Raw genomic sequence first — 72,089 nt, 5'->3', positions numbered from 1 at the left:
CTATGTTTGGGTCGGTTTGTTTATTTATTTGGTTAGCTAGCGTTGTGTCTATTTGGGGTATTTTGAGTTTAGGGGTGAAGATATTTGATTTTTTGCAGTTTTGTTTAAGATTTTGAGTTTGGTGTTCATTGAGGTAGTTAGTTATTCTTTGGGATATTGGTGTGAGTAAGGGGTGTTTGCGAGCTAGAGCTTGGTTTCTTGGGCTAATGTTTTGGTTAATTAGGTTTTGGATGAGAGGGTTTGTTTGGGACGCGGCCCAGAAATTAAGGCTTAGATGTTCCCTGCGTAGATTTAGTGGCATTTCTCCTGTAAGGGCCTGAAGTGAGGTGTAGGAGGTGCCATGTTGGGTGCGTGTAATTAGTTTGAGAGCCTGATATTGTATTGAGTCAAGTTTTTTAGAAAGAGAGTTGTTTAGGGTATTGTATATGGCACAGCCGTAGTCTAGTTTTGATCTAATTAGTGTTGTATATAGTGAGAGGAGGGTATCTTTGGAGGCTCCCCAGTTAGAGCCGGTGAGACATCTTAATGTGTTAAGGTCTTTGCTGCATCTAGTTTTTAGGTTTTGGACGTGAGCCTCCCAGGTGAGGTGTTGATCGAAAATAAGTCCTAAGAATTTTGTTTGTTTTTGGAATTTGATTGTTTGGTTGTTTAGCTGGAGGATTGGGTAGGCAGGTTTCATGTTTTTATGTTTGAATACTATTCCTGTTGTTTTATCTGAGTTAAGGGAGAAGCCCCATTTGTCTGCCCATTGTTGTATTTTATTTAGAGATTTTTGGATTAAGTTTTCTGCCATTTTAATGCTTTTAGTGCGGATCCATAGGGCTCCGTCATCCGCGAATTTTGAAGTGTTTAGTTTAGGGGATAAGCCCTCGAATAGATCATTTATCATTATATTGAAGAGGGTTGGGCTGAGGATGCTGCCCTGGGGAGTGCCATTTTCTAGGGGACACTGGTCCGATAGTGTATGGTCTATACCCACGGTAATTTTGCGATTGTTTAGGAAATCTTGGATGAAGTTTATTATTTGACCTTTTAGTCCTATTTTTTTTAGTTTTTGTATTAGCCCGTGGTGCCATACCATATCGAAAGCTTTAGAGAAGTCGAGGAATATGCCTATGGTGTATTGCTTGTTTAGCTGTCCTGTTTTTATATCCTGTTCTAGTCGGGCAAGGTTATCGAGAGTTGATCGGCCAGGAGTGAAGCCGCTTTGGTCAGGGTTTATGATGTTGTTTTGGTCTAGGTAGTGCTGTAGCCTATTTTTAGTCATAAGTTCCATTATTTTGCAGAGATTTGAGGTTAAGGAGATGGGCCTATAGGAGTTTGCCTGATCTGCTGGTTTATTTGGTTTAGGTATTGGGATTACTAGAGCTTCCTTCCATGAGGATGGGACCTGTCCGTTTAGGTAGACTAGGTTGTATAGTTTAAGTAAAGTTTGGAGTAGTTTGGTAGGTAAGTGTTTGATTATTTGGTAAGAGGTGAGGTCTAGGCCAGGGGCTGTTCCTTTTTTTCTATTGTTTAGTACGTGATTTAGTTCTTCTATGGTGTAAGGTTGATTTATTTCTAGGTTGTCTTGTCTGTTTTCTTTGGAGAATTTGGTTTCTTTATTTAGTTTATCTTGGAATTTCTTACTGAAGTTACTGTTGCTGCTAACTTTAGAGAAGTGTTTGGCTAGGTTGTTGGCCTTTTGGGTGGGGTTAGTTGAGTTGTTTATATTGGGGCTTTTTTTGTGCCGTTTGATGCCTCGTATGGCGTGAATTTTGCGCCACACCTTCCTAGCATCGGTGTGGTGATTTAGCTCCTCACAGAATTTTTTCCAGTTTTTGGTTTTAGCAGTTTTAACTAGGTTTTGCACTTGGTGGTTAAGTTCATGAGCTGTTTTGAGATGAGAGGGGTCTCGTTTAGCTCTGTTGAAAGCTGATTTGCGTTTTAGTCTAGTTAGCTCTATTTCCTCATTCCACCAAGGGACAGTGGGTTTTCCTGGGTTGGATGATTTGAAGGGGATTGCGGATTTGGCTGCGTTGATTATGAAGTTAGTTAGGTTTTGACAGAATGTTTCGGGGTCTGTTGTTTCTAAATCGTTTAGATTAGCTTCGTTGCATAATTCTTGGAATTGGTCCCAGTTGGCGTTTTTGTACTGAAATTTAGGTTCCTGTTTAGGGATTTGATTTGGTATTTTTATATTTCCTAGGGTTATATTTATGGGAAAGTGGTCGCTGCCTAGAGGTACTGGGTGGACGTCCCACATCAGACTTTGTGCTAAGTCTGGCGTACATATTGTTAAGTCGATAGCCGACATGGTGTGGTGGGTTTTGTCGTACCTAGTTGGTTGGTTATTGTTTAATAGTATTAGGTCATTTTTTTCGATCCACTCTGATATTAGTTGTCCATGGTTGTCTAGTTTATCTGCAATGCCCCAGGTAGGATGATGGGCATTGAAGTCTCCTAGGAAGATGGTTGATTTATTTCCTAATTGGTAAAGGACATCTAGGTCTGTATCTTTAATTTGTTTTAGTGTTGAGTGATAGATGTTTATGATTTTTATTTTTTGGTTATTGATGGTGACTTGGATTCCATTAGCTTCTAGATTAGGAGTGTTTACTTTAACTTCCTCGTAGTTAATATCCTCTCTAACGTAGATGATTAGACCTCCTCCTGTTCTGCCTGGCATGGTTTTGGACCTGTCGGTTCTCACTGCGTTATAATTTGGTAGGTTGAATTTAGTTTTATGTGAGAATTTGGTTTCTTGAATACAAGCTACATGGGGACCTTTATCTATTTTGAATTTAGCTTTGAGTTCAGAACCATGGCCGGCGAGGCCATTGGCATTCCATTGAAAAATGTTTAGGCCTTCCATTGGGAAACTGGGTGGATTTATGTTTGGTTTAGGCTTGGTTTAGGTATTTACTTTAGTAGGTTATCAGGTTGTATCCAGAAAAACTGTCTGATAATCTCAAGTATGGTCTTGGTAGGATCAAGGGATGTAGCTAATCCTAAATAAACATTAAACAAATGACATAATCTCTTCTACAGAACACTTGATCAAAGCCTGCCCCACCTTTGATGTTTATCATCTTGTTACGCTCACAACAGCTCATTAGCAAGATGAACTCAATGTCAACTCATGGTGGATTAGGGATTAACAGGGCAATTAGTGTCAGGTGGGTATTATCACTTGCAATTATCTGTTAATTACTTAATTGAGTAGTGACAGCTTAGTTAGTTTCCAACCACACTGACAAGTCAGTTTACAGTTTACTAGTAACATGTTTCTGTGGACCAAGGAAATGTATCTTGCCAGATACTTAAAAAGTTCTACTCATAAGTAATAAAATAATGTCAGTTTTGATATGCAATTCTCCCTTCAAAGACATTTAACATTTGATATACATAAACTGTCTGTTGAAACTATGATGATGCTAATATACAAGTCGCACAAAACAACTAATTCCTATACTGGTACCTAGCCAAACATACATATTTTTTATACGCGTATGCACATGCTTGTACATATATACCTCTACTGGCACATCACACATACAAACAATCATTAGATGGATGTAATGGTTCAAAAATATTTTACATACACAAACAAGTGAACAGATTCTGTAATAGCATGGTTAATATTGGGAGATGTTTAAGCATTTCCATTTTCACAGAATCGAAGGCATATCCTTTCAGGACTCAGATCAGCTTGTAGTGATTTAAATTCACATAAAAATGATTCATGTGAAATGACCTATCCCGCATGTGTGGCACCTGTTATAAAAATACCATTCATTACTTATATGTGTGTGACAAATTATGCTATTATTAGAAATAATAGGTATTATTATTATACAGCATGGATATTAGTGATTTAAATTCACATAAAAATGATTCATGTGAAATGACCTATCCCGCATGTGTGGCACCTGTTATAAAAATACCATTCATTACTTATTTGTGTGTCCAAATTATGCTATTATTAGAAATAATAGGTATTATTATTATACAGCATGGATATAAGAAAGCTTTATATGGAATTGTTGAAAATTATGTACAGGAAAACATTGAAATAAATCAATCAATACATGCATTTATCTCAGAATAGATTTAATCAATATGGACTTCTCCTTCATTATCTAATTATAATCAGATGATTACATTATTGCTCAACTGATAGTTTGCAATAGTATAGAATTAGTATTATATTATTAATTATTTTGTATTTGAGCATCATTTAGATAAGCCAATGAAAAAAATATATGTTTAAAACACATGTAGTAGAACATATTGCAATAGTTAAGACCCGAAAAGAAGTTATGTGTAGGATCCTCAAAATGGTATCCACAAGAGCAGGTTGTAGAATCATGTTGGTGTTTGTTGTTTAACTCTGCACTCAGCCATATTCCAGCTAAATGACGGTGGTCTGTAAATAATCAAGTCTGGACCAGACTATCCAGTGATTGACATCATGAGCATCCATCCACACAATTGGGATACAATGACATGGATCAACCAAGTCAGCGAGCCTGATCAGCCGATCCATTAAGTTATCTCTTACAACTAGCATAGGTTGATCATGTTGATGGGGACTAACTTCAACCTGGAATCCCCATGTGAGTATGTATGCGGCTGTTAGCTTTGTTTGATGTTTAACGCCACACTCAGCAATATCGCAGCTATGTGGCAGGAATCAAACCTGCATGGGTCTTCAGCACGAAGAGTGAACGCTTCAACCACTAGGCTACCCCACCACCCAAAATTCCCCCATGATAAAGTTGTCATCATGGTTATTGTTCAGCTAGTTCAAGTGAAAATGTTCATACCCTTAAAATGTCTTATCTTCCACATCACGATGATCTCTGATGCAAAACTTCCCTGTCATTAAAGCTGTTCTTGATTCTTCACATCTGGAAAAATATGTTGAGGCTATTAATCATCTCACAGAGTAAAGGGAGTATATGAAATAAGACAGTGAGTCACATTAGCATACAAATTATCCAGTTAAAGTAAACATATTTCTTCATTATATACATAAGCAAATACTAACATATGATAGACAGGCTACTTGTTATATAAAAATATAATTATATCCTGATACATTTACTTACATGTTGGCTATGAAAGTTAATGTGTCACATGTGACAGGCTTACATGTGGTAAATTACTTTAATACGTGATCATTGTAATATTCACATATTCCTTACCTTAATGTGTCACTTCAGCTGCCAGCATTACCTCAGCTGCAATCTCAATATTTGGCCAATTTTGACGAAATGACCGATCGTTTTCAGTGTATAAGCTGGGCCTCGTCTTTAATATAACTTGGCGCAAGTTGACGACGCGCATAGAGAGCCGGGAACCAGCTTATGTCGTGTTAAACTGGTTCCGGGCTCCCTATGCGCATCGCCAACTTGCGCCAAACAATATTGTGATATTAGAGACGGGGGCCCAGCTTTGTGTTAACCCGGAACAAGCCAATTTACCCATATTCCCCTGCGGTCCAGGGCGCCATTTTAGAACATGGACGTAAACAAACCTCGTGTATCGATATACACTGTCATGCTTGATTACGATAAGCTTACCTCGTGTATCGATACATTGTTCTCATTCACCTCCACCACGGAAATGCCGGCCGAAGTTCCTCTGAGCCATCCACAACGCGGAAGTCAACAGTATTTGGAAAGGCGATTGGCAGCAAATGCGGATGCCAGGTACGTAGCAGGGCTTCGTGACCTTATGATTTCCGTGCAGAGATCTTATGGAACGGATTGATTTTGATATTTTCCTGCTCTACATACTTTACCGTAAACGCCAAGGGTCCTTTTTTTAGTATTATGGTCAACTGTTTGTTATGACGACAAGGATTTGCATAAGGGGCGTAATGGATTTGTGGTCAAAACAAGATGATCCAAATTAGATCCGCTTTTTATAGATAATGAAGAAATGTACAAAGATCTAGGAACGATTATTAACTCTAAACTTTTGTGGGATGCTAATACAGACTATAATTTACAATAATGGCCACCAAAGACTTTACTTTTTTTACGCTTAACATATTTTTATAATTACACTGTTATGTCCTTGTTTTGTATAAGCTTCATAACTAAATAATTCAATATTTCATGGAATGACTCTGACCTTGGCGAGGATCTTTTTTGCAACAAGTGATTCCCTATGTAAAGTGTATGTTGAATGACCCAATAATTGTTTGACAGTTGTTAAATATGGGATTATGTTTTATCTCTGAATGTTTGGGATGAAATATTTTAATAAGGACAGTTCTAAGTTGGAAACTCAACTGGGGCCTTTTCAATTGAATTCAATGTACAGCATGTACAGTTTGGATAATTCTGTAATGTGAATGCTACTTATTTTTGCAGAATGTCTGGATGAATGAATGAGTCAGTCATCTGCACAGCATCAATGGCAAAAGGGAAGCAATGAGGAACAAGAGAAGAGTAGCAGTGAGTGGTAAATATTTGAAATTATTCTGTTTGGTTCATCATGTTCATGTAGCTATTCTGCAAATATTTTTTCAGTTTGCTTGTTCTTTATCACCTGTTGGCATGGATGGCCTAATTATCAAAGGCACCACAACTTGCTGTGCATAGTTGCATCTCTTGGGCTTGACAGAAACCAATGGTCGTGGGTTTGAATCGAGGGTAGCATCATACACTTGCTTGTGGGTTTCATCAAAGTGGTAAACATGTAAGACCTGCATCACTTCGGGCTCTCTTCCCATTTCACTCATTTAACACCACATCCAACAATACTTCAGCTAAATGACAAGGATTATAAATAATCAAATCTCAAATCCCAACTAGGCAAACCAGTGAGTAATGTTATGAGCTCGATCCAGACGCACCGATGATGACTGTTATGGACAACATCCCACGTTATTGGGTACGATTACGAGCGATCAATGAGCCCACTTGCTACCTCATCTATTACTTTGGCTTGTATGGGAAGCATTTTTAAGAGATGTCAGTTAATGATTGTTTCAACTCATCAGCATGGAACAATATATATCTCAAATGTTTGGTATATAACAAAACTCAAAGATGATAAATTAAGTGAATTTGCTGCCTTTTATCTGTAAGTACATGTTGCAACAATTCTTTTCTATTGCTACAATCTTTATACATAATTTTGCAGAAACTGAAGTCCAGCTTGAGATACCCGGATGACTGGTTGACAGTCTGGAAGGACCCTTCCAGATATCAGAAGTGATAGGCAGACAGTGATGAGGAGAATCCTGTTATTTCAATGGGGGCCTACCAAGAAGTTATATCCCAATTGACACTGGGACACACTCACAAAGGCTGGTCTGGCTAATGTGAGAAGACCAACCAATGCCAAGTCGGAGTGGGACCCTTCAAGGACGTTGAAGAAATTATTGTCTTTGGCCATGTGGTAATCACTTGAAAGGAATGATGTTTGCGACTACTTGTCTATAAATGTGGACCCAAACACCAAATAGAATGTTCACAATTCTACTAACACAATGCAACAGGGATAGAGCCGATCTGGCCTCCCCTCATCCTGGTTCCTGTTTTTCCATGGCAATATAGAAGGGAAAGGATATTTGAGGGCAAGTAACTCTGAACTGGTGAGCATGGTCTGCTTATGCTTTCAAGCGAACAGTTATCCCACTCTGTTATGAGTATTGAAGAATAGGAGGAAATTGCATACTGCATCAGGAACCATCATGTGAACAATGTTCAGTGTGTGATATAGGCATATAAATAAAAGAAATTGATAATTTGTTTGTTGTTTATGTTTCTTTAGCCAGGTGTGTAAATGGGGATTTTCCAATATTTTGCCTCAGTTTGATAGCCACAGTTATCGGATGAAACCATGCATTGCTTGGACATCTTTGGAATAACACATTGATCTGCTATGTCAAAGGTCAATGTCATAGCCAGACAAAAAAATTGTTAATGGCCAAAGTCTTCCTTAGGGCAGGGATAGAAGTTGGCAACAGGTCATACACTTACTTTTTACCCCCCCCCCACCCCCCCCACCGGCATATAATACGGGGTGATATAGCGATCAGCCAGTCTGTCTGTCCATCCGTAATCATTTCCTTTTCCAGGGGAAGGATTCCCAAACCATTCAGTGTATTTGATCGAAACTTGGCAAATCTATCAGGCACATACTGAAGTGGTGCCTTTTGGTATTTTGGGATTTTTCTAAAAAAAAAATAATTTTTTTTTTATGGAATGACGTTGGACATAGACTCAATTGGGGATGGGGTTCGTTTCCGGGGCAGAATTCAAAAACCATTCAGTGTATTTGATCGAAACTTGGCAAAGCTATCAGGCACATACTGAAGTGTTGCCTTTTGATATTTTGGGATTTTTCTAATTTTTATTTTTTTAAATTTTTATGGAATGAAGTTGGACATAGACTCAATTGGGGATGAGGTTCGTTTCTGGGGCAGAATTCGAAAACCATTCAATGTATTTGATCAAAACTTGGCATTCATATGGATGCGACCATGGTGGATCTTTTGTGGATAAACAATGTATGCTTCTTAAAGAACTTTAAACTGTTGACTCATTACATACAGAAATGCACATTTACTAGTGGTTACTTTACAGACATCTGCCGGGGGGTTATGTCATCTTTCTGATGACTCTTGTTCTCTAATGTGCCTTTTCCTGCAGAAGTCTAAATAACTCTTACTCATATAGTTGTATATCATTGTCATATGTTTGTCAATGTTATACTGAATGAAGCAATTTACAATTGTTTTTGAAATAGTCGCAACTGATATTGAAGGTCAGATTAGCTTTCAATGTCTTTCAGTAAAAATGTTCACAGTAACTGAGGAACAGCTCTCTGTAGTGTGATGAAATCTGGTACATGTCACCCTCAGAGTGAGGCATATTGTGTTTCAAACTTAAATGAAGCTGGTATGCTCGTAACAAGTACTTGTACCTTTACAAATAATCATATTATCATCTCACTAGGACCAAAGGCCCAAGTGAGCACACAGTCGATGAGTTTATACTTTCACTCAGAACAATCTGGAAGTCTGAACATGAAATTTAAGGATATCATCATACACGTATTAGAACTGATGTTTGTTCATTAAACAGCTTAACATCTAAAAAGATTGAAAAAATTGTCTTCTCCAAAAGTACATGCCCATAGATCTCAACTTTAAGGGGATATTTACAACTAAAATGACACAGAATGTTACTACAGCTATCTGATATGCCCAGGCTAACATCATTTACCAGGATTGCATCCGGATACCTGCCGGATTCCTTCAGCAATGTTCAATTTTCATGGCTAGTTTCCAATATATATTTAGGTGTTTCACACTTAATTGAACAAAATGCACCCCCAAATTGTGACACGTTTTTGGAAACTCAGAATGAGGTATCCGGTGCCGGATCCTTGGTATCCGGTGCCGGATCCTTGGACACCCAGATTGAGGTATCCGGTGAGGTATCCGCTGCCGGATACCCGGATTCCAGGTGGCATACTTTCAGGTGAGGTGTCCATGCCGGATACCACGGATCTGGTATCCGGCTTGGTATCTGCCACCGGATACCCGAACGCGTTTTGGGTAAGTGTCCGGTGGTATCCGGCAGGTATCCGGATACCGGAAACTGCATTTTTTTTGCTGTGGTCGTTTCTCAGAGAGCAGTATCACTCTGCTGTTGAGGGCATGAATCAGCTTCCAACCGATTGGAACATAGAAGGCGGAGGTTGAAATCCAAAAACCAACTGCTACATACATACCCAAAGTTCTGATCAAAGTTTGCTTAATAAGCCATGTTTGTTGCTGTTTGTTCTATGTGTTACCGATAACACATCGCGTCACAACATTGTAATCCATAGTACAAAGTTAAACAATGTCAAAAGGTTATCAGTTAGTCATCGTCCAGATTTTGCTTGCTCTTAAATTCACATTACATTGTGACAAAGGTGTTTCTATGGGGAACAGGCTTTTTCTCACCGCCCACTCGTTCAATTTTGCTTTCTAATAATTGTTTTTGGAGGGATCTGTCTGTACAATTGCTTTAACACTGCATCTGAAACATATTCTGAAATCATTGTAGTATCAGGGTTATTTCTGATCTGGGACTTGACGTTGAGTGAACCTAAGATATTGTCACTATGTAATAAGCATAATCATTACTTTCTAGTTGATATAAATACTGAAATATGAATGTGCCAAAAAATATAAAAAGGTGGATTTAGTATGACTTTCAAGGACTGTCAAATGTCACCAACACAATGCCTATAATTATCAAATATTGGCTTGTTTCCACTAAGAATAAATAATAACGAAAAACATTTAATTCAAAATTTGAATTCTTATGTGATGTGTGTACATAAAACGATTCGATTTCTGAAAATAATTACAAACTTACACAACGCACTATTTCTCTAGTGAATGAGTGAGTGACTGAGTATGGTATTACGCCGCTTTTAGCAATATGCCAGCAATAACACGGCGGGGGAAACCAGAAATGGGCTTCACAAAATGTACCCATGTCGGGAATCGAACCCGGGTCTTCGGCGTGACGAGCACACGCTTTAACCACGAGGCTATCCGACCGTCCCCACTATTTCTCTAATGATAATGTTGGACTTCTGTTCACACCTGCGGGTTTAATCTGTTCCTGTGTCAAATGGTCCGATGATGTGTGTTTATCTTAAATGGTTTTCCTGTCTGTGATAGTTCGTGACAGTCTGCACGGTGCACGCCTGTACGTGCACCACACAGCATATCGCTCGTTGGTGTCCAGACAAAAAAGCTCATCATTTCGCAAGTGTTGGGCCGCAATGTCTGTTATCAATCATTCTCCGTGACTCAGTAACACAGGTATCCTGGTAGCCTGACCCTGAGAGGGTTTGAAATGTTATCTTTGAAAAGATGTTTATCCTACCCACAAGCCTTATTTTTAGGGGTGATTAGGATGAGCCAAGCAGCTGAGGGTGATCTGCACCACCCCTACTGTTATTGTAGCCCTGAAACTAAAACTTGCAAAAATCAAAAGCAGCCCCACGTGGACTTTAGATAGGTTGCAGTCCGTGTGCATGATATTGAAATATATGACTAAAATATATCTATACTTAAAACTATAAACTTTACATGTATCCTTTATACATTCATACATACATAAAACATACATACACATACACACACACACACACACACACACACACACACACACACACACACACACACACACACACACTCACTCACTCACTCACTCACGTACCTGCCTACCTACATACCTACCTACATACATACACACACACACACACACACACACACACACACACATACATACATACATACATACATACATACATACATACATACATACATTGAGAAAAAAGGCTTTCAAGTGAAGTTTAGTTTGTGTATTATTTCGTGTTATTTGTTATATGGAATCAAGAACGTATAAAGAAACCACCAGGGTGTTTGCTATCAAGTACAGATATGAGCTGCTACAACCGGGTAAGCCTCTGTAGACGTACCCAGACGTCATATGGCGGGAATAAATCTAAAGGCCGCTTGACACGTTTTGAATAATAAACTTTTCGGAGAATTAACGTCTATGATTTCTATTAAACAACATGGTGCCCTTAATTTACAGTATGTTAACCAATTACCCAACAAGGAAACGAACAAACCAAGCAACAGGGTATACTAATGTAGGACAGTTTTGTAATAATCTGCATTATTCATATATTCAGGTATATTTTCACCCGTATTGTTAGGGTTTGGTATATGTCCATTGTGAACTATGGATGTATGCGAACTTATAACCACAACACCGCCAGTGGAAAAGAACTTTGAGTGCATGTCCCAGGTGTAAGGTTGGTTGGTTGGTTGGTTGTTTAACTCCGCACCCAGCAATATTCCAGCTATATGACGGCGGTCTGTAAGTAATCGAGTCCGGACCAGACAATCCAGTGATTAATATCATGAGCATCGAGCATCGAGCATCGAACATGACCAATTGGGATCGATGACATGCGTCAACCAAGTCAGCGAGCCTGACCACCCGATCCCGTTAGTCGCCTCTTACGACAAGCATAGTAGCCTTTTACGGTAAGCATGGGTTGCTGAAGATCTACAATGTAGTCTACCCCGGACCGGGCCCCATGTGTAAGGAACATTCCTCTGTTGTACAGATAAAGGAGTGATTTACATGAGAGGAAGAAACGCGGAGGGGTTATTGTTATCTGGACATGTGACAACACAACGAACAACTCTGTATTTGCATATCTGGTGTGACATCACCCGCGCACCTCACTTCACGAGGTGCTGTGTGCATATCTGTGTGTACCGTCAGCAGCCGTGCAGGTAAGATGTCTTTGTCTTCCTCCGACAGTAGCTGATGGTATCAGTTTGGATGTAATTGTGCATACTAATGGTTAGGATATAGCTGAAAAACAATTAGGGATGTAACCATCTGTAGTTTTCCTTTTGAAACCTTTAGTTACATTAGTTGTATTTTCTATCGATTTTGATTAATATCTATCAGGACACTGATTGTTTGGTTTTTCTCTTTATTCTGCCGACCCGTCATCACGAAGCTTATAACGTAATCCAGTATACCATTGCGTTGTAGAATGACCCTATGTCTGCCTTAAAGCTGTTTGTGTAAAGGTAGAGTGAGTGAATTGCTTTAACGCGCTTTGAACAGCATTCCAGTTATATCACAGCGTGTAGGAGGAAGCTCAAAGTGGTGCAGGTGTACACGAAGGAAAGAAGTATTAAAGGAAATTATCGCTTACCGTATAAACAGTTTGTATGGAAAGCACAGTTTGTCAGATTCGTTGTCGTTGTCGGTTCCACATTAAGACTCCTAATAGTTTATCTCCCGGCACGGTTCACTGACATATCATTCGCTAACAACTATGATCGTGGGTTCGATTCCCCTTAGTATATATCTAGGTTTGTCGGCGCTATACAATGCTCTTGGGTTTCACCAAAGTGGTAATTGTCTGCATTACTTCTGCTTTTCCTCCCATTGCAAGCTGGCACAGTCATACAGTATACTGACACACAGTCAAAATGACGATAACCCTCGGGGCGGTCGGGAAGCCTAGTGGTTAAAGTGTTCGATCGTCACGCCGAAGACCCAGGTTCGATTCCCGACCTGGGTACAATGTGTGAGGCCCATTTCTGGTGTCCCCCGCCGTGACCTTGCTGGAATATTGCTAAAGGTGGCGTAAAAAAAAATTCCTATATGGAAAACATATATTTAAAAAAAAATGTAATCAGATATGACAGTGAACAACAATGTTCTGCTCAAGTATTCCTCATTTTTCCCCAGCAGAAAAGTGTCCACAAAGACAATCCTTGACAGCAGACAGAATCAACTCTCTCCTGGATACGTGGAGCAACTCTTCACCTGGTAAGTCACATAATACCACATAATGCACGAGATATTTTCGATAACACCTGACCTCATTCCCTAATAATTTTGCAATCTTCGCTCACCTGATAAATCAGCTCCTGACATGGCCATATTATCAATAATCCATCGGCAGCGGAGGCGGCAGCGGCGGAGTCGGTGTCTGCAGATGTGGAACATCAACACCAAAGAATAACCAGTGTACTGAAGAAGTTCAGTATATAGGTTAATTCTGCACAAAAATTATCAATGTTTATAGATTGGTTCCCCGTGGAGTTGTCGTTCCTTCATTCCTACTTTTCATATAATAAAAAGTAGTTTACACATGATAGTTATTTAAGATTTGATTTGTTCATATAGAGCTTCTGTTAGTTACAGGTCAGTGATGGGTTCTATGGAGGGTGATCGGTTTTCATGGGTGAGTTAAATACTAAATATTTACAAACGTGTTAATGACTGTGTGTGCGTGCGTGCATGCGTGCATGCGTGTGTGTGAGTGTTTGTGTGCGTGTGTGTGTGTGTGTGTGTGTATGAATTGGGTTCAACCCCGCTTTTAACAGTATTCTTGTTATATCGCAGCGTGTCAGTTTTTACCACTTCGGTGAAACCCACGAGCACGGGTATGGTGCTGACAAACCTAGAAACATAATTCACAGTAATACGTCACTCGAACATATGACAGACACTGAAAGCATGTTGCACGGCAACTTAATAAGCTAACATTGGGTGGGCATCGCTAAAAAAACCTAAACAAGCCTTGCAAAGGTTTCGTTCTCCACCGCATATCTCTCACTGTGACGCAGAAGATTTGATGTCTCTGTCGTATATAGATCAGCGCCAAATAGCAAGCAGCTGTCTGCAGCCCTCAAAAAATAAAATACATTCTCTTTGTAGATTTCTATCGTGCTTTCTGCACGATATGAATTGCCACACATCCTTTGAATACTGTAGTATTGCAACATTGCATTTTGTAGCCTATAATTGTATATCTAATTATTTATGTATGCCAACCGACAATGAGTAGTATTCTAAAAATATTAGCTTCCGCAGTGAAGCGGCCTGTTTCAATCAGGGGTTGAATCTGGTGGTAGTATAACTGTCCCTTCACCACCATCATATGTGGATGTACGTGTCACAGGCGGAATTGATGTTAATTTTTAACAAATGACTAAAAATACTTACGTGAAAACAAGAAGTAATCGCTGAACATATTCATTTTTGTTCCAGAAAACTACGGGACTGTGGATTTATATCTTGCTGATTTGCCTGTATGGCACATGTCAATCAGCTTCAGCAGGTAGGTGCATCTATGTTGAGTGTTATATACACAAAGAAAAAAGTTAAGCACAACCCTTTTCTGAACCATGACAAACGGCAAAAATCATGGCATGGGACGACTGACCACAGGAGCTGGACGATACCAAAGTCATCGGTTAGAACAAACATTTGACAACAAAAAAGAAGATATTGGTGATTTGTGATTGAAATTTACTGACAAAAACATCATGGTAACACAGGTACTCTTTTTTACCTAAGACTATACCTAAACAAGTATGGAGCTGCAGGATTTTGAACGAGGTACGTTTGATGTGTCATGTAAAAATGTTCCTTAAAGTCTCCACTTGACATGACTTGTGAAACAGATCAGTAGCGGGTATAACTGCCACGTGCCAGGATGACGCATTCCACCCTACGTCTCATGCCTACAGTCAGACGTTGGATCTGTTGATGGGTCAACAGCAGCCACTCCTGATGCAATGCTTCTTCCAATTGGCGTAAATCTTGAACAGGAGGATCTCGTGCCTGTATGCGCCGAAAGATGTTAAAGGGGGTTCAAATCTGGGCTCCTTGCTGGCCAGGGTAGAGTCGTTATTGCATTGGCACTCATGTGATCCACGACAGCATGCGAACGTTGAGGCATGGCTTTGTCATCCATGTAGTGTCGAGTGGCAAGATGGTGGTTGTCAAAATTAGGAACGACGACTGGCCTCAAAACGTCCCGGATGTACTGAGACCCTGTTAAGTTGCCCCTTATGGTGACCAAATCCAACCTGCAGTCATGAGAGATACACTCCCAAACCATTACCGAGCCCCCGCCGTATGCAACAGTCGGTTTAATGTTCCTTTGGGTGTAGGCCGTGTTCTGGTGCCTTCCATCAGTGACGTGAAGCAGAAAGCGACCAATGGATCCGTCTCCAAGTTCTCAGATTCCAGTTCTGTCGCGCAATACACCATGCTAAACGCGCAGCTTTGTGGTGATCTCTCAACAAGGGACGCTTTATAGACCTCAGTCCTGCTGCTTGCAGCCGGTTCCTGGCGTTCTGGTGCTCAAACCACGATTTGGCAACCACAGCTATTTCAGACGAGTACTTGTTAAAAAGGGTTCTCGGCGTATGAGACGAAGAAAGGTCCCTGTCTTCGCGATGTGTCGTCACAGGGGGTCTTCCGGATCTGGGAAGGTCCTGTACATCACCGGTCTGAGCATGTTTCTCGACTAAACGGCTTACGTCAGTGTGATGATACCCCAAATTCTGACCAATGGCATTACAAGACATTCCTGCGTAATGCATTCCGATTATTTGCCATCTTGTGGCGTTTGATAATCGCCTTCATACAATGGTCACACAATGTCATGGAAAAACTGTTTAAAACCGAGCTTAAGAAAGCAATTTAACGTTTGGGTATACTGCTTTTAGAGATACTTGAGGGAAGCATGCTGCACGGGCATACCATGCATGGCACGTGAGGTTTGGTCACGCATGACTGATTACATCACCTCGAGAAAACATTATTCTTCCCGTAATTTTATCATGACTGTTACAAATATTGGGACCTAACAATAATGAAATATAAAAGGGTGTGCTTAACGTTTTTCTTTGTGTATACATGTTTGGCTCTGTAAAGAATTATGAGCGAATAAATGCATAAGTCAAAGAATGTTTGAATTGTCCTTGTCGTTAATGTTGTTGGTCATTATATTATTTTGCATGTAGTTGTTATTATTCTTGCAGTAAATAAATACACGCGACAAAACACCCTCCTAAGCAATTCAAAATCATGTAGATATCAGTGGCACAATGATGTCCCATGATCAGGTGAACAGTTGACTTGCCTTTACAAGTTGATGTGAAGTGTGTCACCAGTGGTGCAGGATAAACTCTTTCGCTACAACCTGATATCATCACTATTTAATAGTGATTAAAAAACACGTGCTTATGATACACTAGCAGTCGGAATCATGTAATGGACACTGCTTTAAACATAGATTTCTTATGAATATGGAAAGGATTTTTTCGCTCTATTCCCTATCTGTGTTCTACAATACTGACGAAATCAATCAGCATCATCCCAACTTTTGACGCGCGAATTACAAGTGCTTTGTTTAGCTTAGTTTCTCCACATCACAATATCCTGTTGCAGTCTAAAATTAGCGCTAGAAGGATGAAGCGACATGCCACAGACTATTCGAATCCGTGTCACTTGCTAACGTGTTACTATACACTATACACGTGGCTGATTGTTTATGATACCAGGACTAACTGCTTGCATTCATTATGCAACAATCTACTGGCAGCAGGTCAGACAAATACTGCTGGGTTGAGTGGCACTAATTATGGTTACAGGTTCTAAAAATTAGAAGCGGGAATGATTTTGTTCTTGGAAGGAGGAGGTATTCTTCAAAGGATGGGACAGATAAAAGTAATTTATAGTAAGTTCCCTTGACACTATTGCACACAGTACTCCGCCCTTATTTTGTAAATTGATCTTTCAACATTTACTAGACTAGCCACTTGTTGTATAAATATGCATCATTGAACACATGTGATATGCCACAGTTATCCAATATTTAATGGACATTTTTCATCCAGCTATTATTTACAGAATTATTTATTTTGATAAAGCTAAGAACATATTGTGATAATTTAATTGGGTTATCATGAATTTCCAGGTTGTGCCAAAAATAATTACACTTTGAGATATGGTTATGTGAAGAGCCCAATTCACAATATACCAAGACGTTTGGGGTTGACGCCGAGAGACCCGATGCCATTAAAAGGAAAATAAGATGTACCTTTTGATTCTTGCTATCGCTGAACACATGTCTGAGGACATTCGTTTACAGGTCACGTTAGAACGACCTTCGCGAACTCTGACAGACCAATGAAATAACTAACAAGAAGTCGCCATTAGCCAGTCAGAAAACAGCTTTCCCGAGCTTTACAGCACTAGTTTCTAACTGGCGACTTCCATTCCAGACTACGCTTGAAAATTATTTTGACAACGTTCTCGATAAAAAAATGAACAAAGGACATTCTGGAAAGTCTAATACATGGTCGCGATTGTATGGCAGTGCTTGTCAAAGGCTATGCAACGTCTCTTCCGTTCAAATGTTCATCCCATTGAAGAGAGAGATAGACGATGATTTTGACGGAATCAGCATGATTAGAAAACACATTCTGATGTCACTTTTCTGATATAGTAAGCGACGCTCTGATTTGTCGGATGAAAGGTCGTTCTTACATGACACGTTAAGGAATGTTCTCAGATCTTTGTTTAGCGGTAGTGAGAACTAAGATCTAGTTTTATTGAGATTGACCATGCTAATAGCTTTTAAGAATCGTAGACAGACAACAAAATACTTACTCTGAAATACGTGTCACAGCGCCAAGTTTTCGTTTTCACACTTTTTCTCTCGGCCATCTTATTGTATTTCATACTGGCCACAAAGTGACAATCTCACTTCAAAGAATCAGTAAAGTCAATCAGTTAACACTGTTTATTCCTAATACAGGATCTTTACCACCCCTAAACACACACGCGTAATAGCCTCTTTATCATATAATGTCATTCTTCTATTCTGCGCTCAAATACTTCTTTCCGTCTCTCACAAACATACCTATACATTGCAAGTTTACCTGGAACGTGCGCATTAATATATACTAGTACTACGTCAGAGGGTACGTGATGTGTCAGTCGGACAGTGACAGCAGCCGATAAAAATCCAACAGAAACCTGTTTCTTAAACAGTGGGGTAACTACATATATGCAAAACAACAATTGCCTACGCATATTGTTTTCAAGTGCCTTTAGCGGCAAGCCATCGGTCTGTCCGATAGAGTAACAGCCCTTTATCAAAGGGAAGCTACTCTAACCATGGTGTATGAAACGCCACGGCCATATGGCCGGCGTTGTTAACAGTCGCCCTGTCCTGTCATAACGTTACCAAGTGCAGTCAGGTGTACACACAGCGACAAAACGAAACAAGGTAACAATTCGAACATATTTCGACCAAGTCCAACTGTTTCAAATTGTGGAAAAAGTTCCAAGTCGCAGAGGTCTACAAGCACAGATATGGAAAATAATCCCGCTTGATGTCTGTCCTCGCAATATTGTTTCGCAATTTATATCTCCAATGTTGCCCAAACTTATGAAATGACTTAAATACATCGTCGTTAGAAACTGACTTTCAGTATATTAGTCTATTCTTTTGATAATGATAGCAACCCCAATAGTTTCTCCATATTCCCGAAGGTTCATTCTGACTTGATCACCGAATGACAAGGGCGACGCTATGGTTGTTTTAATAACAGTGAATGTAGTCCCTACTTGACCTTTGATAATTGCATCTCTATCCGCATATAACCCTAACGGATATCTTTTTTTTATCCGTTGGCTTAGTCCTGCCAAGAAACACACCAATTATTTCATAAATAACATTTATAAAAAATGGACAAACCCTCTGTTATAAATGGCAGCTGGCAGTCAACTTTTATTGAATATGGAACTCTCTGACAAAAGGGAGATATACTTTGGTTTTATCTGATCAATATTGACTGAACATAAACAGAATAGGTAGCAAAAGAACTCTAGCACTATAAAACAAAAGATATAGTCTTGAAAAGTTTCAAAACTCAAAATCTAAGTGATTATTCCCTAACTTCATTTCTCCATGGCAAGCAAGGGAGATATTTTAAATATGTCTTTCACCAATCAGCAGTCAAGGATTAAATTTCAATTGACCATTACTCCACAATAGTTTTTTGTCTAAAAGCAATTAATTCATTGGAGAATTGCTATTTCATTGAAATTTAATGAAAAATAATGCCAAATTATATCTTTTAAATTCCAAATGTTAGCAATTGATTAGTAATGGTTAATCAATGATATTCCTCACAGGTCCCATGCCAGTTATGATACAAGTTACGTTATCACCATAACCAAATATATCTAATTTCAAAATTATAGACACATCAAAGTCAGCAAATGTCTCAACATGTAGAGACTGGGAAATGTGTGTCCTTTGCCAAAAACAGAAAAGTGAATAAAAAGTGGAATAAAACATGCAGACTGCTCTCTAACATCAAAATGGTACCAAACGTCAAACACTAACATCAGACACTCACAAAACTCACTTTTATGTGATCTGACTGCTCTTGGGTCTTATGTTCTTCATGACGCAACAACATTTGAAGTAGACACACGAGTTCAAGAATGTGTACCATTACTTGAAGACACTAGTTTATCAGCAAAGTTAAATATGCCTGGAAACCATATAGCAAAGTAAGTGGCACTCTAAATCGAGCTAGAGCAGCCAGGATAACTGAAACACCCACTACTGATGGTGAAATAAAAGTGCCTGGGGTTGTATTCGCTGAACAAGTAGCCTCCTAAAGCTTTGGATAACAACTTTAAAATCATTATGGATGCTGTAGAATCGTATGTCAAAAATGGACCAAAAGAGAAGAGAGTTACCAAATCCAAAACTCCTTGTCATGATGACACAGTCTAGGTTAATCTCTAATTGGACAAAGGCCATGTTCCATGCTAGATCATATTATTTTGTTGGTAGTTTGCACGGTTGTAATGCCACGCCTGAGGATGACAATTTTTGTGATTTGGCGAGATAATCAGTCAAATACCAGGAACTGCAGTGTATTCTATGCCTGACCGCGAAGGTCCTTACCTCAGTGTATTGTGTAGCTTAGGGTGCAGTCAACACGCAACACGACCGTAAACGCCGTGACCTCGTGCTATAAAAAATATAATTCGGATGTACGTTATTGCATAACATACCTGACAACTTCGGTAAATGAGAATGTTAATATAAAAATGATATTATATTGTAGAAAATGAATGTGTTACATAAATACGAATACTCCATGTTGTATGTGTCACTATTAAGAATCAACGCAAACCATCGTTGTGTATTTAGTACAACTCCTATGTCGCTGTGATATTCCTGGGTGCGGCGTTAAACAAAAAAAACAAAGAAACATACATATGTTGGTGTGCGGTGATAATGCAATGAGGTAATTCCTTATGTGATCACCGTCAGAAAAGGCTTAGACCACACATGATTATAGTCCTGTTTTCTCTCATTGTCAGAAAACTGCTCGATGACGTTGACCGCCAGTAAGGGTGAGATTACCAGTCCTGGCTACCCTGGCAACTACAACAACAACCTCGACTGCACCTATGTCATCGTGGGTGGTGGGCAGACCCAAACAATCAACATAGACCTGGTTCAGCTGGACCTGGAAACGAATTCCGGCTGCAGCTACGACTGGCTCATTATAGACGGTGGTCCTAAAATGTGCAGCAACACAACGTTTCATAAGAATTGTAAGCATGTAATCTATCTGAAACAACATACAAAGAGATCGTGTACATGAAGCGTATGATCCGTTTGACTGATCCGTCCGTGTTATCCCTCTGTCAAATCCATCTGTGTAAATCATGTGTGTGATCTGTCCGTGTGATTCGTCTTTGTGATGTGTCTGTGTGATCCATCAGTGTGACCCGTCTACTTGACCAAACTGTGTCACCCGTGTCCATGCCCCGTCTATGTGAACACCCGTGTGAGTGTCATATAGCTATGTGATCCGTCTGTGTGACATGTCTGTGTGATCCGTCTGTATGACATGTCTGTGTGATCCGTATGTATGATATGTTTGTGCGATGCGTCTGTGTGACATTCCCGTGTGATCCGTCCATGTGATCCGTCTTTGCGATGTGTCTTTGTGATCCATCAGTGTGACCCGTCTACTTGACCAAACTGTCACCCGTGTCTATGTCCCCTCTATGTGAACACCCGTGTGAGTGTCATTATAGCTATGTGATCTGCCAGTGAAATCCGTCTGTATGACTTGTCTGTATGATCTGCCGGTGTGATCCGTCTGTATGAGAATGCTGTGTGCTCCGTCTGTATGACATGTCTGTGTCATCTGCCTGTGTGGCATGTCTGCGTGATCCGTCTGTATGACATGTTTTTGTGACCCGTATACATGGTCCGACTGAGTGGTCCATCTGTATGATACATACGTGTGAATCGTCTGCAAGATACGTGAATGTGGTCCATCAATTGATCATACAACTGTCAAAGATGATCGTAACAACGTTTGATTTTCAGATGTATTTCGACATAGATTCGTCATCAAGTTTAGAAGTGATGGCAGCAACACTAGAAGAGGGTTTCAGATACAATATTATATTGACGCAAATGGTACGCTATTTCATTGCTTAAGTTTTTTATTTGTGATAATCATTTATAGCCTTTCTTGTTCTCCATAACAATTTTAAGCATTTCATTTACATATTTTCATGATGCATTCACCCTCAAAGAACAAATAGACGCTTATATGTACCTAGATTCTGTCAGCCTGTCCAATGTCTATTTTCAAGATCAATATTTGCCTATTGTATTTTAGAGAATAGCTTGGCCTTGAGTGTGAAATAAGAAAAGGTCAATCATAAAATGCAAATAAAGAATTATGACCAAAAACATTCTTGTCTTAGAAAACTTTTGTCTGTTCCAGTTTGTGGAATCTGGTAGGGTGCGAAGAAAAATTGCCTGAAATTTGATTCTATAGTATCTGTAAGAGTGACATTGAACTTAACGTTTCCGGTAAAGAAGAACAAACTAACATTCTCGATGACTCGTGAGTGTAGGCGTAGGTTGCAAAAAAGAAATTCGACTCAACTCATGTGACAGATATATCTGAGTATGACTATCCTTCTAGCGTTGTAGACTTCGGTATTGATGATTTTGAATCAAACTACCGGTACTGTTTGGTCGGAAGTTAAGTTGTTGAAACCTGAAACGAGAATTAAAGTTTATGCTGTAATGGAAATATCAGATAAATATTTGGTCACAAGTTCCTCTTTCGAAATGGAAGAGCAATCACATTCATTCAAATATGTTGAAGGTTGTCAATGCTACTACTATTCGATTGGTTCACTTTGATAAACAATTGTCTACGGCTCCAACGATTGTCTATCATGTGTGGCGATCATGAAAGCTACATCATATGTTATATTATTACTTGAACTGTTGTCATATTCTCCATTGTAATAGGTTGTTCTTTGACGTCTATACAGTGAATACTTGACGTTGTCTATTGTTTCGTGGGATTGGGTATTGTGGACATAGAGAATGAAAGACGATTGATATACATTTAACCCCAATGTTGCAGACAACTGCACTGCCTTCAACTTAAAGACATCTGGACAGATATCGACGCCATGTTACGCCTGCAACTGCACCTACAACAACTGCACTAACACTATAATTGGCAGTGGGAAGTTGCAAACATTAATCCTTGACTTCGTCTCTCTCAACTTCAAGACAAGCTCCAACTGTGATCTTGGGTGGTTTAACATAGATGGCGGACCAAGAATATGCACTTCAACCCCCTTTAAAACAACCTGTAAGCTTGTAACACTAATGCTGTATGATTTTCTAAGGATATTAATCTATGCTGCTTTCTTTCCACAACTTCAGAGGTGACTGTGGAAAGGAATTGATACATCTGTAATTATGACATATTCATATTTGAGATGCTGATGGTTTAAACAATATTTTATTCTAAGAAACGAAAACTGGAATTTTATAACCTCTTCATTTGAAGTATTTATCAAATAATGGTGACATTTTTGTAAGCTATGTACATCGATGTGGTGTTTCTGTCGCACAAACTATTGTATAATGTTACATAAGTGGTATTTAGCCGATGTGTAATCAGACAATATTATAAATGCGGCGGATCATGCCTATGCGGTTTCTAAACTTACTTTGATGAAAAGCAATATGTCATAAAATTCGATTGTTAGAATCACATTATATTAGGAGGACTATACAACGAGGGAGTAGACACTTATTTGTCTAAAATATATAGTGGAGCCGCGAATCAATGTGTGCTCTGCTGGCCGGTAGTCAGGCTCTAGTGCGCTCATGGCGAAATCAGTGCAGGGAAGTGAGAAATTGGAATCTCTCCGTTCGCTGGTTGCCGCGGTCATTCGGAAATACACGAAAAAAGAATCGGGATAGTGTCGGGAACCAGCGAAAACAGCCGAAATTTCTTCTGATAGAGTTACGTCCCTTACAAGCACGTGATGTCTCGCTTACACATGTTTAACATCATTTAAAACAGAAGATGTTTCAAGACTGATGTCAACATAAGCAAAGACACTTAACAAATGTACATGTACATGTGATTTATTTCGGTTTATAATGCTAAAGGCTGAAGAATCCTCAATGCCATGTCCAGACAATTCCCCACACCCTACATTTTGGTTTTGAAAGAATTAATAAGAGGATGTTTCGTGAGGGACTCCAGATATCTTCCCAGAAGGTGTTTTTCTAACATTTGCCTCTAATTATAACAAGATATTAGAAATGAATATAGTGTACCATGTTGTCTGACTGTAGATAAAATTTGTGATCTTAACAATTACCAGGCGTAACCATGCAGACAGGATCTCATAAGGGATTGTGACTTTGACATGTCCCTAGTGAGCATGCTGAGAATTGGTGCTTGGGGATACCAGAGCTAACAGTTTCAATTAGAGAAAATTTGTAGTGAATGCTTAACACTGTGATTTTCATCCCTTCGTCATCTCCAAGATCTTCTCTTAGCTATCAAAATTGGCCATCAGGACAAAAAAAATTATTCTTTTTCGGATAAAGGCTATAAGTGTCTTGTAAATATTTTCTGCGTAGCTGTTTGTACGCAGAACAAAATATTAGGAAGTGATATTCATCCTCAATATATCCATAAATACAACATTTGCATAATCGACAACTTTGCTCTATATTAACACATAATATGCAATTGATGTGAAAAACATCGAAATTATGGTAGGGCAACATTGAACTTCTTGGCAGACATACAGTCGAGGTAGAGCTCTGTCCCAAAATTAACATCACATACACATATGATCATGTTATGGAGCATGCCATGACAATCCTGTTCATATGTATATTTTAGGCATTACATAAATTGAAAAACATTTTGGATGGTAAATACACTGCAGTTCCCATATATATCGGAAACCAAAGCCAAACAGGATATATTTACATTTCAAACCTTAAATATGATGATGTTTTGGTGCCGTTTTCGAGCGTGCTATGACAATCCTGTTTAGAAGGTATGTTTTAGGCGCACTCTCCACACACGATGTGGTAAAGGGTAAAAGATACCCATTATTTGAGTTTAAACTTAAAAAATATTCCAAGTTTTGAATTTACTGAAATCTGATTAATTGTATTTGCAAGAACAAAATGTTGAATATACGGTCATCACCGTCGAAGCCACAGGACCATATAAAAAAATGATAAAAATCAGATGTATCCTACATTTGGATTTTTAGGAAGTACGATAAAGTTGATTTAACATAAGTATGAACAGTCACCTTCTAAGTCACACAACTGTGTGATGGCCGAAGTGTATGACAAATTACTGCAAATATGGAGAAAGCAATTTAATCACAGCTACTAACTCCTGAAGAAAAGAAACACTTACCTTTTCTGTCGGGAAATAGACTCCTTGTATTGTTCGTTCCGAATAACTGTTCACAATCTAGTAAAAGCATTACTTTGTCAACACAGGTAGAAGCCTCCTGCTACTGCGCATGCGCCGACATTGTGCATGATATCCTGCGGAAATCGTAGAGTGTCCATTCCCTCTGTATAGACTCACTGATTCTATGCCAAAAAACACTATTTCTCCCACGTGTTTCCATATCGAAAAATATCATATGCGAGGAATAAACTAATTCTTTCTATATTCTCAATCTAGGATAATTACGAAAACACACTCGACTAATAATGTATATATGTAGAACAGTTGTAAGTGCAACAGACTATGCGAATGTTGCAAATCAAACATAATTCTCAAAGAGTTTTTTTACTCATAATAAGCATAATCTCTTGTACACAGCAGATATAACTCAATGTTATACATATCATCGGTAAATTTCGGGTAAGCTCCGTTGCATAAGGTTATCCCAACTGTGTTTATATGTCACCGTCGTATGACAGCAGTGCTGCTGTGCGGCATCAGGCAACAAACGCATACTACCGGTGAGGCAGAGCATGCCTATCATTTTCATGAACGCCTCGCGTCTTTTTCTATTTTCATTGATCCATTCAAACATTTTTCATCTGCATTTTGCCTTTTACCTCCAAAGGATTCTGTCTGACATTCGAGGCTGGTTACTGTCTGGCGATGACTTTTCACATTTATTTTTAATGGTTAAATAACCATGGTCAGATTAAATTATTCTCGGGTTATCTGATACATTGGAGTTACCGAATTATACAATAGCGATATGAAAGACCTTGGTGTAGAAATAACATTTTCATCTTATGTAGCTAAACGTTAAACACTTGAATAAATAATGAAGCCCCAACTATAAGTTGAATACAACAATCACATTTGTGACCATTGACGTGACCATTACTCAATTAATTCTCTGGTCAATCTCGTTCCATGTATCTTTACATGTATATGAAAACATACTTGATGATTCTATCTATATAGAGCTTTATCATCAGCAAATAATTTAATATTACACTGACTATCTGCTATATAGAAGTTATCACAGAAGTGTGTTTTGGGATTGTAAATATCCTGTATAAGTAGAAATATTGTACTAAATACATAATGTTATCCTTAATACAGGATATTTATCCAACCAAAACACTCAAGCATGATAACCTCTTAATCATATAATGTCATCAATTTTTTTTATCGAAAAGATCAGTGATAAGTCAGTCAGACAATGAAACACAGTTAATATATTTACAACTGAAACCTATTTTAGGCATTGTCGTTAATACAATCAGGCAAAGGTACAATTGTCTACACATATTATTTCTACTTGCCTTTCACGGCTATCCATCGGTCAGCCCACTGGAGTAATTGCCCTCTTATCAAGTTTGCTTGTCTGGACTGGTATAGGTTACGAAATGCAGAAAGATGACACAGTTACACAATGAAACAAAGTACCATTTCGTGTGTATTTCGGCTACATCCTAATGTTATAAAGAAGAGGGAAGACCACAAACTGCACAAGTCTAATTCTCACTCGATCGCTGATAGACCTGTTGTTTGCAAACACTGATAGTCGTACTTTCATGACCTTCATGTATCTCGTCATGAAACTTATCCATAACATGTTAACTACCATGTACGACAACTAACAATACTATCGTAAAAAACCTGAAGTTTGAGGGACCCCGCGTGCACAGACTTTAGTAAAAGATGAATATAACAGTTTATTGTTTCAGTTTTTTTAAATAGCTTTCGAACCATTTCAAAAGAGGGCCTTCTGTCACACTAAGACGTAATTTATGTATAAGACTCCTGTGCGAGTATAATTAACCCAAACTTGTTTTGTTTCAGATGCATTTGCTGGTATTATAGACATTGTGACACATGGTGGAGATCGATCTGTGGACTCTTGTGCTAGATTTGTTGCCAACTATGTTGTTGAAGGTAGAGTTTGTGTGCTTGGTTTATAATGCATGCTTCTGGTAAGAACTGAAACATTGAATAACAATATCTTAGTTACGGGACATGATAAGGTTAGGCGTCAAGTTAATAACTTCTTGACATATTTGTGAGCATCAGGATTCCCACTAAAATATAAAGTAATTTCAGTTGAACAGCAAACAACATGAACAAAGTAACTTGCTTTAATGCACATTTTTTTAACTGATTACAGCGTCATTAGAAGAGGGTTTACAATACAATATTCTATTGCCTTAATAGTATTTATTTATTTGCAATAACGGGCGGACCAATTCTTCTAGGGTAGGGTAAAAAATAACGCAGCTCATAATCATAATTGTGTGTAAATGAAAAACTCTGTGTGGCAATATGGCCACTCTCATCAGTACAGAGTATTTCGTCTTTCACATAGAGACATGAGCATGAGAGACAGTATGCCTGTAACACTTATCTATCAATAATGATTTCAAATCTTGTGCAAGCTTTTAGACCCCACTTGTCCTGCTGTGATATGACTGAAACAGTTGTTGACTTTTCCATGAAATGCCCATTAGGCACAATTAATCCTTACTTGGAAATAAATACAGCATAAACATATATCTAAATATGAAAAGTTTATTGCAGTAATGTAAACAGACGAGCGAAAGTAACCAACCAACATTATTTGTTTTGAAAAACCTAACAGGACCAATGTCAATGGCGATATTTGTGTTGACGAAAATGAAGTCAATTCAGTAATCGATCACCCATCATGTCTGAAACCAGGACACGAAACTCCCTTTAAACCTTCAAAATGTCACACTTGATGGTATCTGCTTTCTCCTGTGAACATGTCAGTGTCTGTTCTACCAGCGTTAGAGTGTTTGAACCCATCGATGTTTGTTGTTCCGGTGTCAGCTTTAGGCCTCTTAGTGGTCTGTAAGCTCTGATATTGTACTGACGTAGAATTCTGGACACTGTCCAGCGACTGAAAGGATTACCATTGCAGCTGATGACGTCACCATGATAATACGATTCCTCATATGGAGGAAACGTGTGTAACGTCTTGCTTAGTGACGGTGACAGGTCAGCCACTTTTATGACCATCTCTCGTCTCTCGTCTCTCGCCACACGTCTGATATTGTCCATATAGACAACACTCCTTGCAATGTGGTCATGATGTATCCTACAAACAGCTTGTTCTCTCTCCTGTACCGTTTATACATCGTTTCTTACGTACCCATATATTTGTAGGTCGGCATGTTGCAAGTGCAGCAGCAACAATTTCACTTCAAACTCAAGTTCCACGTATCTGGGTACTGTAGCACGTGCATAACTCAGCAAATTGTTCCACTAATGTTTTGGTGATTGATTCTCTCCCACTTTTCAGACCCAAATCTTAGTTTAGTTCGTCAGTTATGCTATTTATGTCCATCATTCACAATCGTTAAAATTGACAAGTACATTCCTCCAGCAGTTGTGACTACACACATGTCAAGTTGACCATTTTTCTGTTACTTTGAAGAAAGTGGCACACAGGGTTTTTCCTGCACATGGTGTTTTACTATACTGCTGTTTTTATTGTTCTGTTTTTAAATCGTCTACATATGTGCAGTTATTTTGTTTTAGTGAACAGTGCAAAAACGTTAACAGTCTTTCAAAAGGTTTAATTTGAAATGTGATGTGTAAAAATTTAACCTCTCATCTCAGCCCACAAAAACATAACTCTACCAAACTCCAACCCAAACCAAAACCAAAACCAAAACCAAAACCCTAAACCCAAACCCAGACCCCTTAAACATAAAATGATCAGCCCCTATGCATTTGTCGCCTTTTCTGTTTTACATAACAATTACAAAGGCTTTTATGATACATTCAACCAAACAAGGAAAAATAGCAGCTTATTTGTATCTACATTATGTCAGCCTAATAAATGAGTGTATTTGCCATGACATTTACCTATTGTTTGGTTTGAGTTTGAGATAAGAATGAAATGTTTTCTAAAGCAAACAAAAGCTGCATTTAAAGAATCTTTGTCTACAATTTGAGGAATATGGTAGGGTGCAATGAACGCCTCGGCTTGCTGTGAAGGTACCAACCTGAAAAATTGAGTCAAATTTGATTCTAATATATCTGAAATAGTGATATTGACCTTAACGGTTCTGTTGAAGAAGAACAAACTCAACTGTACGTTCTCGATGATTCGTGACTGCAGGTGTATTTTGTAATAAATATATCAACCCATTTTATATATCAGATATATCTGCTTATGAACTGATGCCTTTGTTTGCTCCATTATCAATGAGTATGTGTCCAACTACCGGTACAGGTAAAAATACAATAGTCGACTGAAAGTTTGCGGCATTATTATCTTCCTTTGTAGAATCTTATTTATAAATAATGTATTCTATCAGTGGTGTCACTGTTTCAGACATATATCTTCTATGTGCTTAATGGCCCAGTTTATCACCTTCAATCTGGTAGACTAATCACAGATCCATTGTCTATTTTATCAGAGTGAGAATGGGAATAATGGTTGTCCATTGTATCAATAATTTAAAAAAAAAACTTTTTTAAAATCAAATGTCAAAGAAAGCACCTTAATCCATTAGCAGAACTTATCTGTGGCTGTGAGGTTTAGATGTTAACGCATTATGGTACATTGTTATGTAATCACTGTCAGGAAGACTCAGACCAGACTCAGACTAAGGTGTTATGTTCCTGTATTGTCAGATACCTGCTCGACAACGTTGACCGCCAGTGAGGGTGAGATGACCAGTCCTGGCTATTTTGGTACCGACTACAACTACGTCACCTGCACGTATGTCATCGTGGGGGATGGGCAGAACCGGAGCATCGCAATAGACCTTGTTGATCTGAACGTTGAAGAAGTTTCCGACTGTGGCTACGACTGGCTCATTATAGACGATGGTCCGAAACTGTGCCGCTCCCACACAACGTTTCATAAGACATGTAAGCATTGACACTATCTGAAACGACACACAAAACGAGAGTGTACAGTAAATCCATGATCCGTTTGTGTGATCCGTCCTTGCTATATATACTGAACCAAATAAAAAACTTCACAATCCTAGAATTTTAACATTTTGACCAGTTATCATTGTGGGCCCTTATTGTGTATTTAAACAGTAATAACACACGTTTTTGTGCAGGTGAATCGATCAAAATCATGTGCACAGCACTATAGTGGCAAAAGTGTTTTTTCACATGCAACTGGTCACGTGGCCATAATACCGCATGTGTTTTCAGCCATACTTGTTTGCAGTCATTAAAAAAAAAAGGAAAAAAAAGTCTTTACGGCCATTTCTCTTGCCACGCCTTTCAAATGTGCAACGTGAGCGTGCCATCGCCATGTTGCAGACGGGAACGTCCGTAGCTGAAGTCGCAAGGACAATGGGTTGTAGTCGACGGACTGTTTCTAATTTACAGACGCGTCTACAGCAAACGGGTACCTCCGCTGATCGCCCTCGGCCAGGTCGACTACGTGTGACGTCACATGTAGAGGATCGTGAGATTGTCTTACGTCACCTCCGTAACCGATTTTTGACAGCTACATAAACCAGAAATTAACTGTTTAGGGGGAGACTGAGTGCGCAAACTGTTCGAAACCGTCTGAGAACTGCTCACCTTCAAGGACGACGGCTATACTGCTGGCCGATTCTGACTCAATTACACAGACGTCAACGTCATTTGTGGGCACAGAGACACTTACGATGGACTCACAGGAATTGGAATCAGGTCGTCTTCAGTGATGAATCCCGATTTGATCTTCGATTTGCTGAGGGTAGGGCGAGGGTGTGGAGGCGCCGTCATGAACGTTACGCCCAGTGTTGTGTACAGGAAGTTGACAGATTTCGAGGCGGAAGTGTCATGGTGTGGGGTGCTTTCTGTGGCAATGCACGTTCCAAGCTTCTTGTCATCCGTGGCAACCTCAACGCTGCTGCTTACCGCGACCAGGTACTGGCACCAGAACTTCTGCCTTTTATGGCAGCACATGGCCACACACAGCACTTTTGACAAGGAATTTCCTTCAGAATGCGGGAGTTAACGTCATGGACTGGCCGTCAAGGTCTCCCGACCTCAATCCCATCGAACACGTCTGGGATACTCTTGGCAGAAGCCTGTGCACTCTCCAGAACCAACCACAGACTTTGCAAGATCTTGGCACCATTTTGCAGCAACAATGGCGTCTTCTTCCCAATCATGTGTTCACAAGCACCACAAGGTCCATGCGGAGGCGTTGTGTGGCAGTTGTCAATGCACATGGTGGCCATACACAATACTGAACTTGTGTGCCATCAGATTCTCGTGCTTTGGACAAACTGTTGATGTTATTAACGAATACCGTGGTCCGTGTGTGCTCTCCGTCTACGTGGTCCGTTTGTAAAATACATCTGTGGGAACCGTCCATGTGATACGTGCATATGGTCCGTCTGTGTTGTACGCCTGTGTGATTCGTCTGTGTGATACGTCCATGTGATCCATCTTCTGAGATATGGCTATGTGATCAGTCTAAATGATACACCTGTATGACCCGTCCATGTTATCTGTCTGTGGCAAATTGCTGAATTATCCATCTGTGAAATATGGTTGTGTGATACGTAAGTGATATATGGATGTGTGTTCCGTGTGTGATGATCTATGTGATCCGTCGGAATGATGCATCTGTATGATTCATGTATGTGATCCGTCTTTGCGATAAATGTTTGTGTTGTCTTGGTTGTCAGTTTGTGGGTTACGTCAGTGTTATTACTTTTAGTCCTCGAATGACACGTGGGGCGGTCGGGTAGCCTAGTGGTTAAAGCGTAATGTAATGTAATGTATGCTAACAATGGTGTTGATTATAAAGTTCAATCAACGATCATCGAAGCAACGTTTTTGTTTCAGATGTCTTTTGGGATAGATTCATCATCAAGTTTAGAAGTGATTACAGAAGCCCTGGTAGAGGGTTTAAGATGCATTACTCTGTTGGCGTGGACGCACACGGTACACACTGCTTAATAAGCATCATAGATTCGTAATCATATGTAATCATATAATCTTTTCTGTTCACATATTTTGATGATACATTAAACTATATATCATGACTGGCAGCTTATATCTACCTAGATTATTTGACTCGTCAAATGTGTATATTGGCATTTTATGATTTTTGCGTATTGTGTTTCCCTAAATCTGTTGTACGGCCACTGAAGCATCCGACAACTGTAAACAAATAATAATGACCTATACAATATTAGAGAGGGTCCGTATGTTCCGTATGATGGTTCTACGGTTTGTGGAATCTGGTAGGGTGCCCAGAAAGCAAATGCCTGGGATTGCTGTTAAGGTATCAACCTAAACGCTGAACTCAAATATGATTCTGCTATATCTGAAAGACTGACACTGACACTTAGCGTTTATGGTATAACAAACTCGTGATAGTACGTGCAAGATTTCGTTCTTATTTTCGACTCAATTCATGTGTCAGATACATCTAAGTATATACTTATATCGTAGTATTGTTAGTTATGTGTCTAACTGGCGGTACTGTTTGATCGGAGGGGAAAACAGTTAAGTTGTGGAAACATGAAACGAGATATAAGCTTTATGATATATTACAAATGTTAGATACATATAAGGCCACAAGTTCCTCTCAAATATGTTAAAGGTTGTCAATACGGTTGCTATTAGATTGGTTCGTGGTTCACTGTGATAAACATCTGTGTTTGGCCCTAACGGTTGTCTTGCATGTATAACGATTACAGAATCATATGAAAAGCGAAACTGTACCATGTGCATATTATTTTTACTTGAACAATTGCCTTCTACTTCATTGTAATCGATTGTGACGTCAATATAGTAATTAACAGAGATTGTCTGTAATTTTGTGGGATTGGGGATTGTTGTGATAGAGAATGAAAGATTGACATACATTTAACCCCAATGTTGCAGACAGTTGCACCTCAATCCACCTAAAGACATCTGGACAGATATCGACGCCATGTCACTCCTGCAACTGCACCTACAACAACTGCACCAACACTATCATAGGCAATTGGAAGTTGCAAACACTAATCCTGTACTTCGTGTCTCTTAACTTCCCGATCAGCGCTAACTGTGATCTCGGATGGTTTACCATAGATGGAGGTCCAAAAATGTGCACCTCAACCCCCTTTAAAACAACCTGTAAGCAGAGATACTGATGCTGTCTGTATGATTTTCTAAGAAATTAATCTATGTTGCTTTTTCCACAACTTCAGAGGTAACTGTTGAAAGGAATCAATATATATCTGGAAAGCCATCTAAAAGTCTTACTAATGTATATATCAAATACTAGACTATTTTATTTTCAAAAACATCATGGCTGCAATTCATTTAGTGCAAGGTTTTAAATGCAGTCGTAAACTCAGGTTTTAACATTTCAACGTGGTTTCCTAAATTACAATAATGAAATCAGTATATCTTTAAACTGGATTTTCTGAATAACATTATTTTGTGTTCTAAGAACAGTTTGTGGAATATGCACACATATTTGGTGACGAGCACGTAGAGATGAATATCCCTTGTAATTGAATCTGTATATTTTTAAAAGAGTGGAGAGATGAAGATTTGCAGGTCTTTTTTTTGGGGGGGAGGCATTTCAAACATTGTAAACAGTTGATCATGAGGCTCGCTTTGGTAATAATAACATTGAAATGCGTTTGCCACTGACCATCACTCGGCAAAAGTTAATCCTAATTCCATCTTGATTGCATTCATAAAAAGGATCTGGCATTGGTGCTTTCTTTCTAGAAAATAGGATAGGTTAGGAAGAAAAATAACGTTCAAGGTTGTTGCCCATTTGGTACAATACTATCAGTTTGTTTTTTATATCTGATTATGAAGACGCACTTGAAGATTCTGGGTATCTGATATATATAGAGCTGCATCATCAACACGTTCTTCAATATTACAATGACTATCTGCTTTATAGAGGTTATAACACGTGTTTGGGGGATTGCCAATATCCTGTATTTGTATAAACATGTACTAAATGCATAGTGTTTATCCCTAATACATCATAATATATCACACCAAAACACACACAAGCGATAAGCTCTTTATCATATGATGTCATTAAATTGTTACGCCGCAAATCTCATTGATATGTCTACCAGACAAATGAAACCTGTTTTAGGCAGTGTCCTAACTAATACAGGCAAAGGGACAGTTGCCACAGGTCTACCCGCATATAAGGACACTGATCATGATACGGCGCTAGTGTCCTCGTTAAATTTATATTATCAAAGTTCCCAAAAGGTGTAAAATGCCTCAGCTACGTCCCTATCACACACTGATTTTCGGTATCTTAGAGTAATATTTTGTAGTGATAACAATTATACGAGAAATTTGTCCAGATCCCCGACAGTTAATTCTGACTAAAAAACTGACATGTTGTTTACAAACACTGAAAGTAGTACCTCTCTGACCTTTTATCTTTATCTTTATCTATATTGGTATATAAACCAAACGGATACCATTTTTTATCCATTGTCTTTATCTCGTCGTGAAATGTACCAATTATGTGATAGCTATCATTAAAACCTGACGTTTTAGGGACTCCCGTGAGCACAGATTTTGATAAAATATGTATAGCCGTATATAACAGTACATTGTGCTACAGGATTAAATAGCTCTCACACCATTTCAAAAGAGGTCCCTCTGTCTCACAAAGACGTAATGTCGGTATAAATAAGGCTGCAAAACCCTTTCTCTATTCAGAAATCTCATCCAAAAGCAGTGTCGGCTGTACGATTCCGATTATATCATGAGCTTCTGTTTGTCAAATTTGTGTTGGAACTAAGATTAACAGAATCTTGTTTTGTTTTAGATGCATTTTTTGGCAGTGTAGACATTGTGACCAGCGGTGGAGATCGACCTGGGGACTCTTGTGCCGGCTTTGTAGTCAACTACGTTGTTCAAGGTAGAGTTTGTGTTCTTTGTTTCAAATAAGAACTGAACATTGAAAAACAATATGAACATGATAAGTCCAGGAGTGAAGTGAATAACTTCTGAACGTTTTGTGTGCATCTTGATTGCATCTAAATGATAAAATAGTGTCAGCTGAATGGCAAACAACATGAACACTAAATACCAAAGTAACTCTTGCGTTTATGCACAATATTATTAGAACTGATTACAGAGTCATGAGAAGGAGGTTTAAGACACGATATTCTTTTGGCATGGACGTACACGGTTGCATTAATAGTCATCAGTGATTCGTAAACACAGGCATGCTATTATATTTCTGAGAGAAGGATGTCACAGCTCACAATAATTGTGTAAGTAAAAATGTTTAGCCTAAATGTAATATCTTGACCCCCCAAATGGCATTTGTAACCAGTGCTTTGACATAGAGGCAGGTGCATGAGAGACAGTATGCCTGTGACAATTATCTATCAATCATCATCAATAATCTTCCATTCCAAGGGGCCATATCATGCAAGTCACATTTTTACGGGCATAGGAAACGTAATCAACCAAAATTGTTTGTTTCCTGAAAACAGGAACAGTGTTAAGGAAGATACTTGTATTGTCATAAGACATGAACAAGTTATGAGCACAAAAATGAAGGTAATGTGTGCATAGTTTGGAGGATTGGGACAGCTGTTCAGTAATCTATCAACCATCAGTTAATATCCTGTCTGCCACCACGGACATCAATACACGCCCCAACTCGACGATAGGCAGCAAATGTGAGACATCTGATCAGAAGAAATGGGATTCGACACCGTTCTTCTCGGAGGAACTGTGCTAACTGATTCGTGTGGTCAGGGCATCCTGGTTGTGCTCTAACGGTTAAGGTAATCCCACAAGTGTTCTGTAAGTGATAAAATTGGTGATTGTGCTGCCTAAGGCTCGACGTTGTATTGGGCCTTGTGTTATTTTGGTGAACAGGGTTTGGGGATTCTGTTGCAGGAACAGTAGTACCACGGTGTAGAGGCATTGGTTAGGGAACGCAGTTCAGTGATGTTCCCTTCCAAATTCGCCAGATCTGTCTTTACTTGATTACAGATGCCACTTTGACGTGGCTACAAATGATGTTTAGTCCATAATGCAGCCACCACAAAACGGTTAAACATCTAACGTGGCGTTCGTTCTCATCGTCCACGGAAAAAACCAACTCTTTCAACGTCTCCAATGAAACTAAATCTGCTATCTGATGTGAACATCATCTTTGCAAGTTTCTGTTCTAACAACATTGCAGTGTTTGAGCCCATCGATATCGGTGTTCCGGTGGCAGCATATAGCACCTCGAATTGGTCTGTACGCTCGATATTTTACTGATGAAGTCCTCTCGGCGGTGCCCAGCGACCGAAACGTGATAATACCTTATACCCACGTTTTCCTGGGTGGATATGACAGGAAGTCTGCAACTTCGAGGCACGTCTCGCGTCCGCCCAGAATGACTGGAAGAGGCCATACACCTGGTGACATTAACTGACCTAGAGCCAGAATCACTGTCCGGAATTTAGACCCAAGATGTCAAATTTTAAGTTTGTTAATGTTTCTTGTGTCAGGCAGTTGTGCTAGTTATGTCCACCATCCACAAATTTGGTAATTAAGATATACATTCCCAGTAGTGAGTACACGTTGACCATTTTCTTGTCAGTTTGAAGAAAACTGCACCTCAAGGTTTTGCTGCACATGTTGTTTTAAAATTGGTCTTTTGTTATATAAACATGCGAAACAATACTGCTTGTTTCATTGTTCTGTTTTAAAACACCTGAAGAAAATAACATGATTCTCCCAAAATAACCGAAACAAATCGACTGAAACTTTGCCAAAGAATGAATGAGAGTCTTCTGGCAGCTCTAATTTCATAGTGAATATTAAGTGGGAAATATTAAGGTTTTATGTGGGAATTGTAGATTCGGGACGGTAACGGGACTGTTTTAAAATATATATACTCTGTGCTAAATGTTACCCGAGTTATCCTCTTCAGTCTGGTACTGCATTACATTATCTATATATATAACAGAGGTAGAATAAAGTTTTCATTTCGTTTAAAAGGAATCTTACATAAATACAAACTTTTTGTATCCATGGTTTATATCTTGTAATCAAACATCAACGCAAAAAATCGTTGTGTATTTAGCACAACTTATCTGTTGCTCTTGGCTTTAGATTATAATATGTTTTTACATCGTTATGTTATCACCATCAGAAAAGGCATAGAAAGTGGTTACAGTCCTGTTTTCTCTCATTGTCAGATAACTGCTCGACGACGTTGACCGCAAGGGAAGGTTATATAACCAGTCCCGACTACCCGGGCACCCCCAACAACTACCTCACCTGCACGTATGTCGTCGTGGGTGATGGGCAGAACCAGAGCATCGCCATAGACCTGGTTGAGCTCGACGTTCAAGAAGGTTCCGACTGCGGCTATGACTGGCTTGTTATAGACGATGGTCCGAAACTGTGCCGCTCCCGCACAACGTTTCATAAGACATGTAAGCATTGAATATATCTGAAAGGACAAACAAAGAGATAGTATAGATGAAACGCATGATCCGTTTTTGTGATATGTTTGTGTGGCCCAAATGTATGACCAAACTGTATCATCCATCTGTGTGAGCCGTGTGATTGTGATATCACTATGTCATCTGTCAGTGCTTTCAGTATGTGTGATCCGGCTGTGTGGTCCGATTGTGTGATGTGTCTGTATACGTGTCTGTGATTCGTCTGTCTGATCCATCTGTGTGATATGCCTGCGTGACCCGTCTGCGTGCTCCGTCTGTGTAATATGTCTGTGTGATTTAAGTGTATGATTCATCTGTATGGTCCGTCCATGTGATCCATTTGTGTGATATGTCTGTTGATAGTTGTTGAGATACGCCTGTACGGGATATCGGTGTGCTACATAATTGTGATCTGTATTTGAGTTTCGTCCATGTGATTAATTACTTTTAGTCCTCGAATGACACGTGTGAAAAGATATAAAAAACGCGGTGAACTTTTTTCAAACCTAAAGTAAGAACCTCGATTTTTTACTAATGTAATGTAAGCTAACGTAATCATATACTTCAACTAATGATCATCGTTGCAACGTTTTTGTTTCAGATGTCTTCCGGGATAGATTCATCATCAAGTTTAGAAGTGATTACAGAAGCACTAGTCGAGGGTTTAAGATACATTACTCTGTTGGCGTGGACGCACACGGTACACTATGTCATTATCTTAATAGACATTATTTTTCGTCATTTCTGTTCTCCAGAACAATTTAAGTATTTCATTATTACACATTCAACCATAGATGATAGATAACTGGTAGGTTAATTATATGTAACTATATTATGTCGACTTGTCAAATGTATTTTACTCAATCTATTGTACAGTTAGAGATGCATATTGAATAAGTATGGCCAAAACAATATTAGATAAGGTTTGTGTGTTTCGAACGATGGGTCTACAGTTGTTGAATTTGGTAGGATGCAAAGATAGGAAATGTATCTGCTTAACCGAAACACTTAAGTCAAATTTGATACTTCCATATCCAAAGAGTCCTTAAGGCTTCCGGGAAAGACGAACTGACTCACTCGTACATTCTTGATTGTTCGTGAGTGTAGGTATTGGCCTTTTCATATTTGCAACTCAATTCATGTGACAGATATATCTGAGTATGAATATCCTTATAGCCTTGTAGGGTTCAGTATTGATAGTTATGAGTCCAACTACCGGTATTGTTTGGAAAGAAGTGGAAACCCTTAAGCCTCGTGATATAATGGAAATATCAGATACACATTAGGTACAAGCTCCTCTTTTGAACCGGATGAACAATCAAATACATGCAAATTTGTAAAAGGTTGTCAATACGACTGCTATAAGATTGATTCTCGAACACCTTTTGTCATAACTGATTTTCACTGGTCCACTCAAATCATTTTCACAGCTATGTTTCCAAGTCGAATCTGATTCGTTAGTTAACCAAGACAATTGTGTACGGCTCAAGCGATTGTTGATCATGTATGACGATTAGGAAAACAAATCTTTACTATATTGTGTGTATTATTACTTCACTTCAGCCGTGGTCATTTTCTCCGTTGTAATCGACTGTTCGTATCTGACGTCAATACGGAGAATAACTGATTGTTTGTAATTTCGTGGGATTGGGTATTGTTGAGATATATAATGAAAGACGATTGGCATACATGTAAAACCCATGTTGCAGACAACTGCACTTCCATCCACTTAAAGACATCTGGACAGATATCGACGCCATGTTACTCCTGCAACTGCACCATCTGCAACTCCACCAACACCATCATAGGCAGCGGGAAGTTGCAAACACTAAACCTGGACTTTGTCTCTCTAAACTTCACGACCAGCGCTAATTGTGATCTCGGATGGTTTACCATAGATGGCGGACCAAGAATATGCACTTCAACTCCCTTTCAAAGAACCTGTAAGCTGAAACACTAATTCTGTCTGTATTATTTTCTGACAAATTAATCTATGTTGCTTTCTTTCTACAACTTCAGGGGTGACTGTGGGAAGTTATAAGTACATCTGAATAATATGAATTTGTGTGGTGCTACCGGTGAGCAGGACATAACTTGTCACTGTTATGTTGTCTTTTATGCTCAGTAGATCTGTCTTACAATCGAGACTGGTTACTCTGTGGCATTGACGTTTTGTATTTAATTTCTGATGGTATAATCATCATGGACAGATTCAATTGTTCTCAAATTCAGGGTATCTAATAAACTTGAGTAAATGAATAATTCAGTAATAACACAAAAACCTTGGTGTAGAAATAGCGTTTTTTGCCTATGTAACTAAAATTTAAACACTGGAATAAATAATGATGCCACAACAATAAGTTCAATACAATGATTATATTTGTAACCGGGGCGGTCGGGTAGCCTAGTTGTTAAAGCGTTCGCTCGTCACGTCGAAGACCCGGGTTCGATTCTCGACATGGGTACAATGTGCGAATACCATTTCTTGGCCACCACCTTGATATTGCTGGGATATTGCTAAAAAGCGGCGTAAAACCATACTCACTCACTCACTCAATCACTCACTCACTCACTATATTTGTAACCACCTTAGTTATAATTTACACTAAATATTCCAGACAATCTTTTTCCACAGGTTATGTTCATTGGTTACTGCACTCCTCATGTTTTTGGTGACAAATAGCCCTTGTCATTAATATCTCATGTTTATTTTCCCCAGAATGGTAACATGGAGGTTTGTTGGTCTTGTTTTTGAATGTGCTATTTAAAACATTGTAAACAGTTGATCATAGGGCTCACTTTGGTAATAATACCAATGGTATGCGTTTGCCACTGACCATCACTCGGAAAAGTTGGTCCTGGAGTTTAATGGACATTAAATGATTACATTGGATTTACTGTTCTCTTTCTAGACAATCTAAAAAATAATTTGTTTAGAATCAAAATAACGTTCCAAGTTTTTGCCCATTTTGATCAACATTATCAAGTCTATATCTTTATGTGAAGACATACTTGTACCTGATGATCTATGTAGAGCTGTATCAACAGCAAATAACTTCATGTTACACTATTTGCTGCATAGAGTTTATCACGCGATTGTGTTTTGAGATTGTCAATATGTTGACTCTAACGCTGACAGACAAGTACCTTCCTGACTCGTACCCATTATATGATAACTACCACTTGTGAATACTAGTAATATCCTCAACAGTCCGAAACCTGATTCTTGAAGGACTACAGCGAGCACAATTCTCATACTCAAGATGCATAGTCGTTCATTACAGTACATTGTTTTACTTTTTCTAAAATATCTGTCAAACTGTTTCAAAAAGGGCCCTAAGTAACCGATAAAAAATTGAGGACCAAGTGATATTAACCCCAAATGTCTTGTTTCAGATGCATTTTATGGCAGTGTAGATATTGTGACCCATGGTGGAAATCGATCTGTGGACTCGTGTGCTGGCTTTGTTGTCAACTACGTTGTTGAAGGTAGAGTTTGGTTTGTGTACTTGCTTTCAAATACATTCTCCTGGTAAGAACTGAACATTGAAGACAATGAGACATGAGCATAGGAGGCGGTATCCTGTAACACTTACTATTATATATCTGTCCATTAATTATCATCTTAGATCTTGGGCAAGGTTATTGATCCAATTTCTCCTGCTCTGATATGACTGAAACAGTTGTTGACTGTGATGTGAAATTTCCATTTAGGCATAAAGTACACTTACTTGGAAACACAATACAACATAAACATATATATTGCAATAACGTAAACTGACGAGCAAAAGTAGAAACGTCACCAATCAACAACATCATTACAAGTTATGACAGTTGTTCAGTAATCAATCAACCATCATGACTGAAATCAGCAACCTTCAGAATGTCACACTTGATGGAATCTGCTTTCTCCTGTGAACATGCCAGTTTCTGTTTTACCAGCAAATGCAGTGTTTGAGCCCATCAATGTTTGTTGTTCCGGTGTCAGCGTTACAGCTCGTATTGGTTTGCAAGCTTTAATATTGTACTGACGCAGTCATCTGTGCACTGTCAGCGACTGACATTGTGACTGTTGCAGCTGATCACGTCACCGTGACGATACGATTCCACAGACGGGGGATACGTATACGTGTGTCACAATGTCGCGGGTGATGGTGGCACGTCTCTCGTCCGTCCAGTCTGCCTCTAACAGGCCATGCGTCTACTGACGTTGCCCCTTCATGAATCATACCAACGGCGTGTTCTCTATGTTGTTCCGTTAAACTTAACATGTCATTTGTCACTGTCCAACGTTTTGGGGGTGAATGAACAGTAAGTACAGCGTTCCTTATAAGCGTTCTTTGCAGGTTGGCATCCTTCAGGTGAAGCACAATGTTCACTTCAAACTTAAGTTCCACATATCTGGGCACTGTTGCACGTGCATTACTAAGCTAATTGTTTCAAGCGATTTTCAACCATTTTATAACACTATTCGGAGTTTTGGTCGTCAGCTATGCTCTTGATGTTCACAATCTTAGTAATTGAAAAGTACATTCCTCCAGCAGTTGTGAGTATAGACATGTCAATTTGACCAGAAAACTGCACACTGGGCTTTTACTACACACGGTGTTGTAAAAATGGTCTTTATTATAATTAAATGTTTTATTTTACTGTTGTAATCATGATTTGTTTTGAAATCTCTATAGTTATTTGTTTTAGTAAACAGAGAGTAAACGTTTCCAATGTTTCCAAAAGTTTATGTTTGAAATATGACGTATAAAAATCTAAGCTCTTCCTTTGTAAAACCATAGTCCTTATTTATGCATTTGTATTCCATCAAATGGGTAAGGATCATGCAATCATGTCACTGTTTACAAATATATCTACTCTGTGCTAAAGGGGCCTGGTTATCACCTTCAATCTGGTACTGACTTATTCCAGTTCCATTGTCTATATTATGAGTGAGAGAATGAGAATAATGATATCATATCGTAGAATAGAATTGTCTTACATAAATACAAATCTATTGTATCAATCTTGTAATTTAATATCAACGCAAACACCCGTTGTTTATTCAGCACAACTTATGTGTTGCCGTTAGATTAAGATGACAATGAATTTTGGTAATTCGTTTTGTGATCACCTACACAAAAGGCTTCGACCACAAGTGGTTATTGTGCTGATACTCTCATTGTCAGATAACTGCTCGACGACACTGACCGCCAGTGAGGGGGAGATAACCAGTCCTGACTACCCTGACATCCCCACCAACTACCTCACCTGCGCGTATGTCGTCTTGGGTGATAGACAGAACCAGAGCATCACCATAGACCTGGTTGAGCTCGATCTAAAAGTAGCTTCCGACTGTTCCAACGACTGGCTCATTATAAACGATGGTCCTAAACTGTGCTACAACACAACGTTCCATAAGACATGTAAGCATTGAATCTATCTGAAAACACATATATGAAACACATGAAACACATGATCCGTTTATCTAATCCGTCTATGTGGTCTGTGTGAGTGTGATATCGCTGTGTGATTTGTCTGTGAAGTTGGTCTTTGTGATCCGTCTATTGTCGGTCTCTGTGATCCGCCTGTGTGTTCCACTTGTTTCATACATCTGTGTGTATTTTCCGTGTGATACATGCATATGGCCCGTCTGTATTGTCTATCTGTATGATACACCAATGTGATACGTCTGTATCATACATCTGTATTAACCATGTGTCTGATCCATCGGAGCAATGTGTGTGTGTGATGCGTCTTAGTGGTCAGTATGTGGTAAGATTTATTCATTGCAAAAAAACGGTTCCTTCTAGTTCTTTTTGTCTCAGGCAAACAACTATCCAATTTGAAGTGACTGCCTCGAATCGGTAACCATGCAATGAATGCTAACAATGGCGTTGATCATACAACTCCATCAACGATCATCGACTACATTGATGTTGCAGATGTGTTTCGGGATAGATTTATCATCAAGTTCAGAATTGATGGCAGCAGCACCAGAAGCGGGTTTAAGATACGATATGCTACTGGCAAGGGCGCACACGGTACACTTTGACATTATTTTAAAAGACATTATTGATTCGTAATAATCATTTATCGTCTTATCTGTTCTCCATAACAATTATAAGTATTCCATGTACACGTGTTTATGATACATTCAACCACAAATGATACCTGGCAACTTATACGTATTACATTGGTTCAATTGGCCCCAACGATTGTCTGACATGTTATGGCGGTCATGTTTATTCATATTACTTCAACTATTATCATCTGACGTTGTCTTCATTTCGTTGGATTGAGTATTGTTGAGATAGAGAATGAAATATTGGCATACATTTAACCCCCATGTTGCAGACAACTGCACCTCAATCCACTTAAAGACATCTGGACAGATATCGACGCCATGCTACTCCTGCAACTGCACCTTCTGCAACTCCACCAACACCATCATAGGCAGTGGGAAGATGCAAACACTAACCCTGGATTTCGTTTCTCTCAACTTCACGACCAGCTCCAACTGTGATCTCGGATGGTTTACCATAGATGGCGGACCTAAAATATGCACTTCAAACCCTTTTAAAACAACCTGTAAGCTGAAACGATGATGCTGTCTGTATGATTTTGTGACTAATTAATCTATGATGCTTTCTTTCTACATCTTCAGAGTTGAGAGTTGAAACGAATCAATATATCAAACAATATTCTATTTTTAACAAAAAGATAACTGGAGTGGTCAATAGGCAAACTGCCTATTTTAAGATATCTACAATGCGAAAAAACTCTTTTCATGATCATAAGAAATCACTGCTAAAAGTAGAGTCCATTGTACGATTCTGACTATATCATAGGCATATGTTTGTGAATCACTATCAAATAGTGTTGATACCAGATGTTCACGAAGAGCTGAGCGTATCCTGCCCCACCAGTGTCACCAGCCACAAACACATGCACAAGCTATTCAATTGTCCAGCTGAAAACCCCTCAAGTTATGGTCAACACGTACAGTAAACTCTGTACATCGATATGGTGTTTATTGGCTCACAAACTACTTACACTGTTACATTAATGGTTTCCCTTTGAGTGTGTGCTTATGTAAACAGACATAGCTGCAAATCATAAATACCGTATCTGTTTTAATTTGCCACGCGGTTTCAAAAGTTTCTATTATGAAACGAAATATTTGCACTTGTATTTCAAAATTGACATATCCTCAGTAAATGCGCTATTGTGTGACTAGATTACAGGTCCATCACTCGATTGCCAGGGTCCGTTGCACAAAGTACTCGTAGCACTTAGTTTTTATGGTAATGATTTTATTTAAAGAAAGACAAGCATTATGTACAGTTAGAAATATATAACCAGTGTCGATAAAGATGTATATTTATAGAACAATACTAACATGAAAGAGCAATGTAATGTTTAGAAACAGAGTGGGATTTGGAGTATGTTGGAAGGGTTTTGTATCACAGGTGAAAATTTGTTGTAGTAAATCTGACAGATATTCAGGCGTTGTGTTTTAAGAACATTCTGTTAAATATGCACACTCTATGTTTTTCGGAGACGTGCATCTTCACATGAATAGCCTATATCATTAAATAGATTGACGTCCAAAAGAAACTTTACCAGAGTTTGAAATCACTCTTGCTCAAAAACAACAAACCATACATGCATGAAGTAAAGTGTATTGCGAAGATCAACATATCAACATAATCAACACGGAAAATGACAATCATACCGCGAACGAGAATGACGTCAGAGCCCCCCAAATTTGGGTGTGGTACAAAACTCGAGCTTTCAGAATCATGGACAATAGGCAGAGTACATAAACAATCGCTCACGTCCAATAACAAGTCATTAGTAGCGTGTGTGACCACCAAATGCCTCAATACACGCAAAAACCCTTCGACGCACAGAAAAAGTCAGTCGTCTGATGAGGTCATGTGGGATTTGACGCCATTCTACTTGGAGGGCCAAAAACAGTTCTTGCCGGTTGGCTGATGAGTGTGGTCGTTGTCGAACACGACGATCCATCATGTCCCAGAGGTATTCTATGGAGGACATGTCGGGTGAGCGTGCAGGCCACGGCAGGACGTTGACGTTGTTGGCTGCAAGGGAGTTAGTGACAGTTCTTGCTGTATGGGCTCTAGCGCTGTCATGCTGATAAATGACACCACGTGGCTGCTGTTGGAGAAATGGTAGGACAACTGACGAAGAATGTTATCCATGTAACGCTGAGCTGTCAAGTTTCTGTCAACCATGACCAGCGTTGTCCTCTCCTGCACACAGATCCCTCCCCACACCATGACACTCCCTCCATCATATGGTACGACCTCCTGCACGCAACACGCCGCCTTTCGTTCACCCCTTCGGCGGTAAACACGTTGTCTTCCATCAGCCCTAAACATACAGAATCGTTCTCGTCAGTGAAGACAACCCTTTGCCAGTCACGTCGTTGCCAACGTCGTTCAGTCCGGGCCCATCTCAATCGCAGACGACGATGTTGCGCTGTCAATAGCTGTCCTCTGTATGGCCTAAAAGCTCTGATTCAATGAATCCTGAGTCTCCTGGCCACTGTCTGTCGACTAACCCTGTGACCTATGGCATTTGTCGCCGATGACGTCACTGTCAGGAAACGATTTTGGAGGTGCAAGGTACGCAAGTACCGGTCATCATGGGGCGTGGGCAGCCTGGGTCTGCCTGTTCTTGGCTTGTCAGAGGTCTGCCCTGTCTGTCTGTAACGTTGCATCAAGTGCAATATGGGCTTGGGTGGCTCCCATCTGTATCATAACCAAGGCTCGTTCACGTTGTTCGACTGTGAGTCGTGGCATTTCTTTTGTGTTTTTGTTATCACTGTGGATGTCTGACTTGCTGTTGCAATCGTTTTATACCCTTAGCCGCACGTGCATTTGCAGTTGTCCGTGGTGCACGTGTTTTTCACTTTTTCGCGTTATCTCGCAAACATGTAACAGACGATTAACATTTTCTGCATACACTAATGTTGTATTTAGGTTATGTGTTTTAGATAGACTTCATCGAAAAACAATTTATACTTTGTTTGAAATTTATATTTTCAGTTGGTAAAGTTTCCTTTGGACCTTAGTTTATTATTTTCTTTGGACTGACCATTACTCGGCAACGTCAACCCAAGTGTTTAAGAACAGTAACTGATTCCGTCTTGATTATTAGTCATCAAATGATCTGACATTGGTGATACTTCATCAGATACGTTTGGCTTTACCTCGTCGTGAAGCTTACCCATAATGTGATAATTGTCATTTAACAAACCAACAAATACAATCAATGAACCAAAACCCGAAAGTTCCTTTTTGTACATAACTTTCAAACCGTTTTTAAAAGGGCCCTCTGTCCCAATAAGATGTAATTTAAGGATGTATGACCTTTGCGCTCAACTCAAATAAAATTTGAAGTGCAAGCAAAGATTAACCCAAACTTTTCTTGTTTCAGATGCATTTTCGGACAGTGTAGATATTGTGACCAATGGTGGAGATCGATCTGTAGACACATGTGCTGGCTTCGTTGTGAACTACGTTGTTGAAGGTAGAGTTGGTGTACTTGATTCAAATACCTATTTCTTGGAAGGACTGAACAAAGATTTTACCATGACACTGAAGGATGATCTGATTTGATTGGTTAATTTTACTAAATCTGAAGTGTTTAATATGTGAAAACTACTTCTGACTTAGGGCCACTTCACATAGCATAGGAATAATTTCCACAGGATGACCCCAACATAATAAAAATTTCGTATGTTGTCTGATCTACGAGGACAAAAGATTTTCAATTACCAACATGACGACATTGACGGATAGAGCCGTTACTAATTGCAGAATATATACAAAGAATTGCAAGCGACAATGTAACCAATCCCTCTCAAAAACTATCCACATCCACTGTTTGGTGATCGAAAACTGAACTCTCGATGTTGAGCTATCCTGCAGAATGTTGATTAAAATACCGCCCAAAATATCAGACAGTAGCACTGTTGCTGTCACTGTTCCGTCAGGTATTTCAACATCCATGTTAAATGTTTCCCAGAGTATTCAGGCTGGAATGTCTGGCTTATTTCAAATTGGTAACGGTAGTGTGGACATCAGCAACTACATGTACCTTCGCAATTGAATTGAACTTTGGGCAGCGCCTGATCTAGGTCACGGTTGATTCTATTTGAATGAAGGGGTCACGGATTGGTAATGATCTCACCACGCAAAACTAGACCCTCGATCAATCAATGTTATGTTGTGTCCCGGTTATTTTGTACTACAAGTACATATGATGTCAACATTAAAGACCCCCAAAACACGCAAAACTCGTTCAGTTATTTCAATGCCTTAATAGAAATTATACTCATTTACTGTGTTTTCTCTTTTCCATAACGATTACAAGTTGTACACTTCTATTATACATTGAGCCCAAAAAAGGACAAACAATAGCTTATATGTACCTAGATTCTATCAACTGTATATAGTTGTATTTACTATCTATGATGTTTTCCCATTATATTTTCCTGTTGGGTGAGAGTAAGGAACATTTAAGAATTGGACGGTTACTAAAACGAATAAGAGCTGCAATTAAAGAATTAGGACCAACACAATATTAGAGAAGTTTCGCCAGTCCCGAATGATTGGTCTACAATTTGTGGAATTTGATAGGGTGCGAATAAAAGTGACAGAATCCTTGAACATGTGTCGATTGTTAAATTTGGAAATGTCCTCCACATGTCTACCATACAACCTTTTCAAAGCTTTAATGAGGCCTTGAATGTTGTAACGCTGAAAGTGTGACGTTTATCTTAGTGCTTCAGGTAAGGATGAACAAACTCACTACAACATTATCGATGATTCGTGAGTATACGTGTAATTTGTAAAAAACATAATTCTAGTCAATTCGTGTGATAGATATATCTCAGTATGGACAGCCTTATTGCGTTGTATGTTTCAATATTGATGCTTATGAGTGATTTGGGGAAACCTGAAACGAGAAATAAGCTTTTTAATATAAAAGATGCATATGCTGTTACAACTGTCTCTTTTAAAGTGTTAGAACAATCAAATGGACAACATTTGTTAAGGGTTGGCAATACGATTGCTATTATATTCTGTGATAAACAATAGTGTACGACCCTAAACATGTTTCCTATACGTATGGCGATTATGAAAACATATAGAAAACTAAACATTATACAATGTACAACTTCTGGTCCTTCTTATTTACCCACCAACGTCTAGAATACCTATCCAACACTCAAAACTAAACATACATAAAAGCCAATCAGGCCTTTAGTTACTAATATCATATAGGTAAAAGTCTGCGACATAATTATCTCCCCTGCAAATGGTTTTACAAATATATCTACTATAGCTAAATGGCCCTGGTTATCCCCTTCAGTCTGGTACTTACTATTTTTCCCATTCCATTGTCTATAGTTTTGAAGAGTGAGAATGAGAAGAAAGGTATCATATCATAGGCATTGTACGTCTTAAATATATACAAATATATTTGTAACTCGATGTTATAAATTTGAATTCAACGCAAACAATCGGGATTTTTAATTGGCATAGGTCCTGTATAACTGTGAGTTTAAGATGATCAAGCATTTGGATAGATCGTTATCCAATTACCGTCAAAAAGGCTCAGACCACAGGTGCTTACAACATCATATCGTAGAAAAGGAACGTCTTGCATAAATACAAATAATCCACGATTAATGTTTCACAATTACGCGAACAATCGTTTTGTAGTTAGCACAAATCATGTGTTGCTGTGAGTTTAAGACGACAATGCATTATGGTATTTCGTTATGTGATCGCCGTCAGAAAACGCTCAGACCACAAGTGGTTCACAGTCCTGTTTTTTCTCATTGTCAGATAGCTGCTTAACGACGTTGACCGACAGTAAGGGGGAGATTACCAGCCCTGGCTACCCTGGCAACTACATCAACAACCTCAACTGCACGTATGTCATCGTGGGGGATGGGCAGACCGAGAGCATCATCATAGACCTGGTTGAGCTGGACCTGGAAACCACTACCGACTGCCGCTATGACTGGCTCGTTATAGACGATGGTCCTAAACTGTGCTACCCTACATCGTTCCATAAGACGTGAGCATTGAATCTATCTGGAACAACACACAAAGAGAGAGCTATATGAATCGCGTGATCTGTGTGTGTGTGATCTGTCTTTGTGATGTGTCTGCGTAATACACATGTTTGGTCAATCTGTGTCATCCGCCTGTGTCACCAGTGTATTTGATCAAATTATATCACCCGTTCCCACGGCCCGTGTGAGAACTTTGTCGTTATGTATGTGTGATCTGTGTGTGACGTGTCTGTGTGATGCGTTCATGTGATCCGTCTGAGTGATACATGCATGTAATCTGTTTCTGTTATCCGTCTGTGTGACTCATGCATATCATCCTATGTGTGATACGTGCATATCATCTGCGTATGTGATACGCCTGTATGATTCGTGCATATCATATGTGTATGTGGTACGTCTGTGTGATATGTGCATATACTCTCTGTGTGTGATACGTCAAAATCATGCGTGCATGTGATACGTCTGAGTCATAAGTGCATGTCATCTGTATATGAGATACGTCTGTGTGATGCGTTCATGTTATCCGTGTGAGTGATACATGCATGTCATCTGTACGCGTGACACATCTGTGTGATGCGTGTATATCATCGAATGTGCGATAAGTCTGTTTGTTGCGTACATGTGATCCGTGTGTGGGATACGTGGAAGCCATCTGTGTATGTGATCCGTCTGTATGGTACGTGCGTGTCTTCTATAGGTCCAAGTGATCCATCTTTGTGATACATCTATATGATCCTTATTGTAAGAGTTTCTGCTCCTTACGAATGTAATTCATGTTTTGCAAAGGCGTTCACACATACTGATCACGTTTTTGTTTCAGATGTCTTTCGGAATAGATTCGTCATCAAGTTCGGAACTGATGGCAGCAACACCAGAAGAGGGTTTAAGATACGATATTCTTTTGACAGCGACGCACACGGTATACTATGTTCTTGCCTTAATAGACATGATTGATTCGTCATGATCGTTTATTGTTTTTTCTGTTCTCTTTCACTATCAGACAAATGTGTGTATTTACCATCTATTATGTTTGCCTTTTGTATCTTACTAAATATGTCGGACTTAAAAGGTTACTGAAGTAAACAAGAGTTTCATTTGAACAATATTGGCCAAACCAATGCCCTGGTATTTGATGAGTTTTGTCTGTTCTTGATGACGGGTCGACAATTTGTGAAATTTGTGGTAGGGTGCGAAAACAAAATCGGCCTGCTTTGAAGGTTCCAATCTCAAGACTAAAGTCAAATTTGAGTCAACTATATATGTATGAAAGAGTGACACTGAACCTAATGCTTCGGGTAAAGAAGAACAAAGTCACTAGTACATTCTTTAGTATGAATAGTCTTACAACCTTGTAGGGTTCAGTATTAATGTACTGTTTAGTCGGAAGTGAAAACAAGAAAGTTGTTGGAACCTACACTGATAAGTAAGCCTAATGATATCATAGAAATAAAAGATGAAGTTGAAGAAGAATCAAATACAAACAAATATGTTAAAGGTTGTTAATACGACTGTCATTAGATTGGTTCACGAACACCTGGTGTCATCCCTTATTTTTAGTTGTCCATTCATACAATTGTCAGAGCTACTTTGCCCTTTATGCCAAATCAAATGTGTTTCGGTAGACAGTCAAATCTGGTTTTTCTATTGCATTGTTTATAAAATGATAAACGATTGGGTACGACTCTAACGATTGTCTAACATATATGACGATTACGAAAACAATGAAAGATAAAATATTTCATGTGTATTATTATTACTTAAACTCTTGTCATCTTCCCAATTGTGAACGATCGTTCTTCTTTGATCTCCATACAATGAACAACTAACTTTGTCTGTATTTTTGTGGGATTGGAGATTGTTGGCATGGATAATGAAAGACGATTGACATACATTTAACCCCCATGTTGCAGACAACTGCACTTTCATCAACTTAAAGACAGCTGGACAGATTTCGACGCCGTGTTACCCCTGCAACTGCACATACAACAACTGCATCAACACCATCATAGGCAGCGGGAAGTTGCAAACACTAACCCTGGATTTCGTCTCTCTCAACTTCACGACCAGACCTAACTGTGATCTCGGGTGGTTTACCATAGATGGCGGACCAAGGATATGCACTTTAATCCCTTTTAAAAAATCCTGTAAGTAGAAACACTGATGCTGTCTGTATGATTTTCAAACAAAGAATACTACGGTGCTTGCTTTCTACAACTTCAGAGGTGATTTCTGAAGCGAATCAATACATCTGAAAGTGTGATTTTTTGTTATTTGAGATGCTACTGGTTTAAACAATATTTTATTTTCGAAAACGAAAACTGGATTCGTCAATAGTCAAATCTGCAAAACAAATATTTATCAAATAATGATGAACACTTTTAGAAAGCTCTGTACTTTGATGTGCTGTTTACTGGCTCACAAACTATTGTATGATGTTACCTAAGTGGTGGTTTTCCTATTTGCAATTGTAAATCATGTGAACATGCTATATAAACAGACATATCAGGACATGTTTACCCTTTGCGCCGACACCTGGTGTCATTATTGATCTTCAGTGATCCATTTACATAGTTGTCAACGCTGTTTTGCCGTTTATACACAATGGAATGTGTTGACAATCGAGACTGTCTACTCTCTGGCATTGACGTTATGTATTTTTGTAATGGTAAAATAATCATGGACAGATTCAATTATTCTCAAATGCAGTGTATCTAATAAATAGCAATTATCGAAAAATATCTTGGTGTAGATATCGTATTTGATCGTATGTAGGTTGAACACTGGAATAAATAATAGAGCCACAACTATATGTCGAATAAAACGATTGCAACGACCATTAAGGTCAATGCAACTTAATAGTAGTATACACTGAATAATCTGGTAAAATCTTGTTCCATATGTTTAAAGAAAGTTTCTACAATTATTACTGGTTACATTTATATCATAATTATTGTATTTAAAAAAGACAAAGATTATGTGCAGTTAGAATATATAGCCAGTGTCATTCGAACAAAGGGAAGCTACACTAGTCTGTGAGACGGCAAGTTTGTTTGTCAATGCGCAATGTTGTTTTACAGACACTGAAAGAAGTACCTTCCTGATCTTTTATGTTCACCTTTATCGTCATGTAAACCAAAGGGATACTGTTTTCATCAGTTGGCTTTACCTCGTCATCAAACTTACCCATTGTATGATAACTTTCTTCTGTGCATACTATAAATACCATGTTCCTCTTTATTGGTATATAAATCAAACGGACACAGTTTTTTCCATCGTCTTTATCTCGTCATGAAACTTACCAATCATATGATACCAATCTTCTATTAATAACAAATATGCCATCTGTGGTACATACCCGGACCCCCGTCATCACAGCTTTTTTTATATAATATATATAGCAGTATGTTACAGTACATTGTTTAATGGTTTAAATAGCTTTCAAACACTTTTAATAAGCGAGCCCCCTGTGAGACCTTTGTACCCAACTCTATCAAATTTGAGGTGAAATTTATACTAATCCGAACTTACCTTGTTTCAGATGCATTTTTTAGCAGTGTAGATATTGTGACCAATGGTGGAAATCGATCTGTAGACTCTTGTGCTGGCTTTGTTGTCAACTACGATGTTGAAGGTAGAGTTTTTGTACTTGGTTTCGAATACATACTTTTGGTAAGAACGGAACATTAAACAACAATATCAAGCTTAGTAAAGATTCATGCTTTTCGTACATATGGATTCCCACTAAATGGTAAAGTAGTGTTTGAATAGCACCATATTTTAAAATGAGTACAGCGTCATTAGAAGAGGGTGTAAGAAAGGATATTCTATGGGCATGGACGCGCACGAATGCATTAACATGCTTATTAATTCGTCATAAAGGGTGCACCATTTTCTTTCTAGGGCACAGTGGGCTTTTGTTTGTTTGTTATAAAAACGATTATACTAAGATTCCTCATATTGAGGATACGTGTGTGCCGTTTTCCTTGGTGATGGTGACTACCTGGTTCGCTACTTCTACTTCTGTCTCTCTTCCGCCCAGTGTGCCTCTCACAGGCCATGCGCCTGTCATTTAACTACAGCCAAAACTCCTTGCAGCGTGGTCATCCGCTGCTCCTTCATGTATCTTACCAACGGCTTGTTCTCTCTGTTGTTGCATTAATCGTAGCATGTTATTTGTCAGCGCTCAACATCGTTCTTTATAAGCCCATATCTTTGTAGGTTTCCAGTATAGCACGTGCATTACTCAGCCAATTGCTTCAATTATGTTCGGACCGCCTCCGTGTCCTTGTGTAGAGCGGAAGGGGTTCGATCCCCGTCCGCATCATACCAAAATACTTTAAAAGATGGTACTTGTTGTTACCCTGTCTGGCGCTCGCCATTAAGGGGCTAAAACAAGGACTGGTCTGCTCGGAGTCAGTATATTGTGCCTGAGAGGCGGGGGCTTAAACTGCGCCATGTTATCTCCGAGAGCTAGCACTATAAACTCCGGACTAGTAGAAGCAGCAACATTCACACGCACGCACGCACGCACGCACGCACGCACGCACGCACGCACGCACGCACGCACGCACATGTAAATGTACGTGCACCTGACCCTAATCATTTGTCATCTTTTCTGGTTACAAAATACCAGTGATTCGTTCTACATTTTTATGATACATTCCACCCAAAAAGGACAATTTTTGTACCTAGATTATGTCAACCTACTATATGTCCATATTTACTATCTATGGTGTTTGCCTTCGACTAGAATGTAAGATAAGAAAGGAAAGGTTATTGATGCGAAAAAGAGATGCAATTCAATCATTTTGACCGAAAAAATATTAGAAAAGATTTACAAACACTCAAATTTGACCCTACTGCATATGAAAGGGTGACTTTGGCCTCATCACTTCCCATAAAGACTCATGGGACAGATATGTCTGTGTATGAATATCCTTATAGTGTTGAAGGGTTTAGTATTGTAGATTATGAGGCAAACTAACGCTACAATTAAACTAGTTAAGTTGTTGAAACCTGAAAGGAGAATAAAGCTTCGTGTCATAATAGAAAAATACGATGCAATTGAGTTTACAAGTTCATCTTTCGAACTGGAAGAACAATGAAATACATGCAAATGTGTTAAAGGTTGGCAATATGTGATCCCTGTGATTGAAAGTGTGTATGACCCTAAAGGTTTTCTGATACGTACATGTATGACGATTAAGAAAACCTAATGAAAGTTAAACATATATAAAAGTCAATGATAATGTATTATTGTAATGTTTTATGGTAATTCGTTATGTGATCACTGTCAGGAAATGCTATGACCAGAAGTGGTCATTGTTCTGTTTTCTCTCATTCTCAGACAACTGCTCGACGACGTTGACCGCCAGTAAGGGTGAGATAACCAGTCCTGGCTACCCTGGCATCCCCTACAACTACCCCACCTGCACATATGTCATTGTGGGTGGGGGCCAGAAGCAGAGCATTATCATAGACCTGGTTGATCTGGACGTTCAAGAAAGTTCCGACTGTGGCGAAGACTGGCTTGTTATAGACGATGGTCCGAAACTGTGCCGCTCCCGCACAACGTTTCATAAGACATGTAAGCATTGAATATATATGCAGTGACATAAAAAGAGAGAGTATACATGAAACGCAAGATCCGCCGTTTGTGTGATCCGTCTGTGTGATATGTCTGTGTAATCCATCTGTGCGGCACGTCTATTTACCAAGTAATGTAAGCGAACATCAACGATCATCGTGACAACGTTTTTGTTTCAGATTTCTTCTGGAATAGATTCATCATCAAGTTTAGAACTGATTACACAAGCAAAACACGAGGGTTTAAGATACGTTACTCTATTGGAGTGGACGTTAACGGTACGCTATGTCATTATATTAATAGACATAATTGCTTCGTGTATTTTACAAGTATTTCATTTACATATTTTCATGATACATTAAACAATGAATGATAATTGGCATACTTTCTTCTTTAGATCTGGAAGTGCAACCAAATTCATGCGAATATGTTAAAGGTTGTCATTACGACAATTAGATTTGTGCACACTGATAAACAATTTTAATACTATCAGTCAGAATATGTGGTTTACATATTTCAATGAAATGTTTCAGTCCGACAGTATAAACCTCAACGACAATCAGATTAATATTGAAGACCCGCCTTTAGATGAAACTGATATTATACTAGAATCGCCTATTACAGAGGAAGAATTAGAAAAGGCTCTTCATCATATACAAAATGGCAAATCTGCGGGTATAGATGAGATTTTGATTGAAATGTTAAAAAGTACATCAGACAGTTCTTTAATAAGATCTACAACTCTGGTATATGGGTATTCCACCATCGATCATATTTTTACTTTACACTCTATTAAAGAAAAGTGTTTGATTAAAAAGAGGAAAAAACTATATGTTGCATTTATAGATTTTAAGAAAACATTCGACTATGTAAAATGAAATATACTATGGTACTGATTGCAATGTAATGGCCTGGGTGGAAAAATGTTAACAGCTCTAAAAGCCATTTACTGTTCTGTTTAAAATGTGTTCGACACATTTCCTCATGTACCGATTTCTTGTAAATAGGCCAAAGGCCTACACATAAATAAACTAATTTTGACTTTGACTTTGACTTTGGTAAACAATTGTACTCGGTCCTAACGATTATCTAACATGTAGGACAGTTATGAAAACATAAAGAAAGCAAAACCATATCATCTGCACTTATATTATTTACGCTCTTGTCATCTCCATTGTAATAGGTTGTTCTTCTTTGACGTCAATACAGTAAATAACTGATGTTGTCTGTAATTTCGTGGGATTGGCTATTGTTGAGATAGTGAATGAAAGACGACTGGCATACATTTAACTCCCATGTTGCAGACAACTGCACTTCCACCCACTTAAAGACATCTGGACAGATATCGACGCCATGTTACTCCTGCAACTGCACCTACAACAATTTCACCAACACCATCATAGGCAGCGGGAAGTTGCAAACACTAACCCTGGACTTCGTCTCTCTCAACTTCACGGCCAGCCATAACTGTGATCTAGGGTGGTTTACCATAGATGGCGGACCAAGGATATGCACTTCAAACCCCTTTAAAAGAACCTGTAAGCAGAAATAACGACGCTGTCTGTATGCTTTTCTGACAAATTAATCTATTTTGCTTTCTTTCATGATAAAGAGATTATTACTCCCATGTGCTCCATATCGATAAATATCATATATTAGGAATACAATAATACAATTGTTTTTCTCAGTATAGGATAATTACTACACTAAAACACACTCTGCTGAATATATAATGTATAAATGTAGAACATTTGCAATTCGAAAAGCGATTTTGTAATACGATGCCCTGGTTTAGCTTCATGCAAGCGTCGCTGGACATTATTACTGTTGGCGCTACAAGTAGGGCAGGACATGCTTAAACTTTTAGCGAACACCTGGCGTCATCATTGATTTTCAGTAATCAATTCACCAATTTTTTTAACCGTTATTTTGCTTTTACACCCAGCAAAATCTGTCTGACAATCGAGTCTGGATAATCTCTAGCATTGACGTTTATGTATTCATTTTGTAATGATAATATCATTATGAACAGACTCAATTACTTTCTAAACATTTAGTAAATTTTAATTACCGAATAATACAGTATTGATATCAATTACTTGGCGTCAAAATAACACCTTGGTTTTATATAAGTCAAAGATTAACTAATAAAGCAACAACTAAACGTTGGTTCAGAGGATCACATTTGTGACCATTATGATCACTGCAACTTGATATAAGTTTATGATGAATAAAATCTTGTTCAATATGTTCTGAATAAATTGTGTACAATGGTTACGTATTAGGTGGTTACGATCATTATTTTTGTTAAAAACAGACAATGATTATGTGCAGATGTATAGCCAATGTCAATAAATATGTATATATTTTTTTTTTCAAAAATACTGAGATGAAAGAGCTGTATAATGTTTGGAGATGAAACTGATTCCATCTTAATTTTATCTGTGAAAAGGTCTGACACTAGAGTTATTGTTCTTTCTAAAAAAGAAGTATATTAGATTCTGTTGAGTTAGGAATGAAAGTTTTGTCTATTTTGATAAATGAATCTATATATCTTTATACAATGACATACTTAATGATACTCTATGCTGGAACTATATCATCTGCTAATAATTAATTATTACCCTTACTACCTGCTGTATAAAGGTTACCCGCGAGTGTGTTTTGAATCGTAAATGATACATTGTAATAATACATCCCTTATACAGGATATTTATCATATCAAAATACACAAGTGTGATAATCTCTTTATCATATAATGTCACTCTAAAATCATTTCCTCTCAAAACTTATTGATTAGTCAGTTGGACAGTGACAACAGTCAAAATACTTACAACTGAAACGATTGACTACACATATTATTTCTAATTCGGCCCGCCTGCTGGGGTAATTCCTCTCAAAGAAAGGGAAGTTACTGTAGTCTTTAAGTCCTTTTTTGTCAGGCTTTTCGTAACGAAAAGATCACCACACAGTGACAAAATGAAGCAAAACATTTTGGAAATATTTCAACTGTTATAATGTAGTGAAAGGCTCCAGTCCAAAGAGGTCTACACGAATATATATGGAAACTGATCCTACTAAATACAGTATATTTCAATATCAAATATTATCGTATGTCACTCTTAAATCATTTCGTCTCAAAATATTTTGATTAGTCAGTCGGACAGTGACAACAGTCAAGATACTTCCAACTGAAACCTATTTCAGACTGTGGTAACTACAAAAAGACAAAGGGGCAATTGCCTACACGTGTTATTTCCTTTCGCGGTAATTTATCAGTCGGCCCACTTGTGTAATATGAAATATCAAAAGGAAGCTACTCTGGTCTACAACTGAGATGACAAGTTTGTTTGTCTGGCTTTTGGTAATGTTATGCAAAAAGACGCACACGAAGACTAAATGAGACAAACTAACATTTAGGACAGAATCGGCCAAATCCAACTTTTTCAAAGTGGGTGAAAGACCCTAGTCGGCAGAGGTCTAAACGCATATATATGGAAACTGATCCTGTTACAGAGCTAGATATATATCTTTAAATTAGATCTTCAAAGTTTCCAAACTTGTAAAACTGTCCCAGCTACGTCCCTATGAAACACTCACTGTCGGTATCTTAGACAATCATTTGATAACGATAACAGTCATTCGAGTAATTTGGCCAGATCACCGATCGTTAATTCTGACTCGATTGCTGAGAGATAAGGGCGGCGCCATGTTGTTTGCAAACACTGAAAGCAGTACCTTCCTGACCTTTTATATGTTTATCTTTATTGGTATGCAAATCCAACAGATACTTTTTTTATCTGTCAGCTTTATCTTGAAGTGAAACGTAACCATTATGTCATAACATTCATTGATGAATACTAAAAATACCACATACGGTCCCGTGAGCATTGATTTTATGTAAAGTATATAAGAGTACATTGGTTTATTTTCTTTAATAACTTTCAAACCATATGGGAAGAGGGGCCTCCATCACACTAAGACGTAATTTATGTATAAGACTATTTTGCCAAACTCTATCAAATTTCATGTTCAAGTAAAATTAACCAAAACTTGTTTGTTTCAGATGCATTTTTTGGCAGTGTAGATATTGTGACCTATGGTGGAGATCGATTTGTCGACTCTGCTGGCTTTGTTGTTAACTACGTTGTTGAAGGTTAGAGTTTGTGTACTTTGTTTGAAATATATGTTTCTGGTGAGAACTGAAAGGGATGATAGGACTAGAAGTTGTTGTTTTTTAAAGACAACACAGCTCAAAAGTTTGTGGAGATAGTAACCACAGCCACCTCCTTACTCTGTTCAGCCTCAATACAAACTATAAAACGCAATATGCCCATTTTCATAAATAGAGTATTTCGTGAGCAAAACCTAAGCCCATTACGGGCACGCCCCAACACGAAGATGAGAAGAGACGTCTGAGGCACTCTTCTGGGAGTGCCTGTCCCAACTGATCCTTGTTATACGGGTGTCCTGGTCGTGAACTAATTGACAGTTGTGAACCCACATGTTTTCTACAGATGATGTCTGGTGTATGTGCTGGCCAGGACAAGACGTTGTTATTTTATTGAAACAGGGTTTGGGGATTATTTTGCAAGAACAACAGGGTAGAGAGATTGGTCAATGTAACGCTGTCCAGTGATGTTTCCTTCCAAAATCACCAGATCTGTCATGCTGTGGCTACAGATGCCGCATTGACTTGCCTAATCATGCCGCCACAAACTATCATGCCACCACCTCCAAACGTTTGTTCTACTCATCTGCGGAAGACACAAACTCTTTCATACGCTCTTCAAAGATGCTATCTCCTGTGAACATGCGTATTTGCCAGTTTCCCCATGTTTGCCACATCGAAGTCGGTGTTCCAGTGTCAGCGCTACATGTCGTAGTTGTCTGTCAGCTTTAATCTTGTCCTGAAGCAGTCTTCTGAATAATACGATTCCTCAGATGGAGAAGTGTGTAAGGTTTTTATCGTTAGTGGTGACCGAGTCCGACCAGTCTGCCTGTAACAGGCCATTCGCCTGGTGACTGTCATTCGGCTACAGCCCAAACTCCTTGCAACGTGATCATAGGTTGCTCCTTGATGTATCACAGCGACGGCTTATTCTTTCTGTTGTGTCGTTTATCGTCAGCGTCCGGCGGTTGGGTTGTAAATGAACAGTGCATCGTTCCTTATATGTTTGTAGGTTGGCACGCTGCAAGAGCAGCAAGGGTTTGACTTCAAAGTCAAGTTCCACTGATCTGGGTACTGTAGCACATGCATTAGTCAGCCAATTGTTTCGGTTTTGTTTGAGCGATTAATGCTCAACTATTTTGTAACACTATTCGGATTGTCCAATTTTTAGTTTGGTAACGTTTCTATGTTTCGTCATTTATGCTATTTATGTCAATCATCCACATTCTAAGTAATTAAAAAGCGCATTCCTCCAGTAATTGTGAGTACAAACGTTTCAAGCTGACCAGTTTTCTGTTGATTTGAGGAAACAGCACACTGGGCTTTTGCTTCACATGGTCTTGTAACAAATGGTCTTTTTCCGTATGTTATTTTCCTGCTTTTTCTATTGTTGTGTTTCAAAAACACCTACATCTGTTTAAGTGAACAGTGAGAAAATATTAACAGTCTTTCCATAGGTTCAATTGAAAATTGATGTTAAACAATTTCAACTCTCTTTCCTTTGTCGAATCATATGCATTTTTACTCTATCAAACGAGAGAGGGTCCTGCAATGATTTCACTAGTTTCAATACTAGTATATAACTACTCTTTGCTAAATGGCATGGTTTATCCCCTTCAGTCTGGTACTGACTAAACTTTCCATTGTCTATATTATCAGATTGAGTATAATGGTATCAAATAGTAGAAAATTAATGTCTTACAAAATTACCAATACTCCTTGTTTTTTATTTCCCAATTATAAATCAGCGCAACCAATCGTTGCATATTTAGCACAACTAATGTGTTGCTGTCAGGTAGGGTGATGATTATGGTCATTCGAATTGTGATTACCGTCATGAAATACTTAGACCACAAGTAGTTATCGTGCTGTTTCTTTCATTCTCAGACAACTGTTCGACGACGTTTACTGCAAGTGAGGGTGAGATAACCAGTCCTGGCTACCCTGGCATCCCCTACAACTACCTCACCTGCACGTATGTCGTCTTGGGTGATGGGCAGAATCAGAGCATCACCATAGACCTTCTTCAGCTTGACCTGACAAGTGGTTCCGACTGTCCCTACGACTGGCTCATCATAGACGATGGCCCTAAACTGTGCTACAAAACAACGTTCCATAAGTCATGTAAGTATTGAATCTGTCTGAAACGACATACAACGAGACAGTGCACAAGAAGTGTATGATCCGTTTGTCTGATCCGTTTTATGGTATGTATGTGTAATCCACCTGTGTGACCTATCTCGTTGACCAAACTGTATGATCCGTATGTGTGACCTGTGTGAGTGCGATATCGCTATGTGATCCGTCTGTGTGGTACGTCAGCGTCGTCCATGTGTATGATACATCTGTTGGATATGCCTGTGTGATACGTCTCTGTGATCCGTGTGAATAACATATCTGAATGATCCCTGTATGTGAACCGTCTGTCTTATTTTGCCTCAAGCTTACGTCTATCCAACTTTGAAATAAGGGCCTCAAATATTTACCAATTTAACATATGATAGCAATGGCGTTGATTATTCAATTCCGGCAACGATCATTGTAGCACCGCTTTTATTTCAGATGCCTTCCAGGATAAATTCATCATCAAGTTTAGAAGTGATTACAGAAGCGCTAGTGATGGGTTTAAGATGCATTACGCTGTTGGCGTGGACGCACAAGGTACACTATCTTATTACCTTAATACGCATTATTGATTCGTAATAATCACGTATCGTCTCTTCTGTTCTCCATAACAATTATGAGTATTTCATTTATATATGTTTATGATATATTGAAGCATATATCAAGACTGGGAGTTTATATGTAACTAGATTTCGTCAGCCTGTCATATGTGTATATGAACAATCTAGGTAATGGTTGTCAACATGTTGGACGGTTACTGAAGCAAACAAGAGATGCAATTGAATATTAATTGCAAAAACAATATTAGAGAAGTTTTGTCTGTTCCGAATGATTGTTCTACCGTTTGTTGAATTTGTTTTTATGCAAAGAAAGCAAACGCCTCCGCTTGCTGTAAAGGTGCTTACCTGAACACTAATGTCAATTCTTGTATATCTGAAAGAGTTACATTGAACTTAATGCTTCCGATAAAGAACAACAAACTCACTGATACATTCTCGATAATTCGTGAGTGTACGCGTAGGTTTATACAAATATTTGAATATATGTCAGATATATCCGCGCATGAAATTTATACCATTGTTGGCACCAGTATTGCTTGCCTTGATTCCAACTAGCGGTACATTTGGTCGGAGGTGAAAAAAGTTAAGTTGTTGAAACCTGAAACGATACATGCACATATTTAAAAGGTTGTCAATACGACTGCTATGACAAAACTACGAATAAGGCCTTTTGATCTGGAAGAATATTTAAACATGTCGAAAGTTGTTAATACTACTACATTTAGATTGGTTCACTATGGTGATTATTTTGCTCGGATCTAACGATTGTCTAACATGCGTGAAGGTTTTCAAAGCATACGAAAATGAAACTATATCATATGTATTAGTCTCACTTCAACTGTGGTAATTTTCTCCAATTGTAATCGAGAATTCGTCTTTGACGTCAATATAGCGGATGACTTCGTGGGATGGGGGATTGTTGAAATGGAGAATGAAAGACGATTGGCATACATTTAACTCCCATGTTGCAGACACCTGCACTTCCACCCACTTAACGACATCGGGACAGATATCGACGCCATGTTACTCCTGCAACTGCACCTACAACAACTGCACCAACACCGTCATAGGCAGCGGGAAGTTGCAAACACTAACCCTGGACTTCGTCTCTCTCATCTTCACAACCAGCACTAACTGTGATCTCGGTTGGTTTACCATTGATGGCGGACCAAAACTATGCACTTCAACCCCCTTCAAAACAACTTGTAAGCAGAAACAGTGATGCTGTTTGTATGATTTTCTTGACTAATTAATCTATTTTGCTTTCTTTCTACAACCTCAGGGATGACAGTTGAAAGGAATCAATATATCTGAAAGCGTGACGAATTGTTTTTTGAGGTGCTAGTGGTTTAAACAATATTTTACTTTAAAAACGGAACGAGGATTGTTCAATAGGCAAACTGTCTATTGTGAGTAATCCCTTATGCAATTACTTATCAAATAATGGTGAAAACGTTTAGTGAACTCTGTGTATTGTTGCGGTTTGTACTTGCCGACAAATCATTTCATTATGTTCCCAAAGGGGTAGTAGTTTCCCGATGTTCGAGTGCTAAAATAAAACAAACATGGCTGTAAATTATTTATTGCTGCATCATACATTGGGCGGTTCACCCAGGCTTAACATTCCCACGCGGTTTTAACAGTTACTTTAATGAATAGAATTATGTCTTGAACTTCGATTATTTTTAGAATGACTTCATAACATAAAGAGACCACTACCGCGACATGCTTCCGTATCGAAAAATACCATATGATAGGAATAAAATAATAAATTTGTATTCCTAATATATAAAATTTACGATACGAAAACACCCTCAGCTAATATCCTCTAAGTGAGTGAGTGCGTGATTTAAAATGCAACGTCACATCGGCAATGTCTTGGCTGTTTTAGTGACAAGAACAGTTATGTTGATAAATGCCAGCAAAACATCATTTTAAAAATTCCGGGCCTAAGAACGAACCATTTCAAATACTTAAATATTCTAATCAACATGCACATCAATATTACATTTTGAGCTTTTAAAATACAAGCACCAGCAACCAAAGCTAGGCCACCTTACAAGGGACGGTGGTGATTTACATAACCTCAGCTACCTGCCTATTCAGCGAATGTTTCGACCAACCTATTTGAGACATCAGATTGATTTGTTGGTTTTCGATCACTATTCTTCAGATGGTGTCTTTATTATGTAGAACAGTTGAAAGTAAAGCACGCCATGTGGCACGATCGCATAATCGTATATAAGTACTTTCTTATATGCATATTCTGACGCTAAAATGTTCTGTAAGTGTAAACTAATCATGGACAGACTCAATTATTCTCAAATTCAATGTGTCTGATCAATTGAAAGTACCGAATAATACAGTACTGATATCAAAACGCTACTTGTGGAAATAACATGTTGAACTTATGTAACTAAAAATTGAAATAGATAATGAAGCCACAACTAGAAGTTAGATAAAACATTCATCCTGTGTGACCATTGAGGTCACTGCAATTCATTTTACAATGAATAATCTTTTAAATTAATGTTCCATATGTTCATAATAAGTTATGTTCATTGAAGTTACTGTTCTCTTTCTTGCAAATAGATAATAGATTCTGTTTCCAAGTTTTTGCCCATTTTGAAAACTATTATCAATTCTGTAAATAAAGACATACTTAACTATTCTGGTTCATCTATAATGTCAGATGGAGCTGTTTCATCAGATGAATACCAAATATTGTCCAAAAACAGAGGTTTGGGGGATTCCTGCAAGCACTAATTTCAAGTTAGCTTTATAGCCGTATATTTCTACATCGTTTTCTTCATTTTTTCATAGGAACGCCCCATATCCCATTATGACATAGTTAATTACTTTTGTGCCAAACTTTATCAAATTTGAGGTGCAAATAAGACTAAAACAAAACGTGTCTTGTTTCAGATGCATTTTTGGGCAGTGCAGATATTGTGACTCATGGTGGGGGTCGATCTGTTGACTCTTGTGGTGGCTTTGTTGTCGACTACGTTGTTGAAGGTAGAGTTTGTGTACTTGGTTTCAAATACATACTTTTTTGTGGGAACTGAACATTGAATATCAAGCTCAGTTAAGGGGCATGATCAGGCGAGGAGTGAAGTGAGCAAAGACGAGACTATACAAAACATCAACCACGAACAACTTTGTGACGTTTTTTCTGTCCATATGGATTCCAACTGAATGATAAAGAACTGACCATTGAATAACAATATCAAGCTTAGCTGAGGGACATAAGGCTAGGAGTGAGAAATAGACGTGAACTAAATACCAAAGTAAGTCTTGCCTTTATACGTAATAATTTCCATAAATAATAACCATGGTACATTACGCCTAAACTATCTTTTCAACACGTAGCCTAGTGGTTAAAGCGTTCTCTCGTCACGCCGAAGACCCGTGTTCGATTCCCGACATGGGTACAATGTGTGAAGCCCTTTTCTGGTGTGCCCCACCGTGATATTGCTGGAATATTGCTAAAAGCGGCGTAAAACCATACTTACTCACTTTAACATGTTATGTCCAATAATCTAGCGTTCACTCTGTTGTTTCAGATGTGGACAATAATAAACTGACGTACACGACGAATAGCGGCCAGTTGGTCGGTCCATTATTTCCTGGAGCAAGTTCATCCAGTCGTGTTACCACTACTTATATCATCGTTGGCCATGTTCCCAAACAGAGCCTCATCTTAGACATCACGCTCAGCTCTTACTATAGTGGATGTTCCTATGCTAAACTGACCCTAAATGGCACTGAGGATCTGTGTGATACTGGACGATACAGCAGGACATGTAAGTTCTATAAGCCCCTGTTTGTGCATGTGATACATGTGTCGTTTGTGTATTGTGATATGAACAATACACGGCAGTTGCAGCAATATCACTCCATCTCATCAGCCTGTGTGTGCACGTGTCATTTGTTTACCGGGTATAAGCCCAACTTGAATTATCTGATCTTATAGAATCATATATAGCAATTGTAATCATACGCAACCTTGTGTTGTTAACGGCTTCATACCTTGGTTTCATTTTGTCGGCAAAGTAGTACCTTGTTAGTGTTATCCGGCCGGAAATCGGTTTCCAAAATGGTATCTAAACTTCACTTTACAAATAAGTAAGAAACAAGTTAGGTCTTTTCTCGAATTTTGTCGCCCTTCCATCGGTACCCCATAAAGACCCATGGTTATCGTGAGAGACCGACCACTTGACATGGTTAAGGAACGGTGGCTGCGACTTTTACGGAGAGAATAATATCGTCCCAGAAAATGCTTGAAGAACATAATTATACTTCAGTTTATTGAAAAACAAAGAAAATGCCTTCCTTTAAACATCCATTGTTGCAAGATGTTTTTGTTTTTTATATTTAGGCTCAGTTTTATTTTATCTAGCTATGCAGCTGCAGCTGAAAATATCTTGTCTCAATGCAAAACATATCTCTCCCCCCCCCCCCCCCCCCCCCTCTCTCTCTCCTTCTCTCCCCGTTTTCTCAAACAGTGATTATACAAAGTGTTAGCGAATTAATGGGCGTGTCCTGTCCCACCGGTAGGATCCACCACAAGCACACGCATGTGTACTGAGGCCTTGAACAACAAACCTTTCATGTAGGGCAGATAGACTTTGGATGACAGCTGACTACGACAGAATGGGTTTATTCCAAGTGTTTTCTCTTTTTTGTTTTGTGCATTCACAGTATTATATTTGTAGCAGTTAAAACTTGTCATGACATCGATCATGACGGCGACATTTCGACATGACTCCTTTCCTGTTTCAGATTTCTCACAGAATAATTTCACCATAGAATTCCTTTATTATTATTACAACTCAAGTTTTCTCATTCACTATGAGAAAGAAGATATAACAAAAGGTAAACCACTCTTGTAATACTTAAATCATATTCTTGTAATGAATATGATCAATAGCATATTACGTTCAGCGTCCTAAAGTTTTAATTTTTTCGAAAAATAGTTGAGAAAATGCTGTAACTTCTTCATTAAAATTTGACAATGTTTTTCATAATGTTTTAAACATTACAATACAGATGTTTGATAGTATATTATATATTATTATGAGTGAATGTTTCTGTGGATGGAGGGAGGTAGCGAGGGAAGATGGATGGATGGATGGATGATGGATGGATGGATGGATGGAGGGAGGGAGGGAGGGATGGGTGGATTGGAAGGATGGATGGTTGGATTGATTATGGAATGATGTATTGAATGAATATGTATGATTGGCGGGGATTGCTAACACAAGTTACCGAGGACAAACGGCCCAAGGTAAGTGTTAATTTAAACAAAGACCTTTTAGCACCTAACGATGAGACGGCCAGACAAGGTACATATACGCCAGCATATTTCAATGTGTATACCAAATGCTTATCTATCCTTAACACTGTTTCCAATGCAGATGTCATATCTTTGTGATTAATATCATCTTTGTGTCATTACGCATTGTGATTCCTCTCCACATCAAAGTAGTGCTCTGTGGCTTATTGACATTTCTCTATATTCTGCTCGGAACAGATGTTTTATTGAATGATGTTTTGTATTGGTATGTCAACGGCAGAATAATCCAGGTGGGGTTTGTGACCAAAGCCTTCTTTTCTATGCTATTGCAAAACAAACACGTAAGTACGTTGTTTCTATTCTATGGATCAACCAACTAAATCAAATTTTAAGAAATTATTTTGTTGCAAGTCACACAAACCATGTAAAAAAGAAAACATAAAACAAGTTTATATCATTTTAATGACAATTGTAAACCTAGTACTTTATTTTTCAGTTATTTGATTTAGTACAGAGTTCAACTTGTTGAAATCATATTACCGCAACTGTATTCCAATACATATAGATACGCATGGAGAGAGACTGTTGTTCCTCCAAAATTATATTTACCTGTAAGATTATGATTTGCGAAGGGCTACTCTGTGCACATTGTTTGTTATCTATCTCAGGTTCCTCCCGATATGGATGCAAGATGTCAGACAAGGCCAGATACTGGAAGATGTGGATTCACTCCTGGTACTGACTAATCAGTCAAACCTTTTGGTGTCATACAGTTTCAATCCTTTAAAACACAAACTGATCACTTTGAAAGATGTGAACTTTTGCTATTAACATATTCCAAAAGTCCATTGATGACCTGCTTTTCCGGAAACCTGTCGAATTCCTAGAGAATTGAAAGTTTTACCCATTCTGTTAAAAAAAGTGAAACTTCTTAGAGGTGTTCAACTGAAAAGCACAATAGGGAAACAACAGTATACACAATATGTTGACAGTATCAACACTAGGAAACATATTCCGAAAAGGTGAGCACACATGTGTATCCTGCATCTTCGGTGGCAAGTACTGTTCGAGAAAAGAATTGCATCATTTTTGTCACTAATGCGTCAAATTTGGAAATGTTCTCCATATATCTACCATAAGACTATTTTATAAATTTACTGATGCCTTGAATATTGTAACATTGATAAAAAAAACGTTTGAACAAGATTCGTATGACGCTCTTTAAATGGTCCCCATGGTCCAAGGTTAATGTTCTTGTGTGCGATAGTGGAACATCATTTACCTGAAAATATCTTATTGGAAATGAATAGCTAAAACAATGAGAGTACATACTACGGTCAATGTGTCAATGGTTTGTTTTCCTAACATGACATAAGGCAGTGTTCATATATTATGTGGAAAATAGGGTTAGTCGGGTAGTCAAGTGGTTAAAGCGTTCGCTCGTCATGGGTACAATGTGTGAAGCCAATTTCTGGTGTCCCACGCCGTGATATTGCTGGAATATTGCTCAAAGCGGCGTAAACCATACTCACATTCACCATGATCATAATTTGTGGTTTGTCGACAGCATACCCGTACAAAAGGGTTTCACCAAAGTGGTTGTTATTAATAGATTTAAGACTTGCATCATTTCGAGCTTCTATCCCACATTACCATGATATGACTGGAATACAGTTAAAGGGGGCTAAAAGGTAAACTGAACCACTCATGTCGTGAAAAACACATCTATGACAAGAAACTTACGCTAAAAGGTATCGGTTGTTTTTCAAGTATGTATGACGAATTCCTTATCTCCTAAGTCGTTGAAAATACTTGTAAAGTGTTATTAGTGACATCTGCGTCACCTGTCCCCGAAACCAAGTGTACAACACTGCTTTTGGCAGTACAAGATGGAAACACACATGACCTCATAGGTAGGGTATTACGCCATGTTGTGTTAAGGATGTTCTTCCATTTCAATTTTGAAGGAACCTTGGGCAACTTGGCGTGACCTTGGCAGAGAGGAAACCAAGAATACACGGACCTTGGAATAGATCACGTGGAATACACTCCTTTTGTTGAATTATTGTGTGTGAGATGGGCTCAAAGCCGCTTTGAACAGTATTCCAGTTACATCACGGCGTGTCAGCTTGATGTGGGAGGATATCCCAAAGTGCCGCAGGTCCTAGACATTAGGTATTGTGATGAAACCCACCTGTACAGACATAGACAAACAAAGAATCATAATCGGTAGGAAACAGGTCTTCAGCAATCCATTCTTGCCCTAAAAGGCGACTATGCTTGTCGTAAGAGGCGACGAACGAGCTCGGACGGTCAGACTCGCGGGCTTGGTCGATGCATGCCATCGTATTCCAATTGCGTGGATTGATGTCCATAATGTCCATCACTCGATTATTTACATAACTCCGTCATACAGCTGGAATATTGCTGAGTGCTGTGTTAAACAACAAACAAACAAAAGCAACATATGGTTTCCGTATACGACCTGTCTCTATGAAGAGATTCCCGATTCTTATCGTGTTGAATTAATCTACTTTTTGTAAATAAGCAGAATGTACAAAGTAACATGTGTTGATGCTTTTTGTCAATGCATAGATTACTGATAAAACACTGTGGTAATTTCTGTTAGTAGTTTGACTTTCTTTTATATCCGATCGTGCATTCATATGACACAAAGCTACCCTCCTTTGTCTTAACAAGACGGTTGCTGTGTATCTGATTGATTTCTCCCGTATAGTCCATATCGAGCATCATGGTTATTATAAACGTCAACAAAGCAGTTTGTCAAAGATAGTGTTGTCTTTAAGTATGCAAAATATGGAAAGACATAAAAAACATTTCTATAATCATAAGAAATCTCTACTAAAGGCAGAGTGAGTCAGTTAGTAGGGTTTAACGCCGCTCTGAACAGTATTCTAGTTGTGTCACGGCGTGTCAGCTTGATGTGTGAGGAAAGCCTAAAGTGGTGTATGTCTTAGACATTTACCATATGGTAAAACCCACGACAACGGATATGATGCTGACAAACCTCGAAACATAAGCGCGGCGAACCGGGATTCGAACCCACAATGATAAATTTCTGGCATGCCCAAGGGACGCAGGTCTGCACAACGAATTACAACGCCCTATACGACTGGACCACCTGTGCCCCCACTAAACGTAGAGTCCATTATACGATTCAGAATTTATCATAAGCATATGTTTATTTATAACTATCAAATTGTGATAATACCAGGTGTTCGCATAAAATATTGAGCGTTTCCTGCACAATCGGTGGATCCCGTCCCAAACACATGTAATGGCAAGTCAATTGTCCACTCGAACAATACGGGAACATCCCAGATGTACAAGAGAAGAGTTTATATAAGATCGTTTCCAGTATGGCCCCATATGTAACCATTCATGGTTCTTATCTGGAGCTACCTAGACTACCTGGTATGTTTAGGTGTTCTGTATGAGGTTTTAGGGAAAGATAATAGCAAATGCCATTTTGTAGTTCAGGTTAACACCTTATGACTCATGTCCTGGAACTACATAATAATTCGTAATGATTGTACATGTTGTTTGAGGTGAGGACATCATGACACCTGTCCTTGAACTATAGTTCAAGTCATGCTTGTGTCTGTTGAGCCAGGTGATGACTGCCTCACATCTGTCCTGGAACTACAGACAATAGCAGCAGTCATGTCTGTACGCGTAGAGTGAGGTGATGGACGTATGTCATCTGCCCTGGAACTGCAGACAATAGATCAAGTCAGGATTGTGTCTGTTGAGCCAGGTGATGACTGCCTCACATCTGTCCTGGAACTACAGACAATAGATGCAGTCATGTCTGTACGTGTAGAACCAGTTGATGGATGTATGTCACCTGCCCTGTAACTGCAGACAATAGTTCAAGTCATGTTTGTGTCTGTGGAACCAGGTGATGGGTGTATGACACTTGTCCTGGAACTACACATGAAGTCATCTTAAGTGTATCCACTTATGAAAATTCCAACTCACATAAATGAAGTAAACTTGAATATAATAATTTGTATACGTGCAAAGTCTGATTAACAGATTAAGGAACCTTCCAATATAGTGTATGTATTTGTTCTTATTTCTCAGTACACAAAAATGGGTGATGTCGTGATGCCAGGACATTCGCATGACGTTCGTAAAGACCCCTCCAGACACGTCCGCGCCTTTCCAGAAAGTCAAAAGTCATTAGTGAATCACAGGATCATTCACTCGAACTCAAAAATTTGCCTCTCGCGAGAATATGTTGTTAACGCTGATGCAACACACGGTCGCCGATCATCTAGTATGACCCCCACCCACGTGCAAAGGGGGAATAGCATCATTTCGTGCGTGTTGGGGCGTTAGGTTTTGGTTCCTATGCCAGTCATTTTTTTAATCTGATCTTTCTTCTGACCTCTCAAAAGATTAATATTTCGTGATCCCCCAACATCTTTTTGCGTGAAATATGCGAGGATTGTATGGCGCTTCAACTGTTATTCCAGAACAAGGCAAGACGGGATTATGTCCCCTGAGAGAGCTGTCGTTTCACAAAACTTAATGTTCACATGAGATAGAAATGA

At 38.8% G+C, this 72,089-nt stretch overlaps 1 protein-coding gene and 2 long non-coding RNA genes across 3 annotated transcripts in view; 2 read left to right on the top strand and 1 right to left on the bottom strand.

Moving 5' to 3' along the window:
• The window catches only part of LOC139467126 (uncharacterized), an 8,972-nt gene extending 3,661 nt beyond the window's left edge, over nucleotides 1-5,311 (bottom strand). Inside the window, exons 1-2 of the long non-coding RNA XR_011653637.1 lie at nucleotides 5,190-5,311; nucleotides 4,809-4,892 (exon numbers count right to left, since the gene is read on the bottom strand). This is a non-coding gene — a long non-coding RNA (uncharacterized lncRNA). The remainder of the gene's footprint in view (nucleotides 1-4,808; nucleotides 4,893-5,189) is intronic.
• A 13-nt stretch (nucleotides 5,312-5,324) lies between these two features.
• Nucleotides 5,325-7,806, top strand: LOC139467127 (uncharacterized). Its single transcript, XR_011653638.1, has 3 exons — nucleotides 5,325-5,696; nucleotides 6,366-6,456; nucleotides 7,141-7,806. It is a non-coding gene; the product is annotated as an uncharacterized lncRNA (long non-coding RNA).
• A 12,965-nt stretch (nucleotides 7,807-20,771) lies between these two features.
• Nucleotides 20,772-67,192, top strand: LOC139467125 (cubilin-like). The gene is made up of 30 exons (XM_071248844.1): nucleotides 20,772-21,005; nucleotides 21,793-21,885; nucleotides 22,856-23,089; nucleotides 27,068-27,160; nucleotides 29,888-30,127; nucleotides 32,063-32,161; nucleotides 33,110-33,343; nucleotides 35,028-35,120; nucleotides 37,411-37,650; nucleotides 38,261-38,359; nucleotides 39,369-39,602; nucleotides 41,056-41,148; nucleotides 42,837-43,073; nucleotides 43,593-43,691; nucleotides 44,005-44,238; nucleotides 47,116-47,208; nucleotides 49,536-49,772; nucleotides 50,589-50,687; nucleotides 51,679-51,912; nucleotides 53,307-53,399; nucleotides 55,116-55,355; nucleotides 55,535-55,633; nucleotides 56,660-56,893; nucleotides 59,422-59,511; nucleotides 61,414-61,650; nucleotides 62,089-62,187; nucleotides 63,182-63,415; nucleotides 65,136-65,228; nucleotides 65,777-66,016; nucleotides 66,996-67,192. The coding sequence occupies exons 1-30, from the start codon at nucleotides 20,780-20,782 to the stop codon at nucleotides 67,103-67,105; spliced, it is 4,980 nt and encodes a 1,659-aa protein (XP_071104945.1). The 5' UTR covers nucleotides 20,772-20,779; the 3' UTR covers nucleotides 67,106-67,192.
• The last annotated feature ends 4,897 nt before the right edge of the window (nucleotides 67,193-72,089 follow it).

The sequence above is a fragment of the Haliotis cracherodii genome, unplaced genomic scaffold (assembly GCF_022045235.1).
Source record: "Haliotis cracherodii isolate W230 unplaced genomic scaffold, xgHalCrac1.p SCAF_19, whole genome shotgun sequence".
NCBI classification, from domain to species: domain Eukaryota; kingdom Metazoa; phylum Mollusca; class Gastropoda; order Lepetellida; family Haliotidae; genus Haliotis; species Haliotis cracherodii.
The sequence above is the reverse complement of the archived record's forward strand: the minus strand, read 5'-3'. Positions and strand labels throughout refer to the sequence as shown.

Coding starts and splice junctions, on each gene's coding strand:
- LOC139467125 (XM_071248844.1), top strand. CDS start 20,780: ATGACGTTGACCGCCAGTAAGGGTGAGATTACCAGTCCTGGCTACCCT. Junction 33,344..35,027: donor AACCCCCTTTAAAACAACCT/GTAAGCAGAGAT, acceptor GTTTTGTTTTAG/ATGCATTTTTTGGCAGTGTA. Junction 62,188..63,181: donor TGTTGGCGTGGACGCACAAG/GTACACTATCTT, acceptor CCCATGTTGCAG/ACACCTGCACTTCCACCCAC.